This window comes from Glycine soja, chromosome 10 (assembly GCF_004193775.1).
Source record: "Glycine soja cultivar W05 chromosome 10, ASM419377v2, whole genome shotgun sequence".
NCBI lineage: Eukaryota > Viridiplantae > Streptophyta > Magnoliopsida > Fabales > Fabaceae > Glycine > Glycine soja.
The window spans coordinates 12569211-12641299 of NC_041011.1; the positions used below are offsets into that span (position 1 = coordinate 12569211).

General features: G+C 35.7%; 1 protein-coding gene across 2 annotated transcripts; it reads right to left on the bottom strand.

Moving 5' to 3' along the window:
• Nucleotides 1–19525: 19525 nt before the first annotated feature.
• LOC114372381 (CDK5RAP3-like protein) lies at nucleotides 19526–24733 on the bottom strand. Of its 2 annotated transcripts, none has more exons than XM_028329899.1 (10): nucleotides 24532–24733; nucleotides 24318–24452; nucleotides 23917–24011; nucleotides 23546–23640; nucleotides 23306–23441; nucleotides 22926–23075; nucleotides 22251–22769; nucleotides 21811–22019; nucleotides 20939–21071; nucleotides 19526–19861 (listed from the first exon to the last, which is right to left on the bottom strand). In XM_028329899.1, exons 1-10 carry the CDS (start codon nucleotides 24590–24592, stop codon nucleotides 19730–19732), a joined length of 1665 nt encoding a protein of 554 aa, XP_028185700.1. In that variant the 5' UTR covers nucleotides 24593–24733; the 3' UTR covers nucleotides 19526–19729. The 2 variants fall into 2 exon arrangements, with proteins under 2 accessions (XP_028185700.1, XP_028185699.1); XM_028329898.1 differs by having other exon boundaries at nucleotides 22926–23078.
• Nucleotides 24734–72089: the final 47356 nt, after the last annotated feature.

Consider the following 72089-nt stretch of genomic DNA (forward strand, 5'->3'; position numbering starts at 1 on the left):
AATAGGACAGCGGACCACAATGACGAAAATAAGGTAGAAATGGAATGATGAAGCAAAAATAGGAAGAAAGCAGCTTGCTTGTCTTCCTTCAGCCTTGGTGCTTTGTTTTTTGTTCCCCTCGCTGCATGTGTCGCTTCATTTCCTCCTATCTTCCAGCTTAAAAGACTTTTGGGCTTCTTAGTTTATGAAGGTGCGCTCAGCGAGCTATGTCTCGCTGAGCGAGTTAGTGGCTGAGTGCTGAGCGAGCTGGGACGCGCTCAACGCGAGAAGAGACAAAATCTTGGCTGGGCGAGCTGGCTGCGAGCTAAGCGTGGATTTCTCTGAGTTCGTGCTCTCTAGGGTTTTTTCCGTGCTGAGTGGATCACCTCGCTTAGCGAATCTTGCGCGCTAAGCGAGCTCTTCAGCATGCACTTCCAATTCTTCCTTGCTTAAAACCTAAAAAATTCAATACAAAAACACCATTAATCCTTAAGATGAAGTTTCCACTATGTAAAACTCACAAGGAATCAGTTATTTAACAAAATCTCACACAAGAAACCATAAAATTGGAGGCACATTGCTAATTTTCATCTACTTTTTGATGCATTTTGTGCTCTTGAAAAACAATTATCATCGGGCGGCTTTTGTCAAGTTGTCTGTGATGGACGTGTCTTTGGCATGTTAGGTAAGGTAAGTCATCGGATTTGAAAACTCTGCCATTTTTCTTACGGTTGGAGAGTGCATTGAAGATAGCACATAACAACTATCTATTGTAACAGGCGCATGCGACACACTCATTACTCTTGCATATGTGTCACGCGCAGAGTGGGCATGTATTGGAGTAAGGGTCATACGTGAGTGAGGAAACATTATGGTGCAAAATTTTAGGGCACCTCTTTAGCTCTTTCCAGTTACCAAAAAGTTCATCTCTCCTACAAATAGAGTGGAAGTTTGATTTTGGGTCACTATTCATTATCTTCTTGCTTCCTTGCTTTCTCTTGTTCATGTGCTTTCTGGCTTCCGGTTTCCCTTTCTTATTCCTTCAACTTCCAAATGTACTATTGTCCACCGCAATGTCTTCTTTTCTGCCTGATTCTGCCATTGGACTAAGCGGTAATGATTCCGGGGCTTGATTGAGCAACCCATCATGGATTGAGGGATCATCTCAATAGGCGGTTCCTATCTGACCTAGGCGGTGAGTGTCACTGCGCTTCAGCGCCAGGTGAAGCTGGCAAACCCTAAGGACTCATGTAAACTGACCGTTTAGGCTTGCGAGAGTGATGACTTCCTGTTTTGTAGGGCAGCTCCTAGTCTTCCATCCTTCTTCTTCATGTATAGATGTTTGTTTGAGGTCTTGGGTGTCATTCTACCCTTAACCGCTTTTCAGTGTACTCTGCTGGAGCACTTGGGTGATGGTGCGGGCTTTTGAAATTTTGTGTCTTTTCTTCAACATCTGGCATAATGTTCCGGTCTTCTTTTTTTTCTTCCAAATAAAATTTTCTGGCAAGATTAGATGGGTCTCCTTGAACAATGTGTCCAAGAAGCTGGTCGAGTTTGAATCAAACGACTTTCGCCGTTTTAAGGACCATTTCTTTCAAGTTTTGGTTACTGATGTCGTGGCTGATGGAATGCCGTTAATGTTTAATAGGGACGTTGAGCCTTGCTTCCTATTCTACTAGCAGTCTGACCCCACTAGGTTCAAGTCGACAAGGATCTGTTGCCCCTTATGGAGAGGGTCGACAAAGCAATCTTAGAGCAACTGCCGGCCTTGTTGGATGCGCGGGCCATCTTGTCTCTTTCGTCAGCGAGTGATCCTCTCGCTACCTTGGATGTTAAGTGCCTAACCTTGCCCTCGCTTGTGTCTAAGGTCGGTGTTAGCCAATGTCTAACATGTGTTTGTGTTATTGTCTTATTTGTTTTGCAGGTATTATGGGTGACTTTGCTTGGAGGCCACTCGTGAAGCAGGTCGGACCTGTAGGTGGGACCGTGCCACCATCTACTGTTGCTTTATCTGTTGGAGAAGGGGGTCAACCTACTAATGAGGTTGGCTCTATTGTTGTTGCTACTGAGGTCACCCCCAGCACTCCTTCCTCTGTTTTGGCAAAGAGGAAGAGGGATGATGCTACTAGGCCGTCGGGCCGCAAGAAGTCGAAGGCCCCTATGAGCCTCTGTGTCCTAAGGCAGGCTACAAGGCTGGGGCCCACTGTGGGTCGCCGCACGACTACGCAAGATATTCCTCTAGCTCATTTGACCATCGAGGCTTCTGTTGCTGCTACTGCCACTTCTGCTACTTCTGCTCCTTCACCTCATGTGGCTGTTGTTCAAGAGGTTTCTCCCATTGTTGTTAAAGTTGTTGCACCAGCCACTCAGGCTGACTCTGTTATGGTGTCATCGTCCATCGTTGCAGCCCCTTTGCTAAGTGTCGATGTGATGACCATTGGTGCTCTTACGGTGTTGCCTCCTTCTTCGTCAGCTCTGGTGGTCCTTCCTGCTATTATTTTGGCGGCTATGGTGTCGCCTTTTTCATCCTCGCACCCTCGTGTCTCCCTTGATCATCTGTGCACCTCTAGTGATACTGACTCATTGTGGAGTGTAACTTACAAACCAAGGCAAAAGACCCCAGTAGGCTTTGTTTCAGCCTTCGATAGGAATCTATCAGGTTATTTGGGATGTTGAATGCTACTGACTCTACCAAAGTGTTTCTCCAAAGGAGTTTGGCAATTCTAGAGGAGAACGGACTGCGGCACCAAGAGGCAGTTCAAAAGATGGCATCCTTGGAGGCGTAGGTCGCCAAGTGAAGGGCTACTACTCAGACTATATGGCAAGTAGAGCGCCCTAAGGTGGTCAATGCCACCTTGCTTTTGCTAAGGCTATTAGGACGAACCGCCAATTGTCTTCCAAGGTTGGTGGTGCACTGGCCAAGTTGTTACGCACCCAGTTAGATGGTGATGACTTGTTTAGACGTTGCAAGGACTTTCAGGTTGAGAATATGGACCTGGATGGTAGAGTGGAGAGCATGGTGGCTGAGAAGGACGAGCTTGCCAAGAGAGTTGCTGAGTTAGAAGCCCGGCTTAGGGAATCAGAGTCCAGATTGGAGGAGTCCGAGCTACGAGCTGCCAAGGAGTGGGAAACCAACACCGAGCTCGAGGAAGTGTTGATTCTGTACAAGAAGGAGGCAATAGAGAAACATCAGAAAGGCTTTCAGAAGGCCATCAGGTAGGCTAGTTTCTTTGTGAAGGACCTTGACTTAGGTCTCTTCGATCCATTCAAGGATGTGAAGGAGGGTGTCCTACTTGATGAGGAAGAGATTGATGCGGAAGAGGAGGCTGTTGATGAAGGGTAGAGTGTTGCAGAGCAAGGCGATGACGCTTGTGTCTAGGCTGCCTTTGTCTTTATCTTTTTCTTCTTTTTTGGAATTTTTCCGCATAGGCCTTGTAACTATGACAATTATTTTGTTTTTATTCAATGCACAAGCTTTCCTTTAATGGTGAATTTTGAACTGTTTGTCTTGTATGTATGTGTGTATGTATATTGCTTTTATCTTTGCAATGCTCCGTACTTGTGGCCGTATGAATAAGCCATCGTGATGTAGAAGTAGGACCGTGGTAGTCTTGTAAATAGTAGATTGACACGGAGTCATCTCAGGTTTGATTTCAACCTGATTACAAGTCTTGTCACCCATATGGTAGGGCTTCCTTTTGTTTTGTAGAGCTTCTTCCTTCCTGATTGTGAGGATTTGTGTTTGAATTACCCCTGGTTGAAGGTCTTTCCTAACCAGTGTGGGGATAGGTCGCTTGACCTGCTGAATTCCTCCTTTGATGGTTATAAGGAGTGAGTGTGAGCTGCACCTGATTGAAGGTCCTATCATGCAATCGAGTGGTGGGCCCTCTTGACCTTTAGAAGTACTCCCCCGATGGTTATGAGGAGTAAGTGTGGCTTTGACCTGATTAAAAGTCTTTCCAATAATGGGGTGGCAGGTCACTTTGCGGAACTTCGACCCTTGGCGGTGATCGTTGTAGTTGTTGTATGTGAGTGGACTAAGGCAGTGCCTTTGGTTTGGTAGAAGTATGTACCAAGACGGACCTTGGGTTTTGCAAGAATGTGTACCAAGGGTGGACCTTGGGCTTTGGTACCAAGGGTGAACCTTGGGTTTTGTAGATGTGAGTACCAAGGGTAGACCTTGGGTTTTTTATAAGCATGTATTCCTGCACAGATAAAAGTTAGGAATATGGAAAATTGTCAAAGGTAGACCTTGCGTACCTTGAGTTCCCATGGAGATGGAACTTTAGTAATGTAAGGCTTTGTGACACCCTCTACCCCACACATATATGTACTAATAATAAAAGGAATAAGAATGCGAAATTAATTAAAAGTTTTTTAAAACACATTTAAATAAAAGCATTTCAAAAGGATAAAAGGCTCACATTCACTTTTCTAACATCATAATAGAATGTGTCTAAATAAATAATAAAATCATCTCGGCTCAAAACAAGGTCATCCAAGACTGCATGCAATTAATATAGAAACCTATGCCCCAATGTTTCAACCTATCAAAGCATTGTGTTACAACGCCCTCTAGCATGAGGTTCTTTAAAGTCATCCACCTAGTCATCTGTTCCCACAAACACAAGGTTCGAGATCATCACAGGATCCAAACACAAATAGCACACATGGAGTGAGTTATCACAATTCTAAAAAAATACAAATAAACAAAGATTTAATCAAAATAAATTATGGAAGTATTTATAACATAGCTCAATTTAATACAATCCAAGTCACTTCACCACTTTATCATTTAAAATTCATTTTTCAATCACCAATCACATTGCACATGAATCACACACTCGGGCAGTCGGGCCCAGATGTAATAACACTTATCAATTTCAAAATAAACAATTAGCAAGACACACCAAACAATGTGGTACAATTAGCAACAATTATACTAAGACTCGAGCTTATATGCAATGTGATACCATGTCAGTGAAAAACCACACCGGGGCGCGTAGGAGTACATAACAAGACACACCACACGATGGGTATGCCAAGTCACTCTCACTAAGTAAAATCATAAGGTGACCAGTCAGGGTCACTCTGTTTTGCAAGAATGCTCCAACCATATGGGATCAACATAGGCTTAAAGGAGCATTCAAATCGAGTGTCTTTACCCCCAAGGCCTAGACTCCGAAGAATCTGTTAGGGCCTCACCTTCCTGATTCAGGTCCAACCCCTAAAACAAATTTTGCACGCAGAAACTGCTAATGAATTATACAATACCCACGACCTCACACTCATGTTTCAAACACGTTTAACACATTGCACTACAATTTAACACTTTAGGTTCCTAACTAGGAATCCTACACTTTCCCTTTAACACTGCGCATAAACACTTTCTCAAGGTAAATACCAGTCGGGTTATTGTATAATTCATAGCTCACAACACAAATATTGTCACATCAAGTGTTAACCACACACATATTCACAACCAAATTTCATAATTGTAGAAGCAAATGACTTTGATGTTTTGATGATGATCATGATGATTTGATGCAAATGCGCTTTTCAAGTTTAAATTCAAGACAATGATTCAAGAATGCAAGACACAACATCAAGATGATCACTAGTATTTTAGGAAGGGAATTCCTAATTGATATAGCCAAAGGTTTGGCCAAGTAATTTAAGTTAAAAAGTGTTTTTCAAGATATTTACTCTCTGGTAATCGATTACCATAGGATGTAATCGATTACCAGTGGCCAAAAATGGTTTACAACAGCTACTAAATATTTGAATTCAAATTTTAGACTGTGTAATCGATTACACAATATTGGTAATCGATTACCAGCAGTTAATAAACGTTTTTAATTCAAATTTTAAAACCTGTAATTGATTACACAAATCCTGTAATCGATTACCAGAGGAGATTTTCAGAAAAATATTTCTAAGAGTCACATCTTCTCAAATGGTTTTTACATGACCACCAAAGGTATATATATATATATGTGACTTGAAACACGAATTTGCTCAGAGTTTTTCAGAACAAGTGTTATTCTCTCAAAGAGCAAAAACATTTTATCCTCTTAAGAATTCCTTGGCCAATACACTTGCAATTCAATAAGGAATCATTTAAGTGCTCAGATTGTAAAATCTATCTCTTTCAAGAGAGATTCATTCTTCTCTTCTTTCTAAATTCTCTAAGGGATTAAGAGACCGAGGGTCTCTTGTTGTAAAAGAATTCTGAACACAAAGGAAGGATTGTCCTTGTGTGTTCAAAACTTGTAAAAGGATTTTACAAGATAGTGGAACTCTCAAGTGGGTTGCTTGGGGACTGGACGTAGGCATAAGGGTGTGGCCGAACCAGTATAAATTCGAGTTTGCACTTTCTCTTCCCTTAAACTCTTTTGTTTATTATTTCTTTATATTTATATTCAAATTTTTCTATTTGAATCATTATTTAAGAGTTGATTTTTAAGGGAATTTGTAACTTGCATAGAAAGTGAAATAGAATTTTAATTGGGGAAATAGTTTACAATATCTTAATTCAACCCCCCCCCCCTTCTTAAGATATCTGAGGCCACTTGTCTAACAATAATAAACAATTTTAACATATCACAATGTCACAATCCACCATCACATGTTTACGTGTATCTCACAAATCAACACATGTTCAACTTTACACTTATACTTAATCCCAATAACAATGTTATGATCTCAAAGCAACATGTTATCTCACAATTCATCACATACTCAATTTATCACTTAGGCACAATTTTAATCACAATTTCATAATATCAATATAAAAATTTAGCATGTCAATCTCGCAAATCTTGTCCAAAGTACAAACAATTTATACAAATATGTTTCTCACAACATGGGGAGTAAAATCCCTTAAACAATTTCACACAATCATATCAAAATCAATGAATCAAAATCCTAGGTTAAAAACACGAAAACACCAAGAGCACTCAATTTTATCAACCAATTTGCATTAGGACATCAATTGGTCCATCAAATAGTATTTATAATCATAAAGTAAAAATTATAATTCAATAAAAATCCCAAAATAAATCCCAATTTGATTCCCTAAAGATCCCTACACATGTCCATTTTAACCCCAATTACGATAAACGCATCCCTTACCTCTAAGCAGGATCACGTGTGTATTCCGAAAGTGATAGCGGCATATCTAGTAGTTGTATGAGATTCCTCAAGCTTTTCCTCTAGTTTCTCTATTAGGGTTTCCAAGCGTTAGAGCGAAATAGAAGGGATTGAAGCCTCCATTTTACTGTAATTTTACTAAAACAGGCTTGGGTGTATGCGGGAAAAAGAAAGCTACGATGCGAAGGGAATTTCTCTCATCTCAGACATTTTTTTCTCAAACTTCAACTGTGAGAATGTTTGAATATGAGTTCCAAACCTGGTGCTCAAATTTCATGACAATCCAACGGTTAACGAGTTCAAAATCGTCATTTTACCAAGATAGGTTTAGGTGTATGCGGGAAAAAAAGAGGGTTTTGGGAGAGGAAGAAGGGAAAATGAGATTGAAAAGAAGAGGAAGCATAGAGACGTATCATCAGTCTAAAAATTGACCTAACACGTCTCTATTTATATCTAGGGTACTCCCAACCTATTATTTACTCTATTTTTTATTTATTTTTATTATTTTATAAACATGAACTTTATTTTATTTCCTATCAAATGAATAAATAAAATATCTTTTTTATTTTCCTTCAAACCATTATTTTAATTAATAAAGTTATTTCTCCTTGTTTATTTAATTATAAAAAACTCATCATTTTTCTAAAACTCGATTCATTTTTAAATAAATAATTTTCTAATTTATTTTATGAAAAATGGGGTGTTACAGGCTTCACCAAGGGTGGTCCTTGGGTTTGCCGAGCCTTGGATCAGGGACGTGTTTGTCCTGGATTTTGTCAAGCCCACAGAGTTGTGTCGAGGCTTACCAAGGACAGACCTTGGGTTTTGTAGACCTATGAAGATCAGCAAGCACAAAGCTTGGGTTTGACGAGTCTTATGGGCAGCGTGAGTGTCGTGCTCTTGCATACATGCCTCTTACAAAGTGGCAGGTATTGGAGGCATAGTGGTGTGAATCAGTGGGACTCACCAAGGGCAAACCTTGGGTTTTGCGAGCCCTTTGGAGGATTGACCAAGGAATTGTCCATCCTGGGTTTTGGGCATCGTGCTCTTGCATACATGTCACTCATCGTGGGTGGCACGCACTGGAAACATGGTGATATACTCCTGCGTATATACCATTCGTCGTGGGTGGCACATACTGTTGTTATGATGACAATATGATTTTGCATGTATGTCACTCGTTGTAGGTTTCATACACTAATGACTTAATAGAATGCTCATGCACGCATGCCGAGGGTGGCATGTACTGGAGGCTTAGTAGTATGCTATTGCATATATGTCACTCGCCATGGGTGACCTATACTGGAGGCATGAAGTACGCTCTTGCATGTATGTCACTCACTATGGGTGGCATGTACTAGAGTCACCAAGATGATACATTCTTGCTTGTGTGTCCCTCGTCGTGGGTGGCACACACTAGAGTCGTGATAGTAATATGCTCTTACATGTATGTCACTCGTTGTGGGCGGCACACACTCGAGGCTTAGTAGGGTGCTCGTGCGCACATGCTCGTCGTTAGTGACATGTACTGGAGTCACAGTGGTGATACGCTCTTGCATGTGTGTCACTTGCATGGGTGGCACACATTGGAGTCATAATGCTAGAAGAAGGGCTTACCAAGGGTGGAACTTGGGTTTTAAGAGCCTTAGAGGTACAACTATGAATGCTCTTGTGTTGATAAGAGAGATGTGAAAAGGAAGGGATGTAGAATTTTATTCAATGTATGTAATTGAGTATAAATTCCCTTCGTTACCCCAGATGTGCCTCGTTAAAAACCCTCCAAGCCAAAACCCTGGATTTTGTATTTTTGGGACAAAAGACTTGAGTAGGGAAAATAGTACAGCATTGGGTATAAAGTGTAGGTCAGTTGAATTAGAACTTCAGGTGGGTGGCATTCCATGTTCGTGGGATTACTTTGCCATCCAACTCTTGTAGTCGGTATGCTCCGTTGTCACGATTGGTTGTGACCCTGAAGAGACCATCCCAGTTGGGGCCAAGCTTTCCTGCTCAGGGATCTTTTCTAGCTTCACCTTAGACTAGCCATACGAGGTTGAACCTTTGTATTGTATCTTCTGGCTGCTCGAAGTTTGGCAACTTTTTCTTTAACTTTGCCATTTCTCAAACTTCTTCGGTGGTTTCAAGTTCCACCCTCGTATTTTTCTTCATTTTGTTGTTGCTTGAATAGTAATCTTGTTGTCGATGGTTCCCTGACTTTTAAGGGGATCATGGTGTCTGTGTCATATGTAAGTTGGTAAGGAGTTTCGTTGGTTACTGTCTGGGGTGTATAGTGGTACGCCTAGAGTATGTTGTAGAGTTCTTCTTTCTTTAGGCCATCGAGTATAGTTTGTAAGGCCTTGAGGATGACTCTATTAGCTGCCTCTACCTGTCCGTTAGTCTGAGGATGTTCAACAAAGGTGACCAAGTGCTTGATGCCTAGCCTTGTTAGGAAATCTTCGTAAGTCTAAGCTTTGAATTGGGTATCATTGTCGGTGACAATGGCATATATGAGGTCGTACCTGCAGATGAGGTGCTTCCAAGTGAATTTTTCCACCTAGCTGGCCGTAATTTCCCAAAGTGGTCTTGCTTCTATTCACTTGGTAAAGTAGTTAATGGTGACTAATAAGTACCTGATAGGTCCTAGGCCTTTGGTAGTGGTCCCAGTATGTTCATTCCTCACATGGCGAAGGACCAAGGGGAGCTTAGACTATGAAGGTTGTTAGGAGGAGTGTGTGGCACGTCTGCATCTCCTGGTAAAGTCGAGGGCATCTGCCCTGAGTGTTGGCTAGTAATAGCTAGCTCGCACCACTTCGGTGGCTAAGGAGTGTCCTCTGATATGGAGACCACAGATCCCTTCGTGAAGTTCTGTCATGACGTAGTCTGCCTATTGATTGTTTAGGCATTTGAGTAGGGGTGTTGTCAACCCTCTTTTGAATAGCTCGTCATCAAGAATGGTGTAGTAGCTGGCCTTCCATTTAAGGCGTCGAGTTTTGTCCTCGTTTCACGGCAGGACCCCTCAAATTAGGAAGTTCTTGTAGGGGGTCATCCAGTTTGGAGCGTCTCTTGGATGATGGTCTTGAGGTGCCCAACCTTCTTGGTGCTAGCCAGCTTGGAGAGTAGGTTCGCTCTGGTATTGCGTTCCCTAGGGATGCAGTACATTTTGAAACATTTGAAATTGTCAATGAGAGACTTCGTTGTGTGATAGTAGTTGAGCAACACTATTTCCTTGGTCTGTTATGTGTTAGCAACCTATCCTTGGAGAAGCTGTAAGTTTGTGTAGCATCGTAGTCGCTTGGCTCTGACTTCTCTGGCTAGCTTTAGACATGCAATAAACGCTTCGTACTCTGCTTGGTTGTTTCAGGCTCTGAAGTTGAGCTTGAGGGTTTGCTCTAAAGTGATATTGTCAAGGCCTTCGAGGATGATCCCTGCCCCACTTCCTTTTACGATGGAGGCCCGTCAATGTAAAGGGTCCACCTGTCTAGGTGGTTGTGTCGTTTCCACCGAATTCTGCATAAAGTCAACCATGAATTGTGTCTTCATGGGGCCATGTGATTCGTACTGAATGTTGAACTTTGACAATTTAACGAACCAAGCTACCATCCTTTCTACGAGTTCAGACTTTCTCAAAACCTGCTTGATAGGGTAGTTCGTCTTGACTACCATTTGATGACTTTGGAAGTAGAGCCTAAGTCATCATGTCAAGGTGATGAGTGCTAGCGCCACCTTTTCGATAATTTGGTAGTGCTTCTCAGCATCATGGAGCATGCGGCTAGTAAAGTAGATAGGGAGATGGTGCTTCCCTTCCTCTTATATGATAGTTGAGCTAACAGCTTCGTCGGCTACTGAGAGATACAGGAGCAGAGATGCTCCTAGCCTGGGTCGACTCAAAACTGGCGATGTGGCTATGGTCTTCTTGAAAGCCAGGAAGGCTTGTTCACAAGTCTCCTCCCTTGAGAAGGGCTCAGTCTTTTTGAGTAGTTTAGAAAATGGCTTTGCCTTTTCGGCGAGCTTTGGGAGGAACTTGCACAGGGAAGCTAGCCTACCATTGAACTTTTGAACTTCTTAGACGTTGGTTAGGCTGCGCATCTCCAATATGGCAGTGCATTTGTCGAGGTTGGCTTCAATCCCCCAGTGTGTGATCATGAAGCCGAGGAACTTGTCGCTGCTTACCCCGAAAGTACATTTTTAAGGGTTGAGGTGCATGTTGTATTTGTGTAGTTCCCCAAAGACTTCTTCCATTTCCGCCACATGTTAGTGTATGCTTTGAGACTTGACAACCATGTCATCCACATATACCTAGACGTTTCGTTCGATCTGTTGTTTAAAGACTCGGTCCATTAGTCATTAGTATGTCGCACCTATATTTTTGAGGCCGAATGGCATGACCTTGTAGCAAAAGTTGGCATCTTCAATGATGAATGTCATTTTCTCCTCGTCTGGAGGATGCATTCTGACCTGGTTGTATCCGGAGTAGACATCCAGGAAGCTTAGCACCTAGAATCTGGACGCTCCATCGACCATCCTGTCATTACTGGGGAAAGGGTATGCGTCTTTCAGGCATACCCTATTCAGATCAATGTAGTCGATGCATATTCACCATTTAACGTTGGCCTTTTTGACCATGACAACATTGGCAAGCCAAGTATGAAACCTGACCTCTTTGATGAAGTTGGCATGGAGGAGCTTGTCGACTTCTTCTTTGACGGCTTTGCGCCGCACTTCTCCCGTCTTCCTTTTCTTCTGTGATATAGGTTTGACCTGGGGCAGATAGCCAATTTGTGGCAAATTATGCCGGGATGGATCCCCGGTATGTCAGATGGTTGTCAGGCAAATAAGTCCGCATTTCTTCGTAGCATGTCAACGATGCGTCGGTGCTCATGACTGATGAGGTCCCTACTGAGCCTTGTGCACTGCCCCGGTTTAGGTCCGAGTTACAGCTGGACAAGCTCTTCGATGGGTTTTAGGCCTTTTTCGGAGGTGTTATTTCATGGATTTATGTCAAATTCTCTGCCCGGGCTGGATTGGTAGAAGGTCAGGGCTCGGATTTGAGACCCTTCGTCCACTATCATGACTTGAGTGCCTTCAGCCACTGTTGGGTGAGGCATGGTAGGCTCCTGGATAGGAGGATACACTGTTACCTTCAGGCTTTATGCATAGCACGACGTGCTTGCTTTTGGTCAGCCTTGATGGTTACAATCTCCCCTGTCAGTGTAGGGAATTTCATTTTTAGATGAGGCGTGGAGACTATGGCTCCAAGCTCATTGAGTGTCTTTCTACTGATTAAGGCAAAGTATGATGTGTTTGCGTCAACCAGTAAATATCTGATGGTAAAGCTCCTAGAGAGCTTGCCTTAACCGAAGGTGGTCATCAAGTCAATGTAGCCTCTGGTCTCAACTCTCTCGCCTGCAAAGACGAGGAGTAGACCAACGTAAAGGTGGACAGTGTTAGGGGAGGCTTCAATTCTTTGGAAGGTTTTCCAGTACAGGATTCCAGTAGAACTTCCCTGGTCGATAAGGACCCTGGACACCTTAAAGTTCTCTATGACGATGGAGACAACCACGAGGTCGTCTTGGTTGACAGGGTTGATGCCCTTGAAGTCCCTGTCCGCAAAGGTGATAGGAGGGAGACTCCGTTGTAAGGGTAAGTTGACAAAATTAATGTCGATGTCCCAAATGGCATGTAGATGTCATTTTCAAGACTGGTTGTACTGTCTTCCATAGAAAAAGCCGCCAGCGATGGTGTTGATTACACCTCTGATGTGTTGAGCGGGTTCTTGCTCCAGTGGAGGTTGTCGCTAACGTTGTTGTTGTTGTTGTTGTCTTGGTCTGCCTCAGTCTTCTGCTCTTCTTTTGTCTGCTTCCTGGTTCTTGTTCTACTCCTCTGGATGTCCTTTGGGTCTTGCTCCTGCTTGGTTGTTGTCTGATCTCTTAACAAACTGGGCTAAGTACCCAACCTATATAAGTTCTTTTATCTTGTCCTTTAGGGCGTAGCAGTCTTTGATGTTGGGACCAATATCGCGGTGATATCAACAATATTTGGTTGTGTCTGACCACGGCTTGGGAGGTTTCGTCTGGGGTAGCTGGATGGGTACCTCGAGGTTGAATGCTTTCTCGAGAATCATGGTGTGATTGGCCCTAGGGGTGTGTAATGCTCGTACTTGGGCCCTTTGGAGAAGGGCTAACACTTGTTTGGCTTATGCCTCTTGTCCGACTTGTGCGCGTTGGGCTTAGTGTGTGCTTCATGCTTGTCGCGCTTTTGTTCGGCTTGGCGAACTTCATTCCAAAATCTAGACATTTCTTCCATCTGGATGTAGTCCTTGGCTCATTCACGCAGTTCGTCCATGATACCGAGTGATTTTTTGCACAAATTGTCTAGTAACTTGTCGGGACATAAGGCGAGGAACAAGGAATGCAACGCTACCTAGGGATTGAGATTTCAGATCTGAACGGGTGTGCACCCAAATTTGTTCATTAACTTTCTGAAGGACTCATCGTCTGCTTGTCGCGGACTAGCCAAGGCGGCCGAGGTCATGCGATGAGACTGTAGAAGCAAATCTTCATGATGAATCAAGAGTGATTCAAAGATGTTTTGATGATAACAAAGATTATAACAAAAGATGATGACAAAGGTGATGACAAAAAGCTCAAAGGTCAATCAAAGAATGAGTTCAAGATGTTCAAGATAGAATCAAGAACACTTCAAGATTCAAGAGGAAAGTTGAATTCAAGAATCAAGAATCAAGATTCAAGAGATCAAGGTTCAAGACTCAAGATTCAAGAATCAAGAAAAGGCTATTCAAGAATCAAGAAAAAAGCTTAATCAAGATAAGTATGAAAAGGTTTTTTTCAAAAACTGAGTAGCACATGGATTTTTCTCAAAACATGTTTACCAAAGAGTTTTTACTCTCTGGTAATCGATTACCAGATTATTGTAATCGATTACCAGTAGCGAAATGGATTTGAAAAAGTTTTCAAACTGAATTTACAACTTTCTAATTAATTTCAAAAAGTTGTAATCGATTACAATGTTTTAGTAATCCGTTACCAGTGCCTTTGAACGTTGAAATTCAAATTCAAATGCCAAGAGTCACATCCTTTCACATAAAAGCCTTGTGTAATCGATTACACTGATTTGGTAATCGATTACCAGTGACTGTTTCTAAATAAATCAAAAGATGTAACTCTTCAAAAGGTTTTTGACTTTTTCAAATTGGTTTTAAGTTTTTCTAAAAGTTATAACTCTTCTAAATGGTCTTCTTGACTAGACATGAAGAGTCTATAAAAGCAAGCCTTTGTTTTGCATTTTCATTCATTTCATTCTATCAATCAATCTTTTCCAATTCATTCTTTACACAAGCAAGTTTTCCACATTGATTTCTAAGTCTCTTTGAACTTCTTCTTCTTCTTCCTTTTGCCAAAAGCTTTCCAAAGTTTTCTGGTTTTTCTAAACCTTGAAAACTTGTGTTATTCATCTTTTTCATTCCCTTCTCCCTTTGCCAAAAAGAATTCGCTAAGGGCTAACCGCATGAATTCTTTTTGTGTCTCTCTTCTCCCTTTTCCAAAAGAACGAAGGACTAACCGCCTGAATTCTTTTGTGTCTCCCTTCTCCCTTGTCAAAGAATTCAAAACGACACTGTCTGAGAATTCTTTTGATTCTTCCCATTCCTTTATACAAAAGTGTTCAAAGGACTAACCACCTGAGAATTCTTTTGTATCCCCATTCACAAAGTATCAAAGGTTTAACCGCCTGAGATCTTTGTCTTAACACATTGGAGGGTACATCCTTTGTGGTACAAGTGGAGGGTACATCTACTTGGGTTTGACTGAGAACAAGAGAGGGTACATCTCTTGTGGATCAGTTCTAGTGGAGGGTACATCCACTAGGGTTTCAAAGAGAACAAGGGAGGGTACATCCCTTGTGGATCTTTGCTTGTAAAAGGATTTTTACAAGACTGAAAGAAATCTCAAGGATCGTAGGTCACTTGGGGACTGGATGTAGGCACGGGTTATTGCCGAACCAGTATAAAAACTCTTGTGTTTGTCTCCTTCTTCCCTACTCTTTTAATTTCTGCTGTGCATTTAATTTCCGCTTTTACTTTCTATTATGTTTCTCTTCTACTCCTTATTCTCTTAACAACATAAGTAAAAGCCGTAGAAGAGTAAATTTTTTAATTAGTAAAGGTTTAGGAATAATTAATTCAACCCCCCTTCTTAATTATTCTGAGGCCACTCGATCCAACAGAGACCTGCTAATGGCGTATTGTGCACTGAACTGTTCAATGAGGGTGTCGATGCTGTCTATAGATCTGGGTGGGAGTCCATCGTACCAGGTCAATGCTACTCCCTTGAAAGATGTAGGGAGGACAAAACATAGAATCGCATTATCGTTGGTGTAGAGGTTCGCCTGTGTCAGGAAAGCATCTAGGTGCTCGTCTAGATTTGTTGTCCCATCGTACCACTCGAGGTTGAGTGGTTTCCACCCCAAAGGTATGTCTGTCTCCATAATGCGGTCGACAAAAGAATGCCGACAGACAGTTTGTGCCGATGGACATTGCATGTAGGAAAGACTTAGGTTATCTATAGTGTCGCCTATGCATCGGGGGTATGATTCTCCTTGGGTTTCGGGCAAGATGTGGGTGGATTGCTCGTCGCCTTGGGGACGTCTAACACGAGCCTCTAGCTGGTCATGGTTAGCTTTTAGCTTTGTCAACTTTTCCTCGTGGCGTTGCTCCATCTCCATAATGCGATTTTGGAGTTGTTGTAAAGTGTCTTTGTCTGTCATAGCTGCCAAACGAGGATGGGAGTCAGTGAAGGGTGTCTCGCGTTTGAGGTCAGACTAAGTGCTAACCATGGATGACTATGAGAGGATTGACGAGAGGTCGTGGGGTATGTTTTACCACAACCCCACGGTGGGCGCCAAATGTTCTTACCAAAATCCGAAATCGTGGCACGTTAGGGTGGACGTGGCTGAGTAGGGTGTATATGACTGTCGTGTAGAAGGGTTCGATGTAACCTGTATTTGTATTAGTTTAGCGAGAGTGTCCGTCCTTGCTTGTAGGAGTTGTTGTAGCCTTGTAGATAATTCTTGGCTTATAGATAATAGCCGGGAGCTTAGAGATAATGTTAGAGATAAACATTTGAATAAATAAAGGTAGAAGATAATCATACCTTGTAGATAATGTGGTACTATAGATAATTTAATACTTGTCAATAGATAATATATTCAAGTATATTTGAATATTAGTTAGGTTAGAGATAACCTGTTTGTTGGGGAGCCCGGCTGCTAAGGGTCAAGCATTCATGCTTCTGTAGCAAGGCTAACGTGGAGGGCTGACATGTGTCCATAAGTGTCAAGTAGGATGTCACCTAGATTTGGTGGGTCCTGAACAGTACAGGTAGAATTGAAAGTTAATCCAAATACACATTAAATAAATCAAACATATTGAAACAAAAGCTTATTTGATCCATCCTATTATCATTCCTATTTGTGTGAGCTTATCTTTAAGATACAAAAGTGCATTTATTCTATATTTTAATAAATTATTATCAATTTAATCTTCAAAGTAAATTAAGAATAAATTTAACCTCATAATTTTTTAAAACATTAGTTTTTTGCTCACTAGAAACCCACTAATTGGATCTAACAAATCGATATTATAATGTTTTATGATAAATTATATCTACAGACATACTATTGACCTATAAATCCTTAGTTATTGCCTCCTCAATCTTCCTCCACCTATCTAGTATCTAGTATCTTTCATATTATCTACTTTTCTTATACACTTCTATAGGACTTCATACCTGCCCAAATCACCTAAAACAAATTTTTGCCATTTTTTTTACAAGAGATTCTTTATGCTATCTTTTTATGTTTTTTTCTACAAGAGATGTAACCTTAACTTTTCTTTTCTTTTCATTCTTAACTTTATCTTGTCAAATTTTTCCACTCAACCAATGTGATATTCTTATTTTGGGTACATTTCTTTTCAAAAACATAGTCCCTTCAAAATAACTTTATCCATTATTGAGGTATGCCCAACCATGCAAATATAGAAGACTTGTTGGCTAAAAGGAGAATAACTATTTCCACTACCTAGATTTTAAAATTCTAAGAAAGGACCAAAATAATCCCCTATGCAGTTTCTTACACCTCCACCACCCCGTTCCTCTTCCTCCTCAGTCTTCCCCTCTTTCCTTTGTCTGGTTTCCCTCAACGACGCAAATGGAGGGGATGGTGGCGGCGTCATTGCCACCAACGGTGGGGATTCTAGTTGTTTCCCTCCATGAGCTTTGCATTCTCTTGCACCTCTTCCTCGGTGGCGTCATCACAGTAAACGAATCCCTTTTCCATTCATGTTGCGCCACACTAGCATCGTTGTCGGAGAGGATCTTGTCAACATCTGAGGTTTGGCGATGGTCCAAGAGGGTCTTACGCTCCCTGAGAACCTTCCGAGCAGAGATCGAATCCAACAGCAACTCACCCAACAAGATTGGTGTCGTGCCACACTAGCCACCTCGCCCCCGCCAGATCTGTATCTAGCCACTGCACGCCCCTTGCTCCGTCAAGACCACACACAAGATCTGTTTCTCATTTTTAGATTTTGTTGTTGTTGTTAATGAGTTTGGGTGGTGATCAGGGTGGTTGGGGAAGCTGGGTCAAAAACACAAATATAATTCTGTAATTGTACAATGTATTTTTTTTTACACACATCGGGTAAAAAAAAATTAAGAAAATATGATTTTATTGTACTCTTTATATCATAAATGTATTTCTGCTATTTTTTTTTCACCTTCACTCAATAACGAAAACACAATTTTATTATCTTTATAGGAGGTTAAAAAACAAAAGGAAACATAATTTCATTAAACACTTATACGATGAAATCATGTTCCCGTTGTACTTTGTTTTTTTCACCCCCATATAGGCAACGAAAACACAATTATGTAATGTTTCTATCAAAAGGGTCATTTCGAAATACAATTAAAAAACACCCACATGAATAATGTCATTAGCAATAGTGATAGTGTCAATAGCAACTCTCGCTTAATAGATACATCCTGCTCAATCAACTCAAAAATGATTCAGTTAAAATGTTGATAATGTTGAAATAAACATCAAATAATTATTTCTATCCCATAAATTTATAGTGATACCATGAAAAAATAGAAACAACTAATCATTTTTTTGCCTTTACCAAAATAATAATAATTGATTACTTCTCACTAGATCTAATCCTAACACACTATGAAATGGATGATTGCATAAATCAAACAGATTTGTGCTAATTGTTTTAACTTCTTAGCTTCATGCATATTCCTTGCAATCAAATTATTCCATGACATGTAAATACCACATTCAATGACATGGCCCAACATGAACTGATATTTTACATTATTCATTAGTGATTTTGATAGTAGTGAATATGATATTTCATATTTTTTTTAATAGTAGTGAATGTGAGGTGTCATGGCTCAGGAATTGCTTTGCGCACCCAGCAAATTACTTGTGCATCCAATGCTTTTTCTGTTTTTTCAAAATTATCCCTGAAATATTTACAGATCTGTAATCTGTATTGACCATTACGAATTGTCAATGTGTATGGACCCATACATATTTTTTTTTAAAAAATGTTTCACCAATTAATTTAAAATTAATGACCCATATAGGATTTAAATATGTGATTTTCAAGTTATTAACACGATGCTCGAGCTAATAGACCAATTATGTTATAAAATAAATAATGTCGTTATATATAACACTAAAATTTCTAATGTATATTTAATACACATGTAAATTTATATAATAAATTTTGTGATAATTAATTTTGATGCATTAATTTCTAATGTATATTTAATGCGTATGTACATTTACATAATAAAGTTTGTGACAATTAATTTTGGTGCATTAAATATATTAAAACAAAATCAATTGCCACAAAATTTATTATGTAAATTTACATGTGCATTACATACACATTAAAAATTTTAGTGTTATATATAACAATATTAATTATTTTATAACATAATTAGTCTATTAACTTAATTAGTTAGAGCCTCGTGTTAATGTGAAAGCCACATGTTTGAAAAAAGATTTGTAATCCGCACATACATACGGATTGCCAATCCTTAAGCTTGTGGATTACAAATTCACAAGTTTATGAATTACGAATCCGTAAGTTTGTTAGGGGTAATTTTGGAAAAATAGAAAAAGCACTAGATGCACAAGCAATTTGCTGGGTGCGCAATGCAAGTCCCTCATGGCTCCGGTGGGAAATATTACGCTTGTTGCCTAGGCTCTCCCATCCTTGAAATTCAAAAATATTACCAACGATAAGCCGAAAGAGTTGCATCATCGTGGTATCTTCTGCTTCTAAATCAACAGGAACACAACTACAGAATGACCAAGTACCAAAAGTTACTTCATTCAGTGAGAATTATCAGCGCATGTACCCTTGGCATTGTCAAAGCACTGTTCTTTGTCAGAAATGAACAGGTAATGTAAAAAATAAGAACTAAACAAATTTATCTTCAGCTATTTTGGCCAGCCGCTACTATCCACCACCTAAAGGCTTGATCATCATCGAGGAAATTTCTCTTCCTCATGCTCCAATGCCACTAGTCAAAATAGCATTGATCTCTCCAATTATATTAACTGGTCTTCCATCAAACATGGATGAAAGTGTACTCTCACATAGTTTTTTCAGCTCTTTTGTTTTTGCCACAGCCACATCCTGCAATGCACTCAACAGTTAATTTGTCTCTTATACAAGAACAGGGAGCAGATTAGGGGGAGGGGGTAACATGTAAAGTTCAGTTGTCACAGATATACATATAGAACATAGACCTTTGTCCGCATGGGTACTGTGTAACAAACAATTGAGAACAAGGGGAATCGAGAGTAAGATGGGTTATAATTTGTGTTGCATACAAAAGTCGCACAGAAAATAGAAGGACTAAAGCAATATACTGATCTATATATCCCCTAGTGTAGGCAAAACTAACAGTGAAAATGAAAAAGAAGTCACACTGTTCTGTTCTTGTAAAAAAAACATCTCATCCTGACTCATAATTGTCTTAATCAAAAAATAAGGGTAAATCCGTGACGCTACAAGACCATTTTGCATGTGGAAAATGATGCCCACTCTCACCTTACCTCAACACGTCTGCTAACTGCTATATGCCATGCAAGATTTAAGTACTCCAAAAAGAAAATCCTAATAGAGAACTTGCATGTTTGATGCTGCTCTTTTCGGGAGAAACAAATTTTCTTTACAAAAATTCTCTCTGGAAGTTGATAAAATAAAGTAATTATTTCTTTAAAATAAACTTCAACAAAATATGAATAAATGGTAGATCCTGAGACTTCTGACTGAAGACAGAAACCATTATCAGATTTTTCCATTCTCTTTTTCTTTTATTATTTATCTTTTTCGGGGACCTGCATGTTGCAATGTTTTGACACCATATTTTCAATATATTATAAACTTAAATTTTCTTCTATACATATTTTAGATCAAAATAAATAAAAATCAAGAGACAAAAAAACTCATTAGAACAGTGATTTGATTACCCTTAACACAAACAGGTTGCAGAATAGAATTATGAACTTGTTACTATTACCAGAATAAAGTGTATCTAGTAATAGTTAAAGTGAAGGGATCAAATGTCACTTTTTTGCAACACAGGGACAGAGGGGAAGGGGAGAGAGAGAGAGAGAGAAGGGAGGGTTTATCCTACAAATTTAAAATCAGTTGAACACTACAATTTCTCTCCCCTCAAGATAGGAAGCACACATAGGTAGAACTTACTTGCTTTGACCATGATGAAGATAAAGAATTTTGCAGTTCCATACGTTTAGCAGCCAAGTCCTTCAATCCCTCTTTCAACTTGACTTCATGCTGTTTCTTTTCCTCTAATGAATTGACTAGTCTGTCTAGAAATCTGAAATTTGGCCCAACACCACAATCAATTAACACAAAGATCAGATACAACATACTACTCAAGAAAGAAGAGCCAAATAAAGCATTTGACATGATAAATGCTGTTACTGTTACTACTTAATGTGGATTGGGTGAGTAACTTCCAAAATCGAACAAGCATGTTTATAAGCATAATATAAACAGAAAAAGAAAAACTGCAAGTCCTTCACCCCAAATATTTTAGCACATTTTAAAGGATGAAGAACAGAGAAAAGCATGCTTTAACATGCCATCCTGAACGTGAGCATTTGAAGTTACACAGTAATACAGAAATAGACAAGTTGTAGTTGAAATTCACCAAAAAATCATCATCTTACTACACTACTGTCACTACATGATGAACCAATTACTAAAGCTTTCAACTCTCTTGTTATACAAGCAAAACATTCCAAACATCAAAATAAACTATATCCAATCCAACTATGGGTCTATGCCTCAACCTAAATCATTTTGTCTTGATTTCGTTTGAAGCATAAATCACTTGTTCTTCAAGGTTCCAACTATCATTTCCTGTTAATAATATGCAATACAGTACATAAACTTATAATTGTGTATATTAGTTGCCATTTTCAAAACTAAATTTCAGCTACATCTAGTCATCATAGAAATGCATAACTGAGAAAATATCTGATACAACGGGATAGATAGTGAATGTGCACCTCCTAAGCATGAAATATTAGGAATAAAATATCAAGTAGTACCTTTTGGAGTTAAGAATCATAATCAGATCCCTTGTCTTCCTATTTGTCAGCAATGAAATTGCCAAAGAAATATCATTTTGCATTGTTTCTATAGCATCAGCAGCATACTGCTGTAGTACAAAGGGTGCAACTGCCTGGACTTGATGTTGCAGGGACAAAGTTTCCTCATTCCTCAATTCAGCCAACCGTTGATTTAAAAAGGATTTCATCTGATGGAAAATAAAATCATTACAAAATTTACGATTTAATCTGCAAATAATAAATTCATAGAGGGCAGGTAACTGTTTACTAGTAAGTAATATAACATAAGATGTAAGCAAAATTTGCTAAAACTATGTTTCTTTCTCTGTCTAGGGATGCAATATGAAATTTGGAATTGTATTATCAAAATCAAGAACTTAAATGAGAAAAGATGGTAAATTGGCATAGATATTATATACCTCATACAGATCATCAAGAATCTTATTTCTATACTCCGTATCTAAAAGCTGGCTCCGTTCTTCCTTGTTTCCTGTCAATTGAGATAGGGAATCTGGAAGAGAAGTCTGATTCTCCAGCACTACAGTTGGGGCATTATCATCATCAATGACATCAACCTGAGGAGTATCCACACTAATATCCCAAGATATATCTGCATGTGATCCTATTTCTTGGTTTGATATTGTTGGATCAGATCCGATATCAGAGGCATTAATGATTTCATATGGACCCAATCCATTACCATTATCCTCCGTTTCTTCTACAGTTCCAATGTCCCAATCAATTTGTGAACTCTCCACGGAAATATCCCAGTCAATGTCAGGCACAGCAATTTCAGCATTGTTTATTGCAGGATCGAATTCATTTTTGCTTGAGTGAACATTAACATCATTAATAATCTCAGAGTCAACAGCAACATTTAAAGATGGGGGATTTTCGCACATACTCTTCAAGTTTTGTAGTACATCTCCCAAAGATCTCTGCAGTAATGATTTTCATCTTAAATAAAATACATACTGAACCATGTCAATACTAATCCCTTCATTGTAGGAAGGTCATGCAAAAGAGCTGCAGGAACAATGCATCAAGTATTAATGAGAACTATAAAATGAATAAGAATTGTACTATTGCCTTACATCCTTTTCAGTGTGAGCATCCCTGACAAAATTGGAATAATACTCAATTGCCCGTGACATGTTGCCACTGTTTACAACATCCAGAATTTTGCTAAACGTGCTCGGAAGTAATTGTGCTGTCTCCAAGAGCTCTACTCTGACATTTTTTCCCTGCTAAACAATATAAGCACGACCCACTTGTAAATTGTAATAGAAAAATAAATTGTTTTCTACATGACACAATGACACTAACTAAACTCTTATCCCATTAGATAGGGTCAGTTACATAAACCACACAACACTAAATTGTTTTCTCAAGGATATTATTCATCATAAGATCCCTTATAACACAGCTACATAAATTGTTTCCTACTCAACACAAACAACCCAATAATGCAAACCTGTAAGCCAAGCTCCTGGCAAGCTTCAGCATATTTGGTGGCTGAAAGTGCAGCACTTCTTTTTATATCAGCCTCCTTGCGATCTAGCTCTGAAAGCTGCTGCTGAATCTTCTGCACCTGTTTCCTCTGGTAAGGGCTTCAAAATGAAAACAAATACTCAGCACCAAAAAACCAAACCCTTCAAACAAATAGAACACCACATGTTTCTCTTCATGAAAACCAAAAGATCACAATGCTCACATTTCATAGCTCACATTTTGAATCAGAATCTGCGCAGCCTCTCCAAGGAAAACATGATCCTTCTCAAAGGAACGTGCAATTGCTTCCCACACACCCTACCCAAATAATAATAACCACAATTAACAATAAAAGGACTATAATGTACATAATATGAATGATTATAGTGCACATTTTTGTTTCAACCTTTTAGGAAAACACTTGGACCTAGTTCCTTAGGTGTTTTTGGTGTTGTTCTTTAATCAGAATTAGAGTTTTACGTTAGTAACTTGCATAATAAAGGTTTGCATTAAAAGTCAGCATAAACTATCCACACAAATCTTCAATCTAATTAGACAACAACTCCAAAAACACCATAAGAAACTGTATCTTACCGCAGCACCTGATAAACGACCAAATATGTTCCGGCTCTCCGAAGTAGACTTCAAGAGATTACCATATATCTGTTTGGCCTCCAAATAATTAATCCCTAAAAATAACATCCCACTTTAGTCACAATAAAAGAGTTATAAGGTTGGCTTGGGGATTGAAAGAAGAAGGTAGGAGGGAGAGGTTGTGGGTTCGAATTCCTTCCATTAACAAAAACTAACAAACTAAAAACTAACACTAGCCGATAAAAAAAAACCTTTAGTCATAAAAATTATCTAATTTAACCAGCCAAAATTTACATTGATAATTCATAATCAGTGAACAAATAACATTAACACATTTTGGTCAACACACAACAACATTACGTAAATTGCATAAATTTTAAAAATAGGCATAAAATTTGAACCTTCGGGGTCTAGGGTTTGGAAAAAGGGGTCGGAGTCCTTAGGGAGGGAGGGGAACTCCTTGGAAATTCGTGCCCTGATCGCCGCCACGCGCTTGCGCCAATCCGCGGGCACTCGCTTGCGATCCACCAACCATTCTGCAAAGTTCACAAATTCGAACTCAAAATAAAAAACCAAGAAAATAAAAAAGATGAAAGAAGGAAAGGAAATTGGGACCTCCGAGACGAGAGAAAGTGATGTCGATAGGGAGATTGCGAACGTCATCGGGAGACTGCATTGGAAGGAATTGAGTGAATGGATGAATCGTCGCAACTCAAATATGGGAGCGTTTGTTGTTGGAAATTCGGGGTTTTGGATTTTGCAGAACGCTCTTCTACGACATCACACACAGCATCGACTCGCAGCAGCTTCAACTGGTTTGGTAATAAATTTTTCATTTTTTATTTTGTCGTGTACTGCTATGGTTCTGTTAAGTTTTTGAGATAATTTTTTTGAATTTGACAATAAATCATATTTTTTTTAATTTACTTAATATTAAATTATAAAATTCAATAATTAATTTATTATTAAATTATTTATAAAATTAATTTATCATATTTTTTATATATTTAAAACTGAATTTAAATTTTTAATCTTGTATGGACTAATTTGTCATTACTCATTTTTGAGATCAGTATTTACACTAAATGTAAATTTCTCTTGTTTCTTAGAAATTGATGATTTTTTAGGTGTTTTGTAATGGTTGTTTTTAATAAATTGCCCTGGAAAGATTTTCATAATGTGTTTTAACATGTAAGTTCTATTTTTGCTGAGTAAGTTCAGCAAAAAGATACTCTTGGTAAAAAATAGTAAAAAAATTATTGTTGCAAAAGTTAATAGTACTATTCTTAAAAAATTAGTAAAAAAAAGTATTATCACAAAACTTTTTAAATTGATTTGTTAAAACTGAATTTCACAATTATTTTATCTTGTTAGAAAGATGTTTATGTTAGTTTCAAATAATAAAAAGTAACAGTCAGATTGATTTTGGAAAAAGAGAGAAAGTTACACATCGGTGGCTATGTCAAAATTGGGAAGCACGTTGCCTTGCCGTCCTTATGAAATTAGTAGGATTTTTGGTAGATTTTTGTTAATCAATTGGATTGTCTTGTTAGAAAGCTAAGAATATTGTCTTTAAGGATATGTAAAAAGTTTCTTTGACAGAAATCATTTATTAAATTTCACATAGCCTTGAATTGGCCATATTTTCTAGGATTAGGGTTTTGATGATTGTTACATTATTGTGTTAAATTGTCTATTTTTTACTAAGTGTTGGATTGATGGATTTAATTGTTGCCATGTGTAATTGTGATATGTTTGAAATTGTTTGGAAGACCTAGGAAGTGCTAATTCTAGGCAATTATTCTCGTTTGCATTATTTTAACTGAAAAGCACGTAATTATTGTGTGTGAAATGGTTGGTTTCCTACCGTAGTCTGTAATTACTTGTGTGATTGATGTTGTAGTGTGGTAGTTACAGGGACTTGGGCATGAGTTTTGGTGTCGACTAGAACCTTGTTCTAGTATGCACGGTATATCTCAAAAGACATGCCTTGTTGTGGGCTAGTTCACAAGGACTTGGGTACGAGTGCTAGTGTGACTACTATTCTATTCTAGTAAGAATGGGCACTTGAGAGACATGCAAGCATACGTGAATATGCGGTGGAATGCTAAGATGCAAGTTGAAGAGAGTCGCGTGCGGGCATTATGCTAGAAAGTTGTTAAAGCTCATTAGGCAACGGCCGATTGGTGGTTTTCACACCACGAGGTGTGGGGGGACAAGGTCCTCACTTATATACATATATTGTTCGAGCCGAGATGGGATCTCAAACTCGATTCGTCTTTTGTCGATGCTGCAGTCGGACCCCAAAGCGACAAGAAAATAAACCCTTGGTGAGGAATGTGTTAAGGAGTTAGTCCCCAAGGAAATGGATGACCATAATAGGTATATTAGCAGATGAAGTGTAAGGCAGTTTGACCTTGTGGGTGTGGCATCAATTTGGTGCTTATATTTGTAATTGGACTTATCATTGTTATTTTCATATTTTCTTATTTATGAGAATATTCTCTTTGTAAAACTTCCAGAATTTGGTGTAGACCTTGATAAACATTTTTTCAGTAAATAATGACCTTAAGGAGAGATTAAGGGGGCGCTTGATTTGCCCATTTTCTGTTTATATTTTCAGTGAAAATAACAAATAGTGTTGAAAACATGTTTGTTTAAAATTTAGAAAACATTTTTTACGAAAACATTTTCTAAAAAGATCCCAAAACTGAAAATGTTAAAGCATCATTTTCTCTATTTTTAGAGAAACTTGAAAACATGGCGGCAAATGTTATAATTACATCAACATTCTTTCTTCCTCTCTCAGAGCATCCACTCCACTAGTCACCCTCTTTAACGCTACCAACTTCTTGAGCTTTGGACCATGGATGATGCAATCCTACCCCGCAAGGGCATTGGTTAGAAGACTCCAAGTAGATTAGGCTAGAGATCCAAGGAAAGGCCCTAGGGTTCTCATGAGCCTTAGGGTAGATTTCGAGCCCATGGGCTAAGTATGAGCCCGCTTATCTTTGTAAATATTAGAATAGGTTTTTCCTTCGTCTAGGCCTTGTATTTTGGCCATTCTAGTAGTATAGGGTTTTAGCCTTGTATTTCGGGGCATTTTGAGTTGTCTTTGTAATAAGGACTTTTTTTTTTATTTTCATGTTTTTTGTCATGGGGGTGAGCTTAGCTATTATAGGGGTGTGTAGCTAAGCTCTAGCTTCTCATCTCAAGGAGGTGAGCTTAGCTATTAGAGAGGTATGTGTAGCTAAGCTCTAGCTTCTTTAGGAATCTTCTTAAGGAAGCTTCTCAAGGAGGTGAGCTTAGTTATGAGAGGGGTGTGTGTAGCTAAGATCTAGCTTCTCAAGGAAGTTTTCTCAAAGAAGCTTCTCAAGGAAGTTTTCTCAAGAAAGCTTCTCAAGGAAGCTACCTAGTCTATAAATAGAAGCATGTGTAACACTTGTTGTAACTTTGATGAATGAGAGTCTTGTGAGAGATACTTCAAAGTTCCACTTCTCTCCCTCTTTTATTCCTTCAATTTCGTGCTCCCCCCTCTTTCTTTCCCTCCCTCTTTCTTCTTGTGGGGCTTCTATGGAGGCTGGATCTTTGAGCTTCAATGGGGTCCTTTAATGGTGATTTTCCACCATGGAGATGCAGCGGAAGACAAAGGAAAGGAGGTGAGAGGAGGCGCCATCCATTATGGAATAAGCCATGGAGGAAGGAGCTTCACCACCAAGATGAGCCTTGGATAAGAAGCTTGGAAAGATGCTTCAATGGAGGAAAAGAAAGAGGGAGGGAAAGAAAGAGGGGGGAGCACGAAATTGAAGGAATAAAAGAGGGAGAGAAGTGGAACTTTGAAGTATCTCTCACAAGACTCTCATTCATCAAAGTTACAACAAGTGTTACACATGCTTCTATTTATAGACTAGGTAGCTTCCTTGAGAAGCTTTCTTGAGAAAACTTCCTTGAGAAGCTTCTTTGAGAAAACTTCCTTGAGAAGCTAGATCTTAGCTACACACACCCCTCTCATAACTAAGCTCACCTCCTTGAGAAGCTTCCTTAAGAAGATTCCTAAAGAAGCTAGAGCTTAGCTACACATACCTCTCTAATAGCTAAGCTCACCTCCTTGAGATGAGAAGCTAGAGCTTAGCTACACACCCCTATAATAGCTAAGCTCACCCCCATGACAAAAAACATGAAAATAAAAAAAAAAGTCCTTATTACAAAGACAACTCAAAATGCCCCGAAATACAAGGCTAAAACCCTATACTACTAGAATGGCCAAAATACAAGGCCTAGACGAAGGAAAAACCTATTCTAATATTTACAAAGATAAGCGGGCTCATACTTAGCCCATGGGCTCGAAATCTACCCTAAGGCTCATGAGAACCCTAGGGCCTTTCCTTGGATCTCTAGCCTAATCTACTTGGAGTCTTCTAACCAATGCCCTTGCGGGGTAGGATTGCATCAATGGACATGTGCGACTTCACATTGGAGTGCGATGTTGGAAAATTTTTAATAAACCTTATAAAATACCAAATGAGCACCAAAACACATTACGCCAAATTATTAAGAGGTTTTAAGGAATACCCGGATCCATAAAGCTTGATCAATACGCAGCAGAATCTTACAACGATCATGAACAATTGGTTTAATGACCTTCCTCAACCAAATCACCTTCTTCCTTATGGGACCTTTGTTTTCTCTTCAGATGGGGAGAGGAGAAACTATTTCTTGATTTGGTGTATTGGGGACCATAACCATGCCTTAGGTTTTAACCTATTAGGGTTCCCATTATCCTCTAATGGGCCAAATTGGTTTCCGCTCATTAAGCTCATATCAATTTTTTTTGTTGGCAGTTTAATAGGCTCATTGAATTAGATCACTTTATATTGAATCCATCTAAATGTAAATAACTAATATAAATGTTATAATATAATATGTAACCCATATTAATTAATTAGGAATTATAAAATTCCTAACAATCTCCCACTTGGGCTTCATATTAACCTTAGATATTTATATCACAAAATTCTTTAGGCGCGTAACCGTATGTTATTTACTTTTAGACTCCTTTTATACAATCTGGTTCATCTCATATAGCAACAGGAAACCACTGCAGTTTTTATCACAATTCAGCGTGACTAAGCCACAATGATCACCATTGTTACTCATATTTGATGACATAGATCAAATATGGATAAGCGGCTTGGAAATTACATACAATGTAATCTTAATCATGTTTATTTCCAACTAGTCCAAAATTTATTCTTTATAGAGATCAATCCAAAGTGCAACACAAATATTGCAAACAAAACAAACTCAGAATAGAATGATAAACATCAACTTTATTTCTGCAGAAAATCCAAACAATACAAATATCTGGAAAACATAAGATATAAAACATAAATGGGACTCCCACTAAACTAAGGTACTGTTAGGAACTACACCCATATGAGCAGTGTGCTCATGAAAAACTCTAGGTACCAAACCTTTAGTAAATGGGTCAACTGGCATGGAATCAGTCCCTATGTTTTCTATGGAAATCTGCCTATTCTAAACTCTTTCCTTCACAACCAGAAACTTGATGTCAATGAATTTTGACTTGGTTGTACTCCTATTGCTGTTGGAGTAAAGAACTGCAGAGTTATTATCACTAAATTTTCAATGGTCTTTCAATGCCATCGACCACATACAAACTAGTGACAAAGTTTCGCAGCCATATCCCATGATTAGATGCCTCAAAACAAGCAATGAACTCCGCAGCCATGGTTGAAGAAGCTACAAGAGTCTGTTTAGCAGACTTCTAAGAGATAACTCCTCTAGCCAACATATATATGTATCCAGAAGTGGAGCGTTTGTTGTCTTGACATCCAAAAAAATCAGAGTTTGAGTGCTCAATGATCTCCAAATTGTTAGACTTCTGATAAGTGAGCATGTAGCCTTTTGTTCTCTTTAAGTAATGCATTACGCGTTTCATTGCCTTCCAATGTTGCAATCTAGGATTACTCAAGTATCTACCCAGAACTCCTATGACAAATGCTATGTCGGAACGAGTACAAACTTGAGCATACATCAGACTTCCTACTGCTAACGCATAGGGAATCTTCTGCATCTTAGTTCTTTCAAGGTCATTATTGGGGCATTGTTTGAGATTGAATTCGTCTCCTTTATTGGGGTATCTCTTGGTTTACTATCTTTCATGCCGAATCTACCAAGTACTTTATTGATATAGCTCTCTTGTGACAACCTTAGGATACCTTGAGAGTGATCTCGTAGTATCTTAATACCTAACACAAAAGAAGCTTCCCCAAGATCTTTCATTTTGAAATTTTTCGTTAGAAATCTCTTGGTCTCCTGTAAGAAGCCTATATCTCTGCTAGCAAACAATATATCATCGACATATAATACCAAGAATATGTATTTACTCCCACTGAACTTATGATATACACAATCATCAACTACATTTGCCTCGAAATCATATGAGGTAATGACTTGATGGAACTTGTAATACGATTGATGGAAAGCCTATTTGAGACCATAGATGGATTTCTTTAGTTTGCATACCATGGACTTTGAGTTACCTAACACAAAGTTTTCTAGTTGCACCATATAAATCATTTCTTCAATGTCACCATTTAGAAACACAATCTTGACATCCATTTGATGTAGCTCTAAGTCAAAATGAGCTACCAGTGCCATTATAGTTCTAAAAGAATCCTTTATAGTCAATGCCTTCCTTCTGAGTAAAGCCTTTAGCAACTAGACGAGCCTTATATCTCTCGATATTACCCTTTGAATCCTTCTTGGTTTTAAATATCCATTTACAACCAATAGGTTTCACACCTTCAGGCAATTCGACTAGATCCCAAACTTCATTGTCTTTCATAGACTTCATCTCATCCTTCATGGCGTCAATCCATTTTTGAGAGTTAGAACTGCGCATAGCTTGACAGAAGTTGATTGGATCATCCTCTGTTAAACCAACGTCATCCTCATGTTCTTGGAGAAATATAATACAATCATTTGAGATTGCACTTCTCCTCTCTCTAATGGATCTTCTTAATGGCACTTCTTGAGGTTGTTGAGGTTGCTCTAAAGGTATTTGAGGGAGAACCTCATTGTTGTCTTGTTCTGGAACAATGTCAATAGTTTGAACATTGTCTTCTATTACTGGAGTTGTGTCTTGAACAGTAATAGCTACGAGGACTTGATCACTGTAAATAACAAGTTCTTTCTCAAAGATAAGATTCCTTATGTTCTCTTCCTTCCCAAACTCAACTTCCTCAAGAAATCTCGCATTTCCCGTCTCGAAAAAGGATCTTAAGGTGGGATTGTAAAATTTATAGCCATGAGAACGTTCAGCATAGCCAACAAAATAGCAGCTAATTGTTCTTGAGTCCAGCTTTATATCATGTGGCCTATATGGCCGTGCCTCAGCCAGACAACCCCAAATTTGCAAATGTTTAATGTTTGGCCTTTTACCAGTCCAAAGTTCATAAGGGGTTTTGTTAACTGCTTTACTTGGCACCCTATTAAGGATGTAAACTACGGTCTTTAAGGCTTCTCCCCAAAGTGACTTTGGCAAAGAAGAATGACTAATCATACTTCTTATCATATCCTTGAGAGTTCGTTTCTTCGTTCTGCTACACCATTCATGCTAGGTTTGCCCGGCATAGTGTATTGTGGAACAATTCCACACTCTTTGAGGAAAAGCACAAAAGGTCCTGGACGTTGTTCTCCTGATCCATCATATCTGCCATAGTACTCACCACCACGATCAGATTTGACAGCCTTAATTTTCTTTCCAAGTTGAAGTTCAACCTCAACCTTGAAAGTCTTAAAAACGTCTAAGGATTGGGACTTCTTATGTATCAAATATAGGTAACCGTATCTAGAGTAGTCATCTATGAACGTAATGAAATATTGTTGTCCATTCCAAGACGTTGTAGGAAAAGGACCACAAATGTCTATATGCACTAATTCTAAGACGTCTTTAGCTCTTTCGGCACCTAATTTCCTTATGTTTGTTCATTTTCCTTTTATGCATTCAACACAGATTTCAAAGTCCAATAAATCCAAAGGGTCAAGAATTTCATCCAACACAAGTCTCTGAATTCCCTGTTTAGAGATATAGCCTAAACATTTATACCATAAGGTGGCTGAATTCTCATTCAACTTTCATTTTGTACCACGTGAACTTATTTGCAGTATTTCATTATAGGAACTAACAACATCAAGCATGTAAAGATTATCAATTAAAGAACCAGAACTAACCATATTTGAATTTTGGTAGAGACTAACTTTATTATTTCCAAATGAACAAGAAAATCCAAATTTGTCCAAACTAGAAACAGAAATCAAATTCAGTCTAAAAGACGGTACAACAAAAGTCACAAATAAATCCAAATAAAATCCATTCTTTAATTGTAATCTAAAAGTTCCAATAGCTTCCATTGCAACCTTCTTGCCATCACCCACAAAGATGAATCTTTCATCGTCACTTGGCGGGCGGCTCCACAGGCAACCCTGCATAGTCATACTCATGTGAGTAGTAGCACCATAATCTACCCACCAAGTATCTTTAGGTACAAAAGCCAAATTAACTTCAGAACAAACTAGAGTAAGAAATTTACCTTTCTTCACATGTCATGCGACATACTTGGGACACTCTTTCTTCATGTGTCCTGACTTCTTGCAAAAGTAACAGGTAAATTCCTCATCCTTTTTTTGTTTATTTTGCTGAGAAGTCCTTTCTGCAACACCCTTAGTCTTCTTCCTTTTCTTATTCTGAGAGGTCGAAGTCAAGTGAGCACTTTCAGTCCTATCTCTCTGCAGCCTCTCCTCCTCTTGCACATAGTGAGATATAAGCTCATTGAGGGACCATTTGTCCTTCTGAGTGTTATAACTCACTTTGAATTGCCCAAAATGTGCAATAAGCGATATCAAAACCAAGTTTACGAGCAGGTCTTCACCAAGCTCTAACTTAAGTGACTTGAGTTTTGATGCGAGATTGGACATCTTTATAATACACTCCCTTATGTTCCCTTTGCATTTATACTTCATGGAGATGAGTTTAGCCAAAAGGTTACTCGTCTTCGCTTTTTCATTTTTTGCAAAGTATTGCTTAATTTCCTTAAGGAATTTCTTTGCACTTGACCCTCAGAAATAGAGTCCCAAAATGCCTCTGGAATAGAGCGCTTCATGATCATAAGGCACATTCGGTTGGACTGATCCCACTTCTCAATTTTTACCTCATTAGAGGTTTCCGGAGTGGAAATGGGTCATTTCGTCCTCAGTACCAAGTCCAAATCCATACAGCCAAGAACAATTTCTACGACTTCCTTTTAGACTTTAAAATTTGTCCCATTCAGCATTGAGATAGAATTTACTTGGGCAGTAACATTTGCAGCACTGACAATATTAATTAAAGAGAGAACAAAAAATTAATAACATCTTCACAAATAATCAAGACAGTCATATAAAGTATATATAACAAGACATGCAAATATTTCCCATAACAGATCCATCACAAGATACCCAGCACAACATTAATTCTAGTCTTTAGACAGAGAAATTAATTTGTAATTGGTACTCTCAATGCAATGATCAAATATTGACAACTAGTTCTAACAAATAATAGCCTTTCTTTGGACCGACTATTATTCTCATGAAAAAAAAACTTTATAATTGTCACATATTTATCATCACAGGTATGTTATTATTTGGCCAAATTGTGTCTTCCTTTTGGCCGAGCACAATTCGCAGGTATGTTATTATTTGGTCAAATTGTGTCACATATTTATCATCGCAGGTATGTTATACATTTAACATCGGTTTTCTACAAAACCGATGTTAACACAAACGTGGTGGCATACTTGTAATTAAGACCAGTTTATTAACATCAGTTTTAAAAAAAACCAATGTTAACATAGCCTCGTTAACATTGGTTATTTAAAAACCAATGTTAACATAGAATCGTTAACATCAGTTTTTAAAGAACTGATGTTAACATGACGTATCTAACATCGGTTTCATGAAAACCGATGTTAACGAGGCTATGTTAACATCAGTTTTTTTAAAAAACCGATGTTGTATTTTTTATTAAACTTACCAAGTGAAAGCCTTTCATTTCACGCACTCAGTCTCTCGCAAACCCTCCTTCACAAAACCCCCCTCAGGCCATCGTCACTACCATTGCTGGTAAAACCCCAAACCCTTTCTCCCTTTCTTCCTCATCGCTCATTACCCCTCGACTTGTCGTCTCCTCCTCACCGTACCCTAAAACCTCAAGTTCATGTGATTGCCGCAAACCTGCAACTACGCTACTCCACGAGTTCATGTTTGTCACTTCCTCGATTTAGGTACGTGGGTGCTCAAACCTTCATCTTGCTCAAACCTTTCTCCTTTTAGAATGTTAAAATCATGTTCCTGAGTTCGTTTTGTTGCTGGATTGGTTAGTTCGTAGGGAGGGAAATGCTATGAACATAAAAGTTGTCTAGTGGGTTCGCGAGTTCATTGTTCCGTTTGCCACTTTTGATTCTGTAAGTGTTTTATCATTTTGTCAACTCTTGATAGCTGTAACAATTCAAGGAATGTAAGATTGTAACTCCCAGAGATAGTTGTTATTGTTAGTAACTTTTAGTGATTTACTGAATCTGTTGTTGACTCAAATCCATGATTAGGCTTTTAATTGAGTATTCAGTGATTCCTTCAGGCTTTTTGTTTAGTGAAAAGAGATATAAGTATGATAGTGTAGTGATTCTAGTAGAGAATGATGGAAGAAGGAATTAGATGTAAATGTAATTACATGCAAAAACTACCCTACTTTGTGCTTCCCATTTTTCTACCCATTTGTTCTTCAAAATTTTGTTCATGATTCTATTCTATTGGGACATTATTTTGCTTAATGAATTATTATGATAGATAGGCTTACCAGGCTAAGTAGTTTTTGTTTATAGTTTGTGTACCAACCATGGCTTGAAATTGAGTTGTGACAAGGGAATGTAAGGGAAAAAATTACGGGCATCAAAATTTAGAACTATGTCTAGGTATTATTTTGTACGAAATATAGTCAGCTATGGAACTACTTGCTATATTAAATGAAACATATTTGGTAGAAACACCAAGGTACAATTGGTCAAAAGGTGTAGTTGCAGCATGTTGGGAATGACCTTTTTTTAATATTGAGTGAAACATATTTTGTAGCAAAAAAATATTTGGTGGAAGCAACAAGCTAGGTATAATTGGTCAAAGTTGCAAAATGCAAGGAATATCCCTTAATTTTATAGGTTGAACTACCAGGTTAAGTGGATGGTACAGTGCCCCTAGCTTAGAAGGCCACATAATGGGATTTTCTAATTAAGCTAAGTTGAAGGCACAAAAGACATAATTACCATATGTTGTGTGTATTAGCTTCATCTCTTTCCCTAGCTACATCAATTGTTGCCATGGATGATATATCAGCTGAATAAGCACAACCCCAAACCTATAGACATCACTCTTGTCCTTGAGCATGTATAATTGGAAATATTGAGGGTCAAGATACCCTAGAGACCCTTGTGGAGATGTGGATTTGTTATAAGAAATGGTCTCCATATTAAGATACCCTAGGGCCAACATAAACTAGTCCTTTATCTCTGAATTTTTTGTAAGAAATGGTCTCCATATTAAGAGGAACCATGCTAAGGCTAACAACATTAAGCAAGTTACTTGGTACCTTGTCCCCTCTATATGTATGGCTTAAATGTAATAGAGGGTTCATGTATCTTTGTATTGGAATCACAAAGGGGATTTTGTTTCGTGTTTGTATGCTAGGTTGGCCATTCAGAAATTGATTTTTTCAAAACTGATGTAAGTTATTTTAGCAATTGAGATTGATGCCAGCAGGCAATTGAGCAAAATTTGGGTTGAGTGTCATTCTCTGCTGCTGGTTCAAGCTTTTTATGGTTTGTTATTCCAGGTTCAACACCTGATATGTCCTATCTCCAATTTATAGCCCTCAAACAACCAAAATTCTAAGAAAGAATTCATATCCCTCGATGGGTCCTATTATTGAAAAATGAAAATTCTTTCTTGTAACGTAGTTGATGGGTCCCAAGAACAGCAGTGCTAACAACAACATTGTAATCGTTTCAGGCTTGTTCAGTGCTTCGATTTGTCTGACTTTTTTTCCCTTCTCCTCTAATCAAAACTATTCTGGTGAACTTTCCCATGTAACAAACAACAGAAAAAAAAACAGAGTTAAAGATGTTTATTATGCCAGTTCAATTTGTTCTTAAGCTGCACTTTGGTTTGGTACATATATCAGGAACTCTAACCTAATAACATAACATTTATATACCTTAAACCATAAATAATTAACATCATGCATCTACTTAATTAAATTCTAGAAGAGAATGGCACCCCTGTAGCAGGAATCCACCTTTCCCCTTACAGAAACTGGTTCACAGTGAAGGGTGTGGCCTCAAAAGCACTCCTCAGCACATGAAAACCAGGCCAATTCACCCTATTCTGTGTAAAGGCACCATAACCTGTGTTCAAGTACTCTCCATAGTACAAAGTTGAGGGTGCAAATTTTCCACTCCATTCACCCCACCCTCTAGGGTGAACCAAACCATCGAAATCACTTTTGAGAAACACAGTCCTTGAGTACTTCCTCTAAGGCCTACCAAGACATGTCTTGAAAGATTCCTTGAGTGTGAGAAACTCAGAATCTGGCCTAACCCTGTAGCTTTGGATTGAAATTCCTGTGTTGTTGTTGGGGTCATCTCTTCCTTGTGTTGTGATGAAGTTGGATTGGTGGCTCATTGGCTTCCTTACAAAGATGTCACAGGTCTACAACACCATTATTGCATCCCCAAAGATGAAATCAATGGTGTGCAGCACCAACCCTCCATGGCTGCAACCATTCAAAACCCCAACAAATGTTATACCATTTGGCCTAACCCTCTCCTTAAGCATTTCACTAAACATGGAATTATAAGTAAACACATCTTTGACCCTCACCCCATCAAACAATGCTTATGCCTCATCAATGATAACAATACTTGAATACATCTTGACCATTGTCCAACACACTGTATCCCGAGTTCCCATCTCATTGAACATTTCCCATACAAGTCAACCAACTTCAACGCAATGGACCTATCCAAAACCAACCCAGATTTCAAAACCAACTTGTGCATTCCCCATTAAACAAATTGTCTCCCTTAACCATAACACAGTCAATGCTGTACATATATAGGGAAACAATAGCTCATCATAAGTAGTGTTTCTCCAACTAGATAATGAAGGTACACTTAAGTCATGTCTACCAAAATTCGTTTAAGCTTATTAAATACTGATGAAAGGAACTAAGCCAAGTTTGTTTAAGTTGCAACTTGTTCCATGTTTTAGTTTCTTCACTTCTGCAATGATCAAAACTTCACCAAAACTTATATATATATATATATATATATATATATATATATATATATATATATATATATATATATATATATATATATATATATATATATATATATATTGGTTCAATCATCATGGCTACACCTTGCTATCTGCTTGTGTTACATGTTCGGACAATTTCTCTGATAGAAGGGGTTGTTCCAAATCTATCCTACTACTTATATCATGATCATCTTGTAAGTTTGATGATTGTGGTGCCGCCTTTGGCTTATTCTCAGCTAACTCTTTGGCTTTACCCACAAGCACAATATATAAACCAGTAATAACTACAACAGCACCTACCAAACTGAAAATGAATCACCCAAAGCCCACCTATAAGGCTACTTCTCATATCCCGAAAATCAATACTTAGAGTTAGAGCAAAACACTTGGCAGTATACCTTAACTAAGATCTAAGTTAATGCATTGCAATGTTGACAGCCAAAACTACGAGTTGCTTCTTGTCTTATACTCCCTACAAGGGTACTAATTAACAGCCAAAACAATTGTCACCTTTGCAGCACTTAAAGGCAGTTAGTGTTTGAAAATTTCAACAACAACTGTTTCAAATTTAGAGTAAAATTAGTTTAATTATAATATGAATAACGGGCAAGGAAGAATATACTTACCTTAATTCATAGTTTCTTCATAACTTAGTTGTTTTTCCTATCATCCACATACACATTAGTTTGAGCCTCTTTAACCCATAACTTAATTTCCAGAATCGTATATGGAACAAAAACCCCAACAAGTGAGTCCAGTCGATTTTGTTAGGCACTCCTATATATGTTGCAACCCCCAAACTCCTACGTGCCTCGGGCATTTGGTCATAAAACAACTCTTGCAGTCCCATAATTGTGAATGCATCAGGGATCCAAAATTCTCCAAATAGTGTCTATGAAGTATTCTAGCTCTCCATCCATAGAGCCTAGTAACCAGAGAGACCCTAGTGCCCAACTGCTCTCTGGTTCTTGACCCTCAATTTCCTCCTATTAACAAAACAACCTTTTGGTCTTCCCAAGCTTGCACACACCACAGGCCATAGCTCAAGTCCATGCCAAACACACACACACACACACAGAGACACATAGACACAGAGAGAGAGAGAGAGAGACACACACACACACCCACACAGAGCGAGAGACACACACACACACACATACACATAGAGAAGTGCATATGCAAGTGATTTGACTATGTTATACCTATGATGCCATTTGAGGATAGAATTGCTATTTTTAGTACCATTGTTATGATGGTGAAGTTGGTGACTGACACACACACACACAGTTCATGGCCAACCAGTGATGGAATGAATCCATATGGCACCTTAAGCACTCAACACAGTTCATGGCCAGTTCTGCTAGTAATTTACAATTTACCTCCTTGGTTGTGCATGAAGCGAAAATGCATGATGTTGTCTATGATGATATCGGGCCCAAGACAGCCAGGAAATGACATTGATGTTTATCTAAGTTTATTGATTGAAGACCTGAGAAAGTTGTGGGACGAGGGGGTTTTAGTGTTTGTTGCATTTCGCAAGGAGACATTTGAAATGCGTGCAATGCTTTTTTGTATCATTAATGACTTTCCAGCATATGGGAATCTCAGCGGTTACAGTGTTAAGGGTCATCATGTATGCCCCATCTGTGAAGAAAACACAAGCTACATACAACTAAAACATGGAAGAAAAACAGTCTATAGTAGGCATCGCCGTTTTCTAACACCCAATCATCCTTACAGACGACTGAAAAAAGCTTTTAATGGAAGTCAAGAGCACGATATTGCGCTGATACCGTTGACTGGTGAGCAGGTATACCAGTGGGTTCAACACCTGAATACTGTATTTGGAAAGACCTAAAAAAGGATAAAAGAAAGACTTGTATATGGAAGAAGAGGTCCGTTTTCTTTGATCTTCCGTACTGGTCTAATCTAGACGTTAGACATTGTATTGATGTTATGCATGTGGAGAAAAATGTATATGACAGTGTGATTGGGACGCTCCTTAACATTCAAGGCAAGACGAAGGATGGCTTGAATACCCGTCAAGATCTAGCTGAGATGGGGATACAATCATAGTTGCATCCAAGGTCTAATGGGAAGAAAATTTACTTGCCCCCAGCTTTTCATACTTTGTCCAAAAAGGAGAAGATAAGTTTTTGTCAGTTTCTTCGTCGGGTGAAGGATCCACAATGATGAGGACAAGGCAAGGAATTGTTGGATCAAGTGGCCTCGGAATAATTAAGAAGGGGGGGTTGAATTAATTATTAATGCACCTTGACTAATTAAAAATTATCCTTCTTAATGTTACTAGATTCAATTAGGCTTTTACTCCAAAGTTAAGAAAGTAAAGAACAGTAATAGAAACTTAACCAAAAGTAAAAGCGATAATTAAAAGTGCACAGTGGAAATTAAAGAGTGTAGGGAAGAAGAAGACAAACACAAGAATTTATACTGGTTCGACAACAACCCGTGCCTACATCTAGTCCCCAAGCAACCACCGGTTCTTGAGATTTCTTTCAACTTTGTAAAATTCTTTACAAGCAAAGATCCACAAGGGATGTACCCTCCCTTGTTCTCTTTGAACAACCAAGTGGATGTACCTTTCACTTGAACTGTTCCATAAGAGATGTACCTTCTCTTGTTCTCAGTTACAACAACCAAAGTAGATGTACCCTCTACTTGTACCACAAAGGATGTACCCTCCAATGTGTTAAGACAAAGAATTCTCAGGCGGATAGTCCTTTGAATCTTTGTAAGGGGAAACAAAAGATATCTCAGGCGGTTAGTCCTTTGAAATCTTTTGTTTAAGGGGAAGGAAAGAATCGAAAGAATTCTCAGACTGTGTCCTTTTGAATTCTCTTGAAAAGGGAGAAGGGAGACACAAAAGAATTCAGGCGGTTAGTCCTTCGCTCTTTTGGAAAAGGGAGAAGAGAGACACAAAAAGAATTCAGGTGATTAGTCCTTGTTGAATTCTTTTTGGCAAAGGAAGAAGAGAATGAAAAGATATAGCACGCTTTTGTTTTCTGCAGAATTTTCACTTGCAGAAGAACAAGGTTTGGAAAACAGAAAACTTGGAAAGCTTTTTGGCAAAGGACGAAGAAGAAGACAGATGAGTAAGAAAGGTTTCAAGATTTCTCAAAAGTTGTCCAAAAGTTATTTGAATGCAAGTCAAGGTCTTGCTTTTATAGACTCTTCATGTCTGGTCAAGAAAACCATTGGAAGAGTTATAACCTTGAGAAAATCTTGAGAAAACCATTGGAAGAGTTACATCTCTTGACTTTTTATTCAAAACTTATTACTGGTAATCGATTACCATAACCATGTAATCGATTACACAAAGCATTTTATGAAAAGATGTGACTCTTCACAATTGAATTTGAATTTCAACGTTCAGGTACACTCGTAATCGATTACCAATATATTGTAATAGAAGGACTTGGAGGACCTATGGCAAGGGCTAGAACAAAGAAGGCCAAGGAAGCTCTTCAACAAGTGTTAACCATGCTATTTGAATTTAGGCCCAAGTTACAAGTGGAGAAGCTTCGGATTGTTAATTGCACCATGTTCCAAGAAGAGTAAAGGGTGTCACATTTGTTGAGTGGTTTTATTAGCATTTTGTTAGTTGAAATAAAGGCCCAAACTTGTGTTAAAGTGGCTGTCAATTCTCTTGGGATTTACACCACCTATGGGCTTGTTTTAATTTAAAGAAATTAAGGTTTAATAAGGTGAAAACTCTAGGATTGTGGCTGCCTCTTGGCTGACCAAGGAGTTGCACAATTTTCCATATGTTTATGTGTCTTAATTCTAGTTTTAATTAGGTATAATGACACCATTAATTGTTGTTATCAATTCTAGTTTTAATTAGGTTTAATGACACCATCAATTGTTGTTATTGGTGATCATTTCACTTGTGTAACCAACTTGATGTCATTCCTATTTATAGGCTGCACATATTGTAATAAAAAAATAGACCATGAATTTGAGTTTTTAATCACCTTCTAAAGTGTGAGAGTGAATCTTCTTAGTTACTTGAGTGATTCAAGAAATTGGTTTATCAAGGAACACCACCTTGTGTATGACACCAATTCCGGAGGAGTGATTCTCCCAACCCCCTTCTTCATTTTCCTTCTTCATCTTTCTAAACCTTCATTCTTTAATTCTACTTGAACACCATTGTTATCATCTTCATTTTCCATCCAAACACATTCAAACTTTGAACCAAATACCTTACATTCAACACTCCATAAACTCGTCACTTTCTCTCATTCAATAAATTTCATAAAAAAAAGAAAGAAAAACATTTGTAGATCCATCTTCAACCCTTGTGCAAATGGGTTTACATCACACAAGGATACTCTTCAAATATTAAGAGCCTTGTGTAGTTGAAGGAGCTTAAGCTTGTAGGGTTAAAGTCTCACGATTGTCACGTGTTAATGCAACAATTGTTAGTTGTGGCTATACGAGACATCTTGCCAAACAAAGTTAGGTTAGCCATAACTCGCTTGTGTTTTTTCTTCCATGCCATATGTAGCAAAGTTGTTGATCCTATCAAGTTTGATGAGCTGGAAAATGAGGTCGCAATTATACTATGCCAGTTGGAGATGCATTTTCCCCTTGCTTTCTTTGACATCATGATTCACTTGATTGTGCATCTGGTCAGAGAAATCAAATGTTGTGGTCCTATTTATTTGCGGTGGATGTACCCGATTGAGCGATACATGAAGATCTTAAAAAGGTATACAAAGAATCTATATCATCCAGAAGCATCTATTGTTAAGAGGTACATTGCAGAAAAAGCCATTGAATTTTGTTCAGAATACATTGAGAAGGCTAAACCTGTTGGCCTTCCTGAGTCTCAGCATGATGACAGAGTGGGTGGTAAAGGTTCAAGAGGACTGCATGTGATCACTCCAAGCCTAGAAGATTTGTTACAAGCTCACTTGTATGTCTTGAACAACAATAATGAAGTTTTGCCATACATACTTAGCATGAAGCTTTAGTCAAACAGAATAATCCAAAACTGTCAAAGAATTGGGTGTTGAAAAAGCATAACAAGACTTTTTGTGATTGGTTTAAAGATACAATCTTTGCAGATGAAAATGCTTCAGAAACATTAAGAAAGCTAGCAGATAGGCCTAAAAGAAATGTTATAACTTGGCAAGGATACGACATAAACAAGTATTCATTTTACACAAAAGCACAAGACGACAAAAGTACAATGCAGAACAGTGGGGTCACCCTAAGGGCTGAATCTCAACACTTCGCAAGTGTGCATGACGTCAATCCCTGTGTAGCTTCCATCCCTTACTTTAGGTTCATTGATGAAATTTGGGAGCTTAACTATGTGAAATTTACTGTTTGTATTTTCAAATGTAAATGGGTTGACAGCAACACCGGTGTGCGCACCGATGATATAGGATTTATGTTGGTAGACCTAAAGAAACTTGGTTACCAAAATGACCCTTTCATTATGGCAGAACAAGCTAGACAAGTATTTTATGTGCAAGACCCTTGTGATGAAAGGTGGTGCGTGGTTCTACAGGGCAAAACAATTGGTTTTAATATAGAAGATGATGATTCATACATGGACACCTATGTTAGTCCTTTGTCCACACAAATCACTCCTAACGTTGTCGGAGAAGAAGAAGCTGACGAAGTTCATGCTAATCATAATGATCATGATGAAGGAGAATTAATTAACATCGTCTAATGTAATTTTCTATTTGTATATTTGATTTTTCTAGATTGATTTACATAAGTCATATAGTTATTTTTTGTAATGTTTATTAACCCTGGTTTTTTTGTATAAAGGATCATGGCTTCTCCACCTGGCTCGCCTCCTCCTCTTTCTCCTCCTCCTCCTCCTTCAGATGCATCAGCTTCTCCGTCTGCCGTGAAGTAGACACGCAAAGCCACACTTCTACAATCATTGTCTACTAGACTACCTGGTGCTGAGAGACTAGTGGTCCATATTGATCCTACTACCGGCAAGGCCGACGGTCCCTACAGGAAGAAATTAAGAACATATCTAGGGGTTATGGCGCATGATAAGGTGGACGTCACGTACAAGAACTGGAAGGAGGTCCACACTGCTTAGAAGGACTTGATTTGGGAGGATATTCAGGTATTTTTCTTTTCTTATTTGATGTACTTTAGTTAATAGCCAAAAAATACATTATTGTAACAAATAAACCTTATTTGTTATTGTCAGGAGGAATTTGAAATCCCAGAGGCTTCTGACAGTAGGACGAAAAAGAAGTTACTTAAGACTGTCGACGAGAGATGGAGGCAGTTTAAATCAGACCTCATGAGGAAATGGGCCCTTGCAGCGATCAGGACGGTGTGGACAACACTGTCTGTGAGAAATACGGCATAAGCAAGGAAAAATGGACCCAATTTTGTCAGACTCGCAGAGACCCTTCTTGGGAGGTATGTACCTTGCCATTTAAGTTGTTTTTCAAAAAACATTAACTTGTTATAATTCATTCTAGCAATTTGAAAGATTATTGTTTTATTTTTTCAGGATGTGCGGAAAAAGGCACAGGACATCCAAAAACATAACACTGCCCCCCACGTTTTGTCTCGTGGGGGTTATGAATATTTGGAGCAGAAGCTCCTGGCTGAGAAGACCAAGAAGAAGCTGAAGGAAGCTGCACAGTCAGGAAGCATGGATGGCGTCATCGACCTTCCATCCCCCGTCAAACGCCACGTGAAGTGGAAGATGGCCCGCACCAAGAAAACAAGGGAAATGACGACTGAGGCCGCAAAGGAAATCGCTGACAAGATCGGAAGTCATTTTCAACTAACCATTAGAATTATATTTCTTTATTTCGTGAATGCCATGTACAAATGTGTCTTTTCTATGCAAGATTCCTTTGAGGAGCAGGCGTTACAGGGATCCTTCATCCCCCATGGATGTCAGGATGTTCTCACCGCTGCTATTGGATGTTTAGAGCACCCTGGACGTGTCTGTGCTAGTAGAGTCAGTGTCACCATCAAGCAATACTTCAGATCGGCTCCACGGATGTCCCGCAGCTCTTCCTCGCTACCTCCTGAACAATTGCAATAGTTGACCCAGCAAATCAGGGACCAGCTAGAGGAGTCGATCAAAGAAAAAGTGACTCGGCAACTCATGGCATCATTCAGCCAGATGCAGTCCCAGTTTTAGTCCCAGATGCAATCTCAGGCACTGCCTTCGAAGCCTCTGGTTGGTCCCTCAGGTCCTCGAGTAAGCACAAAGAAGAGTTGTGTTGATCGCTCAGGAAATGATCCTGAGACAAGTGACTCAGATAGGTGCGGCTTGTACATCGAAGCACATCCTACCCGCCTGGTTGCCCTGGGAAGAGTTTATGAGAGATTCATTGTTGTTCATAACACTCTTTTGTTGTCTGGCCAAGTAAAGGTGGGTGTGGAGGAGGTTAAAGATCTAGATTCTCCCGTTCCTATACCCAATGATGAGATTTCCTTAGTGGGGCAGGCAATTCACACCTTCCTTGCTTGTCCGACACATCTGGTCAAGCCTTTATCACAGCAGGTACTTTACCCTTACTATATGTTTCTTCTTTTTGAATTAATTCATTCAGCGTGCCTCAAATTAGGCCATTTAACTTTGTTTCATGAACAAGCAGTTGTGTCTCCGGCAAAACCACCTCAAAAGCCGGATCCGAAGGTCGATGATCCGCTTTATCTAATGACATTGACCATCCCAAAGCTTTTCTTGAGGCCTTACCAGGTTACATGGGATGCCACCATGTTCGGGGTCTTTAATCCAGACTTCCCACTCTACATAAAGCACAAAGATCTCTCCGAAATCGCACATGGTGGTCAATGTCTCAACATATCAGTGTTACAGTTGTGGATTATGTAAGTCATTTTACATTACTTTTAATTACCTAAGTTATTGCTTTCAATTCATAAATATTTAACTTTGACTTAGCATAAACAGGCACCTGACTGAAACAAGTATGCGAGCGGGGAATTCTGATCTGTATGGATTCCTCGAGCCACAGTTCATTCAGAGGTTTGGGCAATCGCAGTTTGAGTCTGAAAGTTACATAAAGAGTTGGATGCAAAGCTCAAAACGCGATGTCTACCTTTGAGCCTACCTGGGTAAGTCACACAAAATAACTGAATTTAATTAATGTTTACTAATATACTAACCCATATTCGTCTCCACTATAGCGGACACTGTCAGATGGTGGTCATCCTACCTAAGGAACGCCTAGTTGTCTGGTTCTGTTCATTGCATAACAGGCCAGACAACTACCTTAAGGGGATAATTATCAGGTCAGTGTTCTTTTCAATACATTTGCATTGAAATACCTCAACAACACCAATTTTTAATTGTTACTCGTCTGTAACAGTGCTTTAAAAGGTCTTGATGATGCTCCACAGCCTAAATCAAAGGTTGCTACTAGGTGGATTGCCGTCAAGGTACGTCATTTACATAAAAATTCCACTTATATATACTTCTTATGTGTGTGTACACTAATTGTTTAATTAATATCCAAATTTCATTATGTATTTAGTGTAATAGACAAAAAGGAAGCACTGAGGGCGGCTATTATGTGATGCACTGGATGTCCACCATAATATTAGAAAGTTTCAGGAATAATTGGGAAGCGGTACATTTATTTCAAACAAATTCGATTTTTTTATAATTTGTATTACATTATTAACTTATCATTTATTTCATCATGCAGTATTTTAACGATCCTAGACCATTGGAGCCAGAGAGATTAAAGGCGCTTTAGATCCAGTGGGCATAATATTATCTTCGAGTTAGAGCTCAGAGCTAGGATTTAGGGACATTAAGTTTAGCTTAGTTTACTTTGGTTTAACATTTTTGTCATTTCCTATGTTATTTGAACATTGAATTCATTTGTTGATAGTTGTTAATAATAAATCAATTATTCATTGTTTATTGTGATTAAAATTGTTTGAAAGCAGAACAAAATGTTTATTTGCTGTGAATTGGGTCTGAAATTGCATTTTACAGGTGCAATTTTGGGTTTATTGTAAAAATAGAAAGTTTATATAAAAAAAAACTTGAAAACAACATCGGTTATTAATAAAAACCGATGTTAATATAGTAAGCAACATCGGTTATTTAGAAAAACCAATGTCAACATACACCTTAACATTGGTTTTTCAATAAACTGATGTTGGTTATTTCTAATAACGTCGGTTATTTATACATAACCGATGTTAATATACAAACGTTAACATCGGTTAATTATAAATAACCGATGTTATGTATAACTAACTACAGCAAAATAAGTGTATAGATGATGGACGTTCACATCGGTTATACATAAAAAAACTGATGTTAATCTATTAGTTAATATCGGTTTTATATCAAAACCGATGTCAACGTTCATCATGTATACACTTATTTTGCTGTACTTCTTTATATATAACATCGGTTATTTAGAAAACCAATGTTAGCATTTTTAATGCTAACATCGGTTTTCAAAAATCGATGTTGACAATAATACATTCAACATCGGTACTTTCAACATCGGTTTTAAAATCGATGTAGAATTTCGTAAATAATCGAGGCTGAAAGTGTATTTTCTAATAGTGATTCTAGTCCTTGGACAAAAAAATTAATTTGTAATTGGTACTCTCAACGCAATTATCAAATATTGATAACTAATTCTAATAAATAATAGTCTTTCTTTGGACCGACTATAATTCTCATAAAAAAAATTATAATTGTCACATATTTATCATCGCAGGTATGTTATTATTAGGCCAAATTGTGTCTTCCTTTGGACCAAGCACAATTCGCATAAATAATTTCATACTAACATCCATGCAATTTAATTAAATCAATTTACACAGTAGAGGTTACTTTGGAAACATAATGGTTCAATCAATTTAATTAAAATTACCGGACACGCAAATAAATGGAAAGGATCCGTAATGGTTAAATTTGCACCCAATTATGATAGCAGTAAATGTTTGAAAACAACATCATGGTAAACTAATTATGCATCCGAAACAAACATACCATGGTACTATCACAAATTTATACTAACCACATGAATATCATATTAATGAAGAAAAAATAGTTGGCCAAAAAACAATAAATTATTCATATAAGATAAAAGACCATTGCCTTATTACTGATTCATATAAACAATATATATATATATATATATATATATATATATATATATATATATATATATATATATATATATATATATATATATATATGCTGGTAACCTAGTAATAAATAGTTGCAGCACAAGCATTCTATGCTAAATTTTAAATAGATTAAAAGAGAGAAAACTGCTATCAAATAAGCAATCAATAAATCCAAGAATATGAAAAAGAGTAGGTGTAAAGCTAGAGGATTAATAATTTTATACAAATGGAAAAGGTAAAGAACAATGGCAAAATTTGGAGAAGAGTATTTGTAAGTGTGAGAGAAGTCCATTGTCAACAATACTCTCAACCAAGTACAAAGAATTACATCATAACTTTCCCAACAAACCTCACCTTGGATTTTATCCCAAGTGCCAATGAAGCCGCTGCAGCTACCATTAAAATATATATAGAAAAGATGGACATGATTTGCTATATTATTATTATTATTATTATTATTATTATTATTATTATTATTAATATATAGAATAAGATGCATCAAAAAACCATGGATTATACCAGAAATGGGATTGCAAACTTTGTGGAGATAGCAGTTTCAGAGAATGATCATACAATCCAAAGAGTGAAATTAAACTGCACTTTTGCAGGTCAAGTTGCAATTTTATTTAATGGGTCCAATGGATTCTCAGAAAACATTAATAAAGCCAAATCAGCTGTAACATTATTTTCTTTGTTGCTTGCATTATTAATTGACAGAGTTATAAGTAATACACTTTCAAGTTTTTTTTGTTCGCAAATTATTTAAAAAACATCTCAATCATAAAATACCGTACAATCATTAAGCTCTTAATGACTAAAATTACCAGAAAACTTCTTCCTTTCTTCCGAGGATAATTGTTGGAACCAAATGCATTCCTTCATTTTAGTAAATCAGCATCATCACCATGAATACCCTTCTCAGGATTGGTTTTCAACAAATTTGATAGTCCTACAACCTGATAATGATTCAAAAGCAACACTTGAAAATTATGACACTGAACAATACCATTACCAAGTTAAGAGAATATATTATTGGCAAACATACCCCTCCATATTGTTGCAGAGCAGCAGTGTCATGCTCCCTTGAAATTGAAGCAAGTTGCTCTTGTCCTATTGGAAATTCACCAGCAGTGGGGAACGAAGGAGGTTTAATAGGTTCTAACAATTTAATGCATTACCAATTTCATTCAAAGGAAATTTCACAGAAAACTGAAATCCTTGGACAAGTTGATAACTTTTTAATCTTTATATCTTATTATTGATATGAGGTCCACTAGCAAATTTTTTATCATATTCACCAACATAGGGTGCAATATAATATGCTTTAGAATACAAAATATCTCAATATTTACCTTGGAAGATGACCAAATTTTAATCCCAAGAAAAACTACAATTGTCAATTTAGAATTATCTTTGGCATTTATAACAATACATACAGAGAGTAAAATTCACACTACATACTTATAGTAACTCACAGATAAAATTCACCTGCATAGGCGCTCATAAGCTCCTTCTTGGTACACAACCATCATATCCATCAACTCTAAACCAGCACGCTGCAATGAAATTCCTTAATTTAATAAAAAAAATGCAATTTTGTTTTAAACTGATAAAGTAACAGCTAAGTACGACGCAATCCAGTCAGAAAAAGATCAATATTAACTGAAAATTGTGACAGAAAAGCAAACAACATAAAACAAAACAATTATTGACATGAAGAAAAAGAAAGACCCAGTTGCTTTGGTCATTTATAACTTAGAGAAATATAAATATAAAATTAATAATATTTGTTAATTCTATTTAATTATAGAACATCTTACTGTTCATTTTGAGTTGTCAATGATGGAAATCTTTGGAACTCGTACAACCAGAATTAGGGTTGATTAAGGATTAATTACTTCAAATTATTGAATAAGAATACAGAGCCTATGCATCCAGGAAACTTTCATTTTTGTTCCGAAGATGTGCACCTCCTTCTTGTTAACTACAAATATCTCCATCAATGATCCAAATTCTAGATTTTACTTAAATCTTTTTCCACATTCACCTTTGTAATGTTATTAACCACTTTGTAGAAACAACGAGCTAGTAGAACTCTCACGACTTTAAGTCAAGGATGGAAAATATTGCCGAAGAGGATGAAGAGTATTCCCAAGTAAAATCTTAATTATATAGGCATTTTGGGTTCAGAATTTAGATTTCAGACAACAAGTTTGAATTGCATGCATAATATAAGGGGATAGAGACAATAAGAAGATTACCTGATGATGTGTCCTAAGCAACACTTTGCAATTGGCATGAATCTCTTGGACATGAGATAATTCCTTGAAAAAGTTTTCATTCAGCTCTTCTTCTCTAAGTACATTTATCTACAAATAATCAACAATTAATTGTAAGCAAGAACAAAGTACATGTATTTCATTTAACTCATAAAGCCATAGTTCAAGACATAAAACAATAATTTAAACCTCTTCAGAGGAGAGCTGATAATCACGTAAGAAACATGCCACACTCTCTTGTCTTTGTGTAGTAGTTTCAAACTATTGTTTGAGCCTCTCTGTGGTGCCGATAATGTCAAATTGAGAATCACATGCTTAAATTCCACACCAAATATAGAAATTGAATCTCTTGATCACAAACCATACTCAGCTCTATTATGCTTGCTAGCATGGAATGATGGAACTGCCTGATTTGTACATAATTTATAAAAAAAAATTCCCAACTATTTCACCCAGATCACCCACTAAAATCCCAAGAACTTCCTATAAAGTGATTGGAAAACAACCTAAATCTAAACCATAACTCTAGACAGACACTGCCCTGAGCAACCTATTTTATTCCTAATTACTAAAATTATATCTATTTTTTATTTATTGTTTGCACATGGAACATTGATTTCTTTGTGTGTAAAATGCATATAGGTACAAGGCATCAGAATAAAAAAGTGTATCCCCTAAAATGTTGAATCCCAGGACACATAGAAACTATACCTCATTACCTCCCAATTGCATTATTCTTCTTCGCCTGCATTTTACAAGCTCTACCAAGGTAATCTTTGAGTGAATACATTTACTATGCTTCTACAGGATACAATATTTTCCAGGATGGAAAATGATTAATGATTAATCAGTCAATTTTCACATCATTATCTCATTTCGATTTTCGAATACTTATTCTAGCAGTAATTGATGTGTGAGTCCTACTAAGCACTACTTGCGCAATGTGCTAGTTTCATATCTAAAAATCAATTACATGGACAAAATGCAATTATCGTCCATATGAGCACTTTCTACAGAAGCAGAAGTGAATGCAACTCAATATTAATCTGCTGAGCTTCAGTCAATAACATTAGGCATCAAAGCACACAAAAATATAGTCACATGCGCATCAACTTGTTATGATAAAGACGCAGACAACGAATTATAGATAAGGAACTCTTAGAAACGGAAATCCAGACCTGTTGTAGTCTCTATGCTATCCAAGGCCTAACAAAGCAAATGTAGAGAGAAATGAACAATGAAAGCAAGTGAAGTAACAACAACTATATCAAAGTGAATCGACCTCGTTCTCCATGCTTATTAAAGAGAAGAAAGAGAGAGAGAGAAGGAACATGGATCTTGGCCTTGCTGTTGTCGATGGTATCGTTACTCTCCACCTCAAAGTGGAGAAAGAGAGAATGAAGAAGATGAAGGTGCAATGCTTTTGCCACAACTGGCTCATCGTCATGCGCTTAAGTCATCCATCACACACACGAGGTGGAAGATGAAGGTTAAGGAGGAAGAGCGAAAGGGAATCAGACAGAGGTGGAAGATGGAGAAACCCCTAGCGCAGAAACGCGAGAGGTTGGCATAGAGAGTGAGAAGGAAAATGAGAAAAGAGACAGGCGCGAGAGAGTAGAGGGAGATTTTAAAAACAATAAAAAATCTTCTAAAACGGTTTGGTAAAATCGTCTTAGAATGACATCCTTCTAAGACGGTTTTTACAAAACCATCTTAGAATGATTGTATTTATTTACAAAAATTTTACCGTGTTTCTTTCTAAGACGTTTGTTTATTAACCGACTTAAAATCAGCGACGTAAAAATTAATTTTTCTAGTAGTGATAGTGAAATGTGTGAGTACGACCGTGGTGGAAGACAATAAACCTTGGTTAGAAGAGAGAGAGAGTGTGCGGGGTGATTACTGATGTAGTCAACGTGGTATTTATACTTTTCATTATTAAAGTAAAATGACATGATCGTAGTTGTGTCACCATGACGGTTTTCGACTGACCTATGTTAAAATGATGGGGCCATGGTTGGAAGAAAAAACCCATTATTCATCCAAATGTGTTAACATCCAAACATTTACATAATTTCTCTATATTAATAAATTTAGATACACATGCCAATGTATAAAAAGATAAATGTATTAATTTATATTATATATATATATATATATATATATATCATTTTAACGATCCTTCTTTGGGAATAATGTCAAATTTTCATTAGCTTGTACTTTGCGTATCACCCTAGCTTGGTCATATTAACAGTATAAAATTAGAAATGTAAAATAGTATAATAATTTTCAAAACTTAGTAATTTCTAAATTAGAAATTCAGTGTTAAACAATACAAAATTACTTTTCAAAACAAAACATTTTATACAATAAAAAAATGAAAATTTAGCAAACAAACAAATCCTTAATTTTTAGATCTTCCACCATTAACATTCTTTGCAATTCTATTTTTACAGGATGTAAAGCACGAAAAGCTCAGTTGCAGCCAAAAGCTCATTTCCATTTTGATGTAATACTTCCCTTTCATCCCTAATCTAACAAAAAATTGATCATTGATAGATTCAACTAAATGTATTTCAACATTTGACTTTTTAAATGTCTCTTTAAGATGTGAATTTTTCATTCATGCAATTTTTAATTTGCACACCATTAATTTTAGGTGGCACTTGATTTGAGAAAACATTTTTTGTTTTCATTTTCTAAAAATAGTTCTCATTTTCAAATTTTTAAGATTTGGAAAATATGTTTGTTTTGATTTTATATTTTATATTTTCAAAGATAAATATTGAAAAACTAAAAACCTTATAGGCAACTGTTAGACAACCCAAAATTGATCCTAATCAAATCACAATGCCAACATAAATTCAGTATGACAAGCTTCAATAGCAAGAATCATTACTCAAAGTAGGCACATCAAGTATCAAAATTTTGCAAAATTAACAAACTTAAATAAAAAAAAATGAAGAAGAAGAAATATAAACAGTGAATAAGAGGAGGGAGAGGAGTCGCTAGAATAAGAACAACAGAACTTCGACAATGATAGCATAACGCCGACGCCATCAACGCTGACGCCATCAACGCCTCTGATGGACCTGTGTACACAGGCACTTTGACTCCGGTGTAAGAACAACACACTCCGACTCCGATGGACTTGTGCGCACAGGCACTATGACTCTGATGTTTCTATGCACACTTTGGTGGATTCGTGCGACTGTGATGTTTCTGCACACACTTTGACAACCTTGACAGATTTGTGCACACTCACATGTTAGGAATTTTATAATTCCTAATTAATTAATATGGGCTACATATTATATTATAACATTTATATTAGTTATTTACATTTAGATGAGTTCAATATAAAGTGATCTAATTCAATGAGTCCATTAGACTACCAACAGAAAATTGATATGGGCTTAATGAGCGGAAACCAGTTTGGCCCATTTAGGGATAATGAGAACCCTAATAGGTTAAAACCTAAGGCATGATTATGATCCTCAATACACCAAATCAAGAAGCAGTTTCTCCTCTCCCCATCTAAAGAGAAAACGAAGGTCCCATAAGAAAAAAGGTAATTTGATTGAGGAAGGTCATTAAACAAATTGTTTGTGACCGCTGTAAGATTCCGCTGCATGTTGATCAAGCTCTATGGATCCACGTGACCGGTGCATGTCAAACACAAAGTTGGTATTTTGTACGTGTCCGGTGTTGGTATTTTGTACGTGGCACAATTTCATACATACACACACACATACACAGATATATATATATATATATATATATATATATATATATATATATATATATAGGTTGATCTGAACAATGCATGTTATCATTTGAATCCATTCTATCAAGTGGAAGGAAATCTTTCAATTTGTGAGTCTTGTTGGGATATTTATGGTTCTTGAACTTAATTTGGTTCTAATTATGTTCAATTAAATCTAAGACTTGCTGACTTTTTTTATAATGTATATGCTGTATTTTTTTTTTAATGTTATCTTGTACCATCAATTAATTTATTTGTTCCTTTGCCCTATTATGTTCTTTATGTTTGGTCGTTCTCTTGATAATCTAGGATTAATCATATATTTTTGTGAATGTTGAGATTTTTATTTTCATTCAGTTTGACAATAATTTTGTTGTAGGGTATCAAGGAAGGATGGTATGATGGGGAAGCATTACTTTTGCAGTTATTCTTGGTAACCAGGTAATTGATTTTTTATTATTATTATTGTTTTTCTTATCCTAATTGACTGCATTTTCAATTTGTTATTAAGTTCTTTTCTACTCTTTCTAGGTCCCTACTGATGGAATTCTGAGGCCACCAACAACAAAATGTATCTTGAGTACGTACGATATTTCCAATGTGCATACATTTGGTGGCACTAGTTGGTCAATTTTAGAATTTAGTTGGGACATTAATTATATGAAATTCTTTATTTTTTTTAAAAACACATTCTAAGACGCTTATCTAAAAAACCATCTTAGAATGTCTACATTCTAAGATAATTTTTTAAAAAATCGTCTTAGAATCGTCAAAATATTTTTAATTTTTTTATAAAAAAATTCATTCTAAGACGGTTCTCTATGGAACCATCATAGAAAGTGCAAACTTTCTACGACAATGACTACAACAACGGTTAATAACCAACTTAGAATGCACAAATTAAACGACATAGAAAGTATTTTTCGTAGTAGTATATGATTGTGTTGCTCTCTTCTTTTTTCATCTTCACATGTCACCACGATCGTAATCCAATTCACTACAGTTGTGGTGCTTTTCACGCACTACACTCTGCACGTGTCACTATGATTGCAACACCCACATAACGATCGTGACACTCCTCAATTCTTCTTCTTCTATCTCTTGGCACCACGGTTGTAATCACACCACTACAACCATAGTGAATCTTCATTGTGGACCTTTATCCAAGCATCCTGACCGTGGTCACCATCATATCGTGGTCAACACCATGATAGTCGTGATGCCCTATTTCTTTGTGACATTTTTCCAACAATGTTTCTCTTCTTTTTCTTTTCAGTATCTCTCTTTCTCTAGGTATGTCATGGGTAGGCAGCTCACACGATCAAGGCAAATGTCCACGCACCTCTCGTACTCAACAGCCAACTCCAGAGCCTCTGGTTCCTCAGCCACCATTGCCACATGCACAAGCGGAGCCAAAGCACTATAACACATCAGTACCTCTTGCCTTCATGGATCAATACCGAATTCTTGAAAGTTAGTTTCGGCTATTTGAGACTCGTTACTTTGATGATCGGATTCTAGGGGAGCTCGGTCTCTATGACAGAGTCTATCACTACCTAACATGCATGATTGGTAGAGGGGTGCCTCGAATTTAGAGCATTCCTTCTAAGACATCATGATGGACTTTATCTCCACTTGCTAGGAGTGGGACTCATCTGGAAAAGATGCAAACTCTAAGGCAGAGCAATGTTATTACAAAACCTCCAACAAGCTCAAATGACAATGATGGGAGTTGTTGCTACTCTGACCATCCAATCACTTCCATCTGTCCAACTACAACCTCTCCACTCATCAACCACCACTAGCAAGTATATTGCCTTCACCTACTGAACCAACTCCATCATCACCAACGTCCACACCACCAGTTCAACCACCTCCACCACCACTTGCTCAAGAGTCAATATGATGTCCTTCATCTTTGTTTACTTCTTTGAACCTTGTCCTTTTGTTAATGATAAAAGGGGGAGAAGTAATCGTGATGGTGGTGCAAACAGCCCGTCTAATGATCCTTTACATGGGATTGGAGGTCCTATAACAAGGTCCAAGACTAAGAGGATGAAGTAAGCTTTGCAAGGCCTGATTCTAAAGATCAAAGAGAAAGAAAACTAATGTGAATTAAGGGCTACACCTAATTGGGTCACTCTTCTACAAATTAATGAAAATGCTTTGAGGCTAACTTGAAGAATCACTTTAGGAAGCCCAATTCACAAGACAAGAAGCATCCATGGACTGAGTTGATTAATTTTGGTGGATATTGGGTTGATTTGATAATGATTAAGCCCAACATGCTCATAAATTTTAGCCTACTTTTAAAATAGGATTTGTTTTCATTTTTTAATTGTATTTTGGGTCTATTTTCGGACTTGTAATGGGTTGCCACGACCTTTTATTGTTATTTTAAAGTCTTTCAATTATTAGATTAGTTATTAGACTTGGGCCTAAACTAGGGTTACTAGTAGGAGTATAAATAGACTCCTTAAACACTTTGTTGGGAGGAATTGGAAGATTAATGAAATTTGAGAGTTTTTCTATTGTGAAAGTTTTTCCTTTGTTCTAGGGTTAAGAACTAATAGTGTTGGTTCTACTGGAAGATCGCGGTTAAGGTCACGCTCCTTTTGATAACTTTGGTTTTACCAGCGAGTCGCGGTTAAGGTCAAGTTTCTTTCTTTTTATACCTATTTTCAAGATTATCCTAAGTGTTCTTTTATCATATTAAGGGAATTTTTTATGTAAAAATAGAACAGTTAATAATATAAATGGTTCGGTGTTCATATATGTTGATATTTGTGTGTGTATATACATACATATATATAAGTTTGCCTGTTGTTAGACTTTTGGCAAGCGTACCAATTATCGTTACAAGTTACACATTTATAAAAAGAGTTCGTCTCCACAGGGACTTGAGTTACTTAATTCATTCAGATAAAGGTTATCAATTCAATAATTATGTACAAATTTAATCGAATGTCATTGGTTTTGGTTTAACTAACTAAAGATAACTTAAAGTAAAAGAATAGTGAAAATAATGGATTTACGGAAATAAAGGAAATACTGGAATGATAGAAATAACGGAATTTATTGCGTCGGAAATACATAAAACTACAGAAACAATAATAACAACTTTAATTAATTCAAAAAAATATAGGATTAGATTTCATCGTTCATACCCTTAGTATCTTAATAAGATTAAAATATATGAATCATTTTCTAACATTACTGATGCATACATTAAGTTACCCCAAGTCGATTCCTCGCACTTGAGGCCTAAAAATATTTACCGAATATCGATCTCTCACATATGAAGTAAATAACCCAACATTACAACTATATTCTCGTATTTTTTGCAATCAAAATGTTATGCTCTATTCCTAGCAACGTAGCGTAAAGAGTAAAATCATTTAGTTCAAATTCTAAGATTACTTTCCAGTCTCACTAAAAATCCAATTTCATGACACTAGTGATCAAATAAAATCAAGCATTACACGTAGAATGAAATCACCAATAATGAGTAGAAAAGATTCATACATATATAATATCAAAAGGCATACATAAGGGTACAAAGATTACATCCAATCTTTAAGAAAAGCTAACCGATCATTACACAGAGCATAAGACTAAAAAGAGAAATGACGAAGGATGTGATCCACGGTCACAACTCTGTAGTGCATTGGCTCCACTTTTCCTTTTTTCTTTCTTCTTCCTTAGCCTCTACATTTTTCTCTCTATTCTAGTTCAACTGGATCTTCTTTTCTTCCACAAATGCATGGCAATTTATAGAAAACAGCCTAGGAGTGTAGACAAATTCGCCCAAGCGAGCTGCAACTCGCCCAGGCGAATTTGTTGCTTATTATTGAAGACTTCCACTCGCCAGGCGAGCTGTAGCTTGGCCAAGCGAGTTGCTTGTTTAGTGCTAAAGTAAAATCTTTAGCCTAAGCAAGCTGGTTGCTAGCCTGGGTGAATTTGGGGTCAGAAATTTTTGTGAAATTACCATTTTGCTCTTCCTTTTGGCTTTATTTCTAGATCTAACAAACAACCATCAAAACCTACAAAATTATGGATGAATCTTTCATATTTAAACAAAAACATTAGTAAATAGAAATTTTATATAAAACAACTAGATTTAAGGGTAGTTTATAAGAAAACTAATACAATTGAAAGATAAGTGTTAACAATTTAGTCCCAATAATAATGAAATATGACACTTATCAACTCTCCCTAACCTAGAATCTTGCTTGTCTTCAAGAAAAATTATAAATAACTATAAAATAAATATTCTTCAAAAATTATGAATATGCTTTGTAATGAATCAATCCCCAAACTGATCAGAACATCATTTTTCAAAACAAAACAATGAGAAATGAAAGCACAAAGATGGAATTCACAAAACCAAAAATGAGATTAAGATAAATTCGCATTTTGTTTCTAAAGAACATCAGATGAAACACCTGATTCATTCAAATAGAGGAAAACCTCTTAAAGGTGTATAATTCTCACACAGGCAAGTGTTTCATCTCAATTCCAATCACTGATATGTCATAAATCAATTTTGCAAGTCATTTCCCATCAAATCAAAGATTATTTGCATAATCATCATGGATTAATAGGTCTTTTAAGGTTGGGCCTGGTTTTGAAGGAAATCTCACTTTTTCTAGATATTCAAACATACCTTGAGAATAGGAGAGCAGACATAAAAATCAGCTAGTAACTCAAATGAACGATCACTTCCTATCCCTTTTTCTTTTCAACCAAGGTATCACTTCTTTCTATTCAGATATTTACAACAACTCTAATAAAATGTACATGATTTAGACATTTATTTATGCACAACAAATTTGTTTTTCCTTTTTCTTTTTCTTTTCTCTTTTTTTTCTTTTCAATTTTTGTTCTTTTCTTTTTTGTTAAATATTTAATTTCCTTTAATACCCATAAAAATGGAGTATTTACATCACATTAGCCACCAAATGATAGAAATCTTTAACAAAACACCTTTGCTCTCCTAACCTAAGGTAATGTTAGAAATTTTTATCCTAGGTTAATGCTCCAACAAAATGAAGTGTTTGGCTTATAGGGCTTGCGAATGATAATATACATTGGAATAGCTTTTTGGCCAATGACTTAAAATGTAAAGAAATAAAGAAAACATAGATCATATCCATGAATCATATGTTATGACAATTAGAAATTCATGCAAAATCAATTGTAGAACATATCAATGAGGACACTCAATGGTACATTTGTGGTTGCACACAGTCACTAAAGCTTAAGGTCTGTTTCCATGTTCAAATCAAACCAGTGTTTCAAAAGTTGTTCTTTTATCAAGTACATGTAAAAACATATGAATTCATTTGGTATTGGGGAAAGCCTTCCATTGTCATCATAAAAAAGGAGGAGACTAATAAGTCTGGACGGGAAATTGTCTATTGGACGGCATATGCTTGCCCTTGATTTTGATGATTACAAAGGCATAAATTATTTATGGACTAATGAGTTATTCTTAATTGAATAGAACCTACCACATAACAAAGACACTTGGTATTATTTCTTATCCTACAACTCTTATTAGTATGCGTCCAATCACAAGGGGGAATTGTTTTATTAAAGATTATATCTAGCATCCAATGCACTGTTAATTGAATAGTGTCCACCATTAGTGAAAACCCATGTTCATACATTGTGTTGGTTTATTCACGTCTAATGGACTTAAATCACTTACACGTTTTATTTTTTACTAAGTATAAGTAATGTTTGTTGTACTGATGTATCCATGTTAGCCAAGTGCATAAACTTATCTTTTGTGATTTCCTTTTTGTCTTTCTTATTTTAAATTGCTAACATTTGAATTTAAGGAAGGACATAATAGAAGGGAATAAAAGGAATTAACAAGAATGTTCCTCATGGATCATTTGTGCTTAAGAGAAGAAACACATGCATTTTCCATACTATAATTTTTTTCTCTCTCCAACTAAAGCACAACACGTAGCACTGCCTACAATTGAGACAACGGTCATATCAAGAAACCAGTGTCAATCCCATAAAGGATACTTGACCGAAGCCTATAAAAAGCAACTCAAGCTTTGTATTCAAGTTAACGAACATATTAAGGGAAAATGAGCAAGAGAACTTTGTTTACACTTTCTCAATTAATCCATATAAATTCACATTTTCACAATTTAGGTCCCTGTAATTTTTTGTAGCATTTTTAGTCTTAGTAAGTTTGTGTTTTTTTTAATTTAATTCCTTTTAAGATTTCATTTTTTTCATTTTTGTCCTTACAAGTTTACATTTTACGGACTAAAATTGGAAAAATGAAAACTTATAGAGATCAATTTTTTTATAAAAAATGCAATCATACATAAACTAAATTCATATTTAAGTTTACAATGTAAAATTTGTTATATATATTTATATACATACATGCATGCATACATACATACATATATATATATATATATATATATAATTTAGATAATTGTTTATCCCATAATGTGCTAAAGGTATTACTCCTAGAATGCATACTCAGACCAACTAGTGTGGACACCGCTCTTGTAATATGCCAAATGAATGGATTTGGATGAAAAAGCATATGAATAACACTCATAAACATATGCAAAAATAAATAAATAAACACCAAAAGATAATACAAGTAATGATACTACAGCTATTGAACCATTGAAGGTAATACAATTCAATGTGAAGTGTGAACAACATTGAAGTGCAATTGCAAAAAATGTGTAATTTATCTAATACATAAATTTTGAATTGAGGAATAATACACTTACACATTAATATCTTATTTTTTGCCACATTTCATGTTTTAGTGATGTGTCATTCTCTCTCTCTCTCTCTCTCTTTAATTCACCACCTCTCCTCTCATTGGCCTTACCATCTCTTTTTCCACTCTCATCTCTCTCATACTCAATAACTTTGATCTCCATAATTAGTGTCATTCCATCCTATGCTAATAAAACCTATCATTGAAAAATTAAATGAATTGTCATTACAATTATATTAAAACTTTTTGTAACTTTCATATATGTAATTAGTGTTATTCTCGGTGCAACTTATAAATTTAACTCGATATTGGATAGAGAAAAATCAATTCACAAACTCCAAACTCATTTTTTTGCATGAAGTTCACTAGCTTCATGTCAAAGTCCCCATTCAACAACTAGACTCCTTCATTCCTTTCAACTAGCAATGGTTCCTTGATCTATATGATATCAATAAATTTATAAATTGCACAATCATAGCCAAGACTGTCAATTTCTAATTACTAAAAAATGTTAAAATTTTCTATTCCAATAATGTGGGTTAATATTAAGACAATCATATTAGTTATTTATCATTAGTGGACATTATTTTGTGTGGTCAAATTAAGTGAGAATGTTAGACTACTGAAATGAGATGATATAAGCTTAAATAAGTAGATGTCAATGTTAGCCTATTAGGGGATAATGAGAATCCTATTAGGTTAACATGATATAAGAAGGCTATGGTCCCCAATATACCAAGTTATCGCACATAGTTTCCCTTCTTCTAATACAAAGAGTTATGAAAGTCCCATTGAAGAATAAAGAGACTACGGTTAAGAAATAACCATAATGTCATTGTCTGTGTTCATGATGGATAACCACGAAGATCCTGTAACAATTGTTGAAGAACACTTAGATATGAAACCAACAACAGATTTGGGTATTTTATCTAATCCTTAATAATTAAACATGATGTAGATCCCAGGACCTTTTTTAATTGTTCTAGGTTGTATACTTTTGAATCTTGGCTTCCTTATAAAGAATAAAGAATTATGAAATAAGGATTAAAGATATTCCAACAAGTGGTATTAGAGTAAGCCCTCGTTGTTTGATTATAAGGAATCAAAGTATTAAGAAAGGATTAACGTTTTTTTTTTCAATCATGATGTGATCTTTGTATTTGGGTATTTTAATAATGATGCTTTTGATTTATTAGTTTATCTGAATTAGGTTTTGATTTCGGATTCTACATTGTGCTCCTCATGTCAAGGATGTGTCATGATAAAAAGAAAGTTTCCAAATTTAAAAAAAAATGTTTTGAAACTTTTTTTAAAAGTTTGATATGGTGATATATAGGAAGCATATTATGATTGGATTCAATAAGTTACTGCAAGCTTTTTGAATTGCAGAAAGTAATTCCTTTTATGCAAATCTTTTCTTTTTCCAAGTAATTGACACATCAAGGCATATTTATACGAAAAATTTCTTTGACATTAAAAAATAATGGCTAATGGTATATGTTAATATTATTATATATTAAGGAGTTGGTGGTTTCGAGAAATGACGTTCAACGATTTCTTTGAATGTTTTGTTTTAAAGAAACTCACGACACCCCTTTAGATTTTGGTTAGTAATAATGAAATATTTGGTATATTAGTTTGTTACATTCCTCCATGGTGTAAGTGTGAGATATATAAGCTTATTATGTTTGGGAATGCCATCAATGATTTGAATCCATTGTTATTGCATTATAATATTGATTTCAACATGGTATTTGTTTAGAAATTATCATATAATATTTACTCTAGTGTATGGTATTAGTGAATTAATTGTGGTAAGTTATTATTAGTGTTTTGTGATTATATGTAAAGTAGTGTGATTTTGGGTTATTTAATATTTTTCATTTCCAAATCTAATTAGCGTTGTGATTGATTTCAAATTGATAGTTGAAATATTAATTTATATGTTTATATTGATGTGTTTGGAAAACTTGAAATCAAAAATATTTTTTTGAGATAATTCTCTAATTTAAGGACTACTAGGTTGTGATTTCTAGGGATGATATAGATATGCAATTTTTGGATTTTGTATATATATGTAAAAATTGTGTAAATTTAAATTTAACTAAATTGTCTAGTATTTTTGGTTGGATTAATTGAAATAGCATATTACCAAAGTAACATCTATTGTGTAGGTTAATTAATTTGATTGAATCAACATAGATGTTGTGTGCAGTTCTTCATATGAATTGTGTTCGGCGCAAAGGAAGACTTACATGCTTGTAATGGTGGATGTGTGGTGATTATAATGATTGATTTTCCCATGTTCTTGGTTAGAGCTCTTTAATTGATATTGAACATTCCTATTTGCAAACATACTCATGTGGTATGAAACATAAATTAAAGGAGAATTCCACCACTTTATGGCATAAAATGTTTAGGCCATATCTTTATACAAATATTTCATAAGCTTGTGTAGGAGGAAATTCTTAGACCCTAAGAGTTGTCAGACTTTTAAGTTTGTATTAAGTGTATTAAGGAAAACAAACAAACAAAAAGAATTTAAGTGTTGAAAGAGCCAAGGATATCTTAGAAATAATTCATAAGATATTTTTGGTCCCTTCCCTATGGATTCGTGGAATAGACAAAGATATTTTATTACATTTATAAATTATCACTCTTTATTTAATTTGTGAGAAGTCTCAGTCTCTAGACATTTTCAAGTCTTTCAAAGCTGAAGTTGAACTTCAATTGGGAAATAAAATTAAGGTTATCAAATTTGATTGTGGTGGTGAATACTATGGTAGATATGACAAATAAGGTAAGAAACATTTAGAGCTCATCATTTTTTTCCTTCAATAAGTGTGAAATTGTTCTGCAATACAAATTGTTGGGCAAACCTAGCATTAATGGAGTTGTAGAATGACAAAATTGAACTCTTAAGGATATGGTAAGAAGTATGATTCTTCTTTGCCACAATCACTTTGGGAAAAAGACATTAAAGACTAAAATATATATCCTCTTCAAGGTACCGAATAAAGTGGTTACTAAGACCCCTTACAAGTTATGGACGGGAAAAAAGCCCAACATTAAGTACATACACATTTCGGGATGACCAACTGAAGCAAAGTCCTTATAAACCACATGAAGGTAAGCTAGACTAAAAGACTATTAGTTGCTACTTTGCTGGTAATGTTGAATGCTCTCGCATGTATAAGTTTTACAATCCCACTGCAAAATCCTTCTTTGAGATAGAAATGTAAGATTCCTTGATGAAGTTGAGTTTGAAGGGGAAGGAAACACAAGATGTGTGGTCTCTGATGAAGAACTTCTTATTGACAAATGACAAGTCTTTGTAACAGATCTAGTACTTAATAACGATGTTATTCCTAACATCCTCCTCAAGCATCACCTATAGTTCAAACTCAACAACCTCAATAAGTGTCATCCAGAAGATCCACTAGAGAAAGGAGAAGTGCAATTTTGAATTATTATGGTGCATTCCTTTAAGAACATGAATATGACATTAGTTTGACTGAGGAAGATCTAATCAACTTTTAGTCAAGCCATATGATGTTCTAACCCTTGAAAGTGGATTAATGTTATTAATGATGTGATAAAATCAATGATTGACATTGACTTTTGGAATATCATCAAAATTCCCTCAAGGTATGAATCCCATAAGTTGTAAACGGACATCTATAATTGAAAGGGATTCAAAGGGTAATATTAAGATATATAAAACTCGTCTTGTTGCCAAAGACTTTACTTAAAAGGAAGGCATTGATTATAAAGAAATTTTTATCCAGTTTCGTAGAAAGACTTTCTTAGGACTATAATGACACTAATGACTCATTTTAATTTAGAGTTGCATTAGATGGATGGAAAGACTATGTTTCTAAATGACAATTGTAATGAAACAATATGGTGCAACTAGAAAACTTTGTTAAGGTGATTCAAAGTTAAGAGTGTGAAAATTAAAGGAATCCATCTATGATTTTAAATAGGCTCCATGTCAATGATATTACAAATTTCATCAAGTTGTTAACTCTTATGGCTTTAAGGAAATTTTGGTTGATGATTGCATATACCAAAAGTTCAGTGGGAGCTAATAATTTTGTCCTTTTGGTATTAGATGACATCTTTCTAATTGTAATATAATCTTATTGTCACAAAAGAATTACCAATACAATTTTGGATATATTGAACATAAAAGATTGTAAACCAGAAGATACACCAGCATGTTGCTAAAGGAAACAAGTTAGTCTCAAACAGTGCCCTATTAGTAATCTTAAAAAAATATGCAAAGTTTGTTTTCTTCCTAACATAGCTTTTAGCGAGAGTCATAGGGAGATATGTAAGTAATCATGGTATGTGACACTAGAAAGTAGTAAAGTGCCTAATGTGTTATTTGAAGAGAACAAAAAATTACATGCTTATATATCGAAAGTCTAAAAGTTTAGAGATCATAAGATATTCTAACTCTAACTTTGTGGGATGCCTAAATAGTAGACTCCACATTAGGATACATTTTTTAACCATGATGGTGGAGTTAATATCTTGCTTTAAGGCATTGAACCATATGATATGATTGTTAAATTTTGTCACTGACTTGCTTGTTGTTACCAACATTTAGAGGTCATTAGAGATAGATTTATTGTGAAAATAATGTAGTAGTGTTATACTCCAACAACAATAGGAGTTCAACCAGGTTAAAGGTTATTGACATAAAAAAAAATTGGTTGTTAAAGAAAGAATTTAGAAAATATTTTTTTATAGAACATATATAGGGAAAGACAATATGCTAGCTAACTCACTAACTAATAGTTGACTCTTAAAGCTCACATTTGTGTTGCTTGTATGATATTGTTTCAGTTGTTGCCTTAGTTTAGTGGGAGCCTATATGTTCTATGTTTGGATTAAGATTTCATGTATTTGATTTTCTGCATAAATAAGATTATGACTTATAAGTTTATTATGAAACTTATTTATTTACGTGCAATATTTAAATTATACTTAAGGACTTAAAATTGATCTTGCTAAAGACTTAAGTTGGAATGATTGAAAATAGGCATGATTGAGATCACATTGCATTTAATCTCCATCTTACTCATCCACACCGATCTATGTCATTGAGTGTATTGATGTGGTGGTCTTTGGGATCTAGTCATATTTGCTACATTAACGAAAGTTGCAATGATTCCATTATTGATACATGAGATGAACCAGATTGTTAAGATGTAAATCTGAAGATAAATAGCATACAAATATGCGCCTAAGGAATTGTGATCCAATTGTTACAATATGTAGCTCAAGTGGGAGATTGTTTAAATTTTCTATTCCAATATCTAATGTGGGCTAATATTAACACAATTTACATTGGTTATTTATCATTAGTGGACTTTATTTTGTGTGATCAAATTAAGTGAGCCTGTTAGACTACTGAAATAAGACTATATGGGCTTAAATAAATAAATGTCAGTGTTGTGTTGGTCCATCAGGGGATAATGTGAACCCTATTAGGTTAACGCGCTATAAGAAAGTTACGGTCCCCAATATATCAAGTCATTTCACATAGTTTCTTTTTATCTTTATTGAAAGAGTTAAAGAGGTCTCATTGAATAATAAAGAGGTTCTAGTTAAGGAAGAACCATAATATCATTGTCTTTGTTTGTGTTCGTGATGGATAGATGCTAAGATATTACGACAATTGTTGGAGAATGCTTAGATCAAGAATCAACTATGGATCCAGGTATCTTAACTAATCCTTAATAATCAAATATGTTGTAGATCCTAAGACCTTTGGTAATTGTTATAGGTTGTATACTTGTGAATCTAAGTTTCCGCATAAAGAATAAAGAATTTTGAAATAAGGATTAAAGATTAAAGATATTCCAACACACACATGCACACACACACACACTAAGGGGAAGTTTGGTAGGTGAGAAGTTTTTTCATGCCTGAAAATCATGACCTATTAATCATGAATCCAAGGAATCATGTTTCTTGAGGATGAATAAAATTTGTTTGATTGGTCATTAGAAATATTTAGAAAATTTCCTGGATCAAAGATTCTCACCTTCCCTCATGGGAAAGTTTTCATGAAAAGCATAACTAAAAAACCATTCATGTGAAACTTTCTATCACAAGAATGTCCTTTTTTAAATGTATACAAGTTTACCAACCTATGACTCCTAGAAAACAAAAGATTGCTTCCCTACCTAACGCTTCCTAAGGGAAATCTACTTCTAGCTCACTAAATTATATTACATAATAATTAATGATTAGAAGATTTCAATCAATAATATATTTAAAATTAATTAATAACTCTAATATATATTTTTATTCTAATATGATTAGATATTATAGCTGACAAGTAATTATATTTTATAATTTAAATTAATTAATTTCACAATAGTAAAAAACATAGCATACAAGTTAATTAAGTATACTATTTAATTTATACTCAAAAGTCACCAACATGTCGTTGGTTCGAATTTTACCAAAATCAGTACCCTCAAGTAAGATTTTGAGTTTGAGTCTAGTGGATGTATAAAAATGTGATTGGTGTGAGCATTACTACAAATGTGACATTCAAAGATTGTTCTAAAGTACATTCAAAGACGGTTATGAAACTGTCTTTGAAGCCAACGACATTGAAAGTGTTGACGAATGATGAAGGCGGTTATGTAAAAGACTATCTTAAAAAATGTACATTTCTAAGACGGTTTTTACAAATGCAATAGAACACATCCAAGAAATTAGGATTATAATACCAAATACCAATACATCCTACTTGTGTAAGTATTCAAAATACAAATATATTCTCTAAATTTACTAAAAGATGACTTCAAGTTTGAAGGGTACTTACAGTGAAATAAGCAACGTAGCTGACAGTAAATGTTTAGAGCAATCTCAATCACTGTATCATTAAAAATAAACCCAAGCCACAAAACAGTTTAGTCATCTTAGAAGACAACTCTTACCACAACCCTTAAGGCCTAAAAATACACACAAATAATAGTCTTAGAATTTGCGTAAGTCTAACTCAATTTCAAAGCTAATTCAAGAATAGAGTTTCATATTTTATTTTTTATCAACAAATATTAATTTATTAGTCTTATTAGAAATATTAGAGGGGAGAGATTTGAACCTTGTAACCTCTCTCCCCTCTCTTCTCCCTTCGCATTTTTCCAATCATCCAATGTAAACTAAGTTTCTTCTTACTTAATGTACATTATTTTAACACAAATTAGAATACCAATCACAAAAGTATCTTTTGGTGTATTGTCAATAACCGTAGTAAGAATGTAAGTTATGTTACCACGAAATATTTCAAAGAAAATAATTTTGGCTAACGTGTATAGATAGTAGAAAGCTTTTTTTCATTTTTGTTCTGTCTAAGTAAATTAGAAATAAAGTTTAATTCATTGATGGCGTAGAAACTTTTTAATTATAAGTGCATGTACTATTTTTTTACTCTTTGGAACAAGGGCCAAAAAAAGAGAGGAGATGCAATGATGCATCATGGATCATTTGGCTGGTATTAATGGAGCTGTTGTGGTGTAGTGACTGTTTAATGTTTAACAACTTATGTTAATGTATGCCATTTTTTTTTATTTCCATGCTAGGAAAATAAAGTACGTAGACAACTCCTGCTATAACTTTTACACCTTTGTTCATATAACTATAGTTTATGGTTAGTTGATTAGTTTAAATATATTGTGAATATGAGACAATTCTTGTTCAGTCCAAGTAGGTAAGAAATTAGACACAATTCTCTCATCTTTTTTAGTCAATTTTGCTTTGGATTTTGGGTGCACCTGAAGTTTAGAATACAGAGATTTATAAAAATAAAATAAAATTGAATATCATGTTCATTTAAAACAGACAAAACTCGAACCTGAAATTTAGATGAGAACTTTTCCGGCCGGGAGTTGAACGCCGAATTCAAAATTGAATTTAACCAATGTTCCACTACAGATATTTTCATATTTTGATGCAAACACTTATTTATATATAAGATTCTTTTAAAAAATAAAAAAATGATAATTTAAAAAATATATTCCGCAGCCGGGAGTTGAACCCGAAATTCATCAGTTGAATTTGACCAGGTGTGCTACTATGGATGCTTTGACATGTGAATGCAAACCTTACCTGGCCATGAGCAATGGCTGCAATGTTCATGTACCAAGCTGTGTATGTGGTCATGCCAAGGCCAAGGAAAGACCAAATTCTGTAGTTGTGAAATGAAGGTACGAAGACTGTGGTGGCACAAACAAGCTCTGAATATGTAAGTGCAGTTCCTCTTATCCAAGACATATTTTTCCTGTCAAAAAATAAAAAATAAAACCATTTAACACAGTAGTGCATGACAGAGAAATCATATGCACCTTACATTATTATCCTTTTGGGAAAAGGAATGGGGGAAATTTCCTCCTAATATGAGAAAAAAGCCAGAGCTAGAGTGGCAATGACTTAAAAATACCACAAAACCGTCAACATCATTGCATATCAACATTAAAAGTTCCATTGAAACCATCATAATTGAAACCATTATAAGTACCACACAGAGGACATAGATACAATTCTATCCATAATGCTAAAAGAGATATTTAGATTTGTCATCTCTTTTTATAAGTGTAAGCTACACGTAAGAAAGTCTACAATCTTACCTCTTCCGGGAGATCATAATATACTCTGCGATATAAAATTTCACCAGGTGCCTGTACAAAAAAACTTAATCCAAGCAGGAATTTCACGCCTAATAATCCTTCAAAAGGAGTAAGTGCCATTACACACAATACCTCACAATCAAGCCATGAGTGCAAATTCAGAGATGCCAAATGCAAAACTCGCAAGGTTATAAAAAATGGTCCACAACCATGATTTTGGCATGTTGAGGTCTTTAGGTTCTCTACAACTAAATTACTAATTTACGTTGATTTTAAATCAATTATCCAAATGCTAATCCAAACACATACTAATTGTGGCTGTAATGGTCACATTTGTTTGCAATTTTCCACAATGTCAAGGATTGGAACAACTGTGACCATGATCTAACCTTGAAAATCCTCAACAATATATTGCATATTTCCTAACAAACAAAACTTAGTCACTGACAAATTTGGTGGATACTCCTTACTAATAACATGATATAAAAAATACTCAAAAGTCAATGCAATATATTCAAATTATAAAATTTAAATATTTTTTTGACCGGATATAAAGTTCATATAAATAAAATAAAAATAAAAATAAAATTGTGAAAAATAATAAAATCAATATTTACTAATTTTAATTGACATAAATATTAAAAAAATAATATTAAATTAGAACTAATTTCTTAAATATTTAAAGAAAAGATATAGTAATCCTATAAAGCTTCAACAAGATCATTACCGATAAAACATACAAATGGACTAAAAACAATTTCACTCAACAACATCTTTTTTTATTAAAAAGACAATGCAAATGATTTTGTCCATTTTGGATTCATTAAAATGCATCATTACGTTAATTATAGTAGCTATATGATTGTTATAATTTAAACATTCAAATTCATAGCATATTAAAAATATTCTAAAACAGCGACATTAATTTAAAATATTTTATGTTATTATTATTTTTTTATAAAAGTTATGTATACGTGTATATGCAAATATATTTAAAAGGTAATTATTTTTCAAAATACACATTTATAAATATATAATTTTATTGTATATTAATTAATATCGATAACTATCGTATGTCTACATATTAAAATATATATCTACTAACATACTTTTTAGTAATCAAAATATAATAATTAAATACATTAAAAGTTATAATCTAATCTAATATCTAATATAATAAAATTTGTGAATAACTTGTTTGGTTTGGTATCTGTGTCATTCAATCATAAGCTTTCACGATTTAGAGTGTGCATGTGTCTAACAATACAGATGTTCGTATGACACATGTTGTGATTTAATGTTTTATCAAAATTTGATTTGGTTACATTAATTATGACAATTAATGAGTATAAATTTAGTCCTAAATAACATTAGCAATTAATGAATGTAAATATGCATAGTTGATTTTCTAAAACAATTTGAAATATGCATGATTATATAAATTGAATTTTGTAATCAATTTAAAAAAATCATATACCAACTAATGTTATTCAATCGGCAACAAATACACTTCTAATCTAAATTACTGCAGTTAAATTATTGAGCTTTTTTATATATTATGAAATTATTTTAAATTAGTTACATTAATTTATGAAAATTAATTATTATTTTAATGAAATTACGTTAATAAATTTAAATTTGAATTAGAAAACTTGGACAACAATTTCTTTCGAGAGAATTTTGAAAAATGTAACTATCACATTTTCTTATCATAATAAAATCATAAATTTATTGTTTAGGTAAATTACTATAACTAAATTATTGACTTTTATTTTACATTTTATAAAATTTGTGAAACACCGATTTCATTGTAAATTTAAAACCTAAGTTAAGTTGTGTATTTGCTTTCTCCCTCTCATTAATGTTCTAAATGTCAATTCTCATCTCACATTCATCTGTCACCAGAAATCGAATGAAGTTGATGTTCATAATTTTTTCTCTTAATCTGTTCTTCATAAGATTTTCCTCTTCTTCTTGGCAAGAAAAATTATTGGCCATAATTCATATATATTCTACCATTGTTTTCTATTTATTCATTTCCAACAAAATTTTATTGCAAGCCTTTCACATTTTCTCCTTTAACAAATCATTTTTTATTGCTCATAATAATTATTCTTTCTAGCCTTCCACATACTCCTTTGAAAGATCCATTTTGCTGCTCAAATGAGTTTTCTTTGTAACTTAAAATTATGAGTACAATTCTTAAAAAATTAAGAAGTCATTTTGCTTCTTCGTTACTAAGATGAGTGAGTTGGTAGGTTGTATTTTTTTTTCCACCTATATAATAAATATTCCTTTTTTCTTAAAGCATGCTGCTAGCATTACCCTCCTATATTTATAATCTATTAATATATGTAGTAATTTTTCAGGGGTTTGGTTCAGAAACAACAACCATAGAATTGACTTTGTCAAATGACCAATAACACAAAGGGAAAGGAAAAAAATAGGAGAAAAGAGAGCAACTCCCTCTTGATAAATTTGTATTTATTGTCAATATTATTGACATAGTTCCAAGAAGATTATGAAGGTCATTCATGAATAATACCCACTTTCATATGCCATATTACAAAATAAAATGCTTAGGTGATAGGGATAGAAAGGATTTTACATAATAATATTAAAAATAAAAATAATTTCAACAATGATTTCAAAAGGCAACGATGAAATAATTTTTTTATATTAGACGAGTATGAGTACGGATATAGAGATTTTTTAAAATTGTGAGCATAAAGATTTAATTGTTTTTCATTTTATTTTATGATGTAAATAATTTTTATGCATTTTTATAATAATTAATAATAATTAAATTGAGATAATTAAGTTAGAGTAATTTATTGTGTATTTGCTATAAATATCTATTATAGAATTTTTTTTATAATTAAAAAAATTTCACATAGGTACGTGCATTTAGGTACCCATAGGGTAAGGACATAATTTGCACCCATACGAGTATGAATTCATGAATTTTTTAAAACACAGAATATAAAAATTTAACTTGTTTATTTTATTTATAAGATGCGAATAATTTTTATACATTTTTTATACGGGGAATTTTTTATAAGATGTTTATTTTATGGATATTTTTTTTATTTAAAAGTGAGAGTATAAAATTTAAA

Excerpts from the sequence above, each read along its gene's own strand:
- LOC114372381 (XM_028329898.1), bottom strand. The coding sequence starts at position 24,592 with ATGCAGTCTCCCGATGACGTTCGCAATCTCCCTATCGACATCACTTTC. Across the intron at positions 24,453-24,531 it reads CACTTTCTCTCGTCTCGGAG|AATGGTTGGTGGATCGCAAG; the intron begins GTCCCAATTTCC and ends TGAACTTTGCAG. Across the intron at positions 22,020-22,250 it reads TTCTTGATGATCTGTATGAG|ATGAAATCCTTTTTAAATCA; the intron begins GTATATAATATC and ends ATTTTCCATCAG.